The following is a 66,036-nucleotide window of genomic DNA, read 5'->3' on the forward strand; positions in this document are numbered from 1 at the left end:
CCAACCAAAATTCAAGGACCATCTACCTCAGTGAAATTCTTAGGAGTCCAGTGGTGTGGGGCGTGCAGAGATATTCCTTCTAAGGTGAAAGATAAGTTATTGCACCTGGCCCCTCCTACAACCAAGAAAGAAGCACAACGTTTAGTGGGCCTATTTGGATTCTGGAGACAACACATCCCTCACTTGGGTGTGTTACTTAGGCCTATTTACCAAGTGACTCGGAAAGCTGCTAGCTTTGTGTGGGGCCTGGAACAGGAGAAGGCCCTTCAACAGGTCCAGGCTGCTGTGCAGGCTGCTCTACCACTTGGACCATATGACCCAGCAGACCCGATGGTACTTGAGGTATCTGTGGCTGATAGAGATGCTGTTTGGAGCCTCTGGCAGGCCCCTGTAGGTGAATCACAGAAAAGACCTTTGGGATTTTGGAGCAAAGCTCTACCATCATCTGCAGACAACTATTCTCCCTTTGAAAAACAGCTCTTGGCCTGCTATTGGGCCTTAGTGGAAACTGAACGTTTGACAATAGGACACCAAGTTACTATGCGACCTGAACTACCCATCATGAGCTGGGTACTATCAGACCCTGCAAGTCATAAAGTGGGACGCGCACAGCAGCAGTCTATTATCAAATGGAAGTGGTATATACGTGATCGGGCCAGAGCAGGTCCTGAAGGCACAAGCAAGTTACATGAAGAAGTTGCTCAAATGCCTATGGTTTCTACTCCTGTTACAATGCCATCTGCTGCCAAGCATGCACCTATAGCCTCATGGGGTGTTCCCTATGATCAACTGACCGAAGAGGAGAAGACTAGAGCCTGGTTTACTGATGGCTCTGCACGTTATGCAGGTACCACCCAGAAGTGGACAGCTGCAGCATTACAACCCCTTTCTGGGACAACCTTGAAAGACACAGGTGAAGGGAAATCTTCACAGTGGGCAGAACTTCGGGCAGTACACATGGTATTACAGTTTGTTTGTAAGAAGAAGTGGCCAGATGTACGATTATTCACTGACTCATGGGCTGTAGCCAATGGATTGGCTGGATGGTCAGGGACTTGGAAAGATCACAATTGGAAAATTGGTGAGAAAGACATCTGGGGAAGAAGTATGTGGATAGATCTCTCCAAATGGGCAAAGGATGTGAAGATATTTGTGTCCCATGTAAATGCTCACCAAAAGGTGACTTCAGCCGAGGAGGAGTTCAATAATCAAGTGGATAAGATGACCCGTTCTGTGGACAGTCAGCCTCTCTCCCCAGCCATCCCTGTCATTGCTCAATGGGCACATGAACAAAGTGGTCATGGTGGTCGAGATGGAGGTTATGCTTGGGCTCAGCAACACGGGCTTCCACTCACCAAAGCTGACCTGGCTACTGCTGCTGCTGATTGCCAGATCTGCCAACAGCAGAAACCAACACTGAGCCCCAGATATGGCACCATTCCTCGAGGTGACCAGCCAGCAACCTGGTGGCAGGTTGACTACATTGGACCACTTCCTTCGTGGAAAGGACAGCGTTTTGTTCTTACTGGAGTAGATACTTATTCTGGTTATGGATTTGCCTTTCCTGCACGTAATGCCTCTGCTAAAACCACCATTCACGGATTGACAGAATGCCTCATCTATCGTCATGGTATTCCACACAGTATTGCTTCTGACCAAGGAACTCATTTCACAGCCAGAGAAGTTCGACAGTGGGCCCACGATCATGGAATACACTGGTCTTACCACATTCCCCATCATCCTGAAGCAGCTGGGCTGATAGAAAGATGGAATGGCCTTTTGAAGACGCAGTTACAGCGCCAATTAGGTGGTAACAGCTTGGAAGGCTGGGGCAGAGTTCTTCAGAAGGCAGTATATGCTTTGAATCAGCGCTCGATATATGGTACAGTTTCACCCATAGCCAGGATTCATGGGTCCAGGAATCAAGGGGTGGAAAAAGGAATAGTTCCACTTACTATCACTCCTAGTGACCCTCTAGGAAAATTTTTGCTTCCTGTCCCCATAACTCTAGGTTCTGCTGGCCTAGAAGTTTTGGCTCCAGAGAGGGGAGTCCTCCTACCAGGAGCTACAACAAACATTCCATTGAACTGGAAGCTCAGACTTCCCCCTGGTCATTTTGGGCTTCTAATGCCCTTAAACCAACAGGCTAAAAAAGGAATAACAGTGTTAGGAGGGGTGATAGATCCAGATTACCATGGAGAAATTGGATTACCTCTTCACAATGGTGGTAAGCAAGATTATGTCTGGAGTGTAGGAGATCCCTTAGGGCGCCTCTTAGTACTACCATGTCCTGTGATTAAAGTCAATGGGAAACTACAACAGCCTAATCCAAGCAGGATGACAAAGAACGCAGATCCATCAGGAATGAAGGTATGGGTCAATCCTCCAGGAAAAGAGCCAAGACCTGCTGAGGTGCTGGCTGAAGGAGAAGGAAATACAGAATGGGTAGTAGAGGAAGGTAGTTATAAATACCAATTAAGGCCACGTAACCAGTTGCAGAAACGAGGATTATAAAGTAATATGAATGCCCATTGTAAATTTACTAATGCGTTTGCGATTGTACGAGGGATAGTTATATCATGTTAGGCGTATTTACAACCTTGTTATTGTTTCATGTGAACATGAGATATTATTTGTGTCAAGTTGACAAGGGGTGGATTGTAGTGGCTATTCCTGGTTGTCAACTTGACAATATTTGGAATGAACTACAATCCGGAATTGGAAGGCTCACCAGTGACCCTTATCTGGAGGCTTGGAGATCCTTATCTGGATCTTGGTTTGAAGATCTTGAGCCATAGTGGCTATGGATTCCAGAAGATTGAATCTCCGAGTTAAGGAACACACCTTTAATCTGGGCTATGCCTTTCATCTGGGATTAAAGGTGTGGTGGAACACACCTTTAATCTGGGCTACACCTTTTGCTGGAGACAATATAAGGACATTGGAAGAAGGGAGTCTAGCTCTTGCTCCTGCTCCTTCGCCTGCTTGCTGCGTGAGACTGAGTAACTGCTAGATCCTTGGACTTCCATTCACAGCTGTGACTGAACGATTGTTGGGAATTGAGCTGCCGACTGTAAGTCATCAATAAATTCCTTTATTATCTAGAGACTATCCATAAGTTCTGTGACTCTAGAGAACACTGACTAATACAGTGACCCATTTCCCAGTTGGAAGTCAGTTCCTTTGGAGCAGTCTGTCTTCCAGTCGTCTATTTCTCTAGTTAGAACTTAGTCATGTGGCCACATTTAGATCAGAGAAAGACGCAGGGCACATGGCCATGACCAATCCAAAAGAAATGTGCTGTGGGGAGGGGGTTGTTGGAGCAACCAGGCTTGTCTCCACCACACCATGGTAATACACAGTTCCCAAGGTGCTGCCACTTCTGCCTCTTTCTTCGCCCCTCACGTCAATACACAAGCCTGAGAGGACATTATACTATGGTCAACCTTGACTCTAGGTTACTCAGATTTTTTTTAAGTAAGCCTTATTGGAAATTTTGGAAATTCATGTGTTATTATCTGGGCATCACATCAAAAATCCATGGTAATATACCAAAATTCTGTGATGTCGTGGTTGACAAAGTGGGTGGCTGTGTTGATGGACAGAAAGCTTAGGCTGAAGAAACTGAAGAAAAGAGGACAAAGTGAAATTTATGGCCAGAACACTTACTTTAGACATGAAAAGAATATAAATAAAACCACTTAGCAGTTTCTTCTGAGAGTGTCAGCAGTACGTCTGAAATGGCTTTTACTACATACTCAGACTAGAACTAGCCTCACACTAAGGCAGTCCATTACCATGTCTCAAGGGGTACAAACTTTAGTGTTTTCTCTCTCTCTCTCTCTCTCTCTCTCTCTCTCTATATATATATATATATATATATATATCCACACAACGCACACCTGAGCAAGCCCGTAACAGAGGCTCATGAGAACACTAAGTAGTTGTTTTTTAAAAACACTACCATGTTTTCTAGTGGTTAAATAACTAAACTCAGTGATAAATAACTAAACTGCCTTAATTTATTTACAGGGTATGATAAATCCTCACTTGGTGTCACCACCACCACCTTATTGCTGTTACTGTTACAATAGCCAGACAGCTCTAACTGGCCTCTGTACTGCTAATAAAGGGCTCAGTACTCCACAGTCTCTTAAGGACTGCCTGACTCTGTCTCCCTGAAATGTTCTTTCTAGATCACTTGTTCTGATTCTGTCGGACTAATGCAAGCATTTTTGACAGGTATATACCTGTTCCAGTCTGTCTGTTTGTGTGTTTGTGTATGTGTGAGTGTGTTTGTTTGTGTCTGTGTCCATGTTTGAGTGGTGTGTGTGTGTGTGTGTGTGTGTGTGTGTGTATGTGTGTGTAAAGGGGCAGAGGGAGTTCCTACAACATGAGTCCAGTCCTGTTCTGGAACAACAACCAGAAGAAAAAATAAAGAGCTCCTGGCATCTTTTACTAGAATCTGGAACCCATTTTCCAATAAAACCCATATTATAGGTTATTTTAGATCCTGTAGTCCTATTAGAATATAGTGCAATTGCATTTTAGTTAAACATTGGGGAGCATCGCTACCCTCTATTAGGTTGTCCTAATGAGCTACAAGATCCAAGTAACTGAGCAACAGTGAACTCTGGGAATATCCCCGTAAGAAGTCAGAGACTCTCCCCCAGTTATGAGCACAGATAGATGGTAGACCCTGGAGACACTGAAGAAAATCACGATGGAGTTCTCTTCCCCCGAAGTTGCTTCTCCTCTGAGAGACGAAAGCAAGTGAGAGACAACCAACAGGGAGACAGTCTGCTCCGAGATCTTCAATCGCATGAAGCCAACAAGTGCTTCAGAGTTGCAAAATCCAACCAGAAGCTCCGTTTCCACTGTGCATTTGCATTGACCTCTTCCCTGGGGCTGTCTTGTGGTTCACAGCTCACAACTGCACAAGTGTAGTTTTGCTGTGCCACTGGAGCAGGTGGGCAGGGATAGAAGATGCTAGCTTTCACCTAGCTGTAGGGACATGGCAAGGCCAGGAGCCTAGGGAAAGCCTAAGGGTAACACAGACCTCATGCCACCCCTCCCCTGAGTGCTTGTCAGCACGTTGTCTCGAATCGCCTGTATCACTTACTAAAAATGTTGACTCTTGGTTCCCCCATCCCAGGCCTGAGAAAACAGAATCTTAGGGTGGGGTTAGCATTTGCATTGCTAATACCTTAGCGCCTTGTTTTGTTTTGTTTTGTTTTGTTTTGTTTTGTTTCTTGGCTGATTGACGGTTGAACATTGTTTCAAAGAAAGTCATCTCTGCAGGACTAGGCTCATCCTCTCCAACTTAGGCCAGACAAGGATAGGCGACAGATTCAGGGACAGCCCCCACTCTAGACTTGATGTGCCAGGGTGGTACCCAGAGGAGCTTCCCCCTTCTCAGAAGAGAAGGGGAGGGAGGATGGTAGGAGCTGGGGCGGGGGCAGGTCTGGGAGGAGGGAGGGCAGATATTGTAATGTAAAGTGAATAAATAAATGAAAAAAGAAAAGAATTATAAACAGATACACCCCCCAACACACACACACACACACACACACACACACACATCATCATCATCTCAGAGATGGAGATGGCAGAGTCCTGCTAAGGCACCCAGGAGTATTTTCCACGGAAAGGATCCAGATTGTTAGACTGGTCCCCAGCATGCTTCACTTCCATAACCCTAGCTACTGCCAGCCAGATCTGTAGGAGAAAACAAATGAGCCGAGAGCCAGGCAGAGGAGGGAGAAGGCTCTAACACCCTCTCCCATCCCTTTCTGGCTCCCCTTCCATCCCAGGCCAGCGCCGTGCACACACTGAAAACATGTCTAAGACATCTGGACCGAACCCCAGCATCTGTTGTAAGAAAGATGAGATTTCCAAACGGGGCCTCTCTGGAGTGGGATGGTGCCAAGAGGGATGGGGCCTCCCAGGTAGACATCGTCACGTGGAAACTTTAAGCCCCAGAACTTAAAACAAAAATATGCTCCTCTCCTTTCTTGGGGGCACTTGTTTCCAATGCCTGCCAGCAATGCCTTCCTACTGCCCCAGGGGGCATCTGGGCTCCTTGCCATCAACCCAAATCAAGGTACAAATGTCACTGGACATTGTGCTGGCTTGACAGTTCGAGATGAAATAGAGACTTTCTAGAGTGAGACATGTGCGCTCCTGTAACATGGAGGTAGTAACGGCTGCTTCTGGAGACCCTTTCCCCTCACCTTGGAGTCCCTGGGTGTTTGTTTGTCTCCATTACTACTGGATGTACAAGCATGAATAGCAAACTGATCAAACCATTGGTTTCTCTATTTGGGAACCCAGGCTATAAAGTAAAAACCATAAAAAGATTTGAATGGTGACATAAGACTAATTTTTCATTTGTTCATTCCTCCTGTTCCCACTTCAGTGCACCCCCTGCCCCCCACACACACACCACCACCACAGGATAAGGGTTGTCAGAGGGAAGGAAGGAGCCAGTGCATCACCCCAGGGACTTGTCCCCACCACTGGCCAGAGAATAATTGTATTTGGGAGCCTCGATGTGTGGGACCTAGGCATCTATTCCTGGAAATGCCCAGGCAGAAGGAAAGGAGTGAAGGGCTCTGGGGAGCTCTAGTCTCTCCTTAGGGCTCAGAACACTTCAAGAGACCAAGAAATATTCCTGGAACTGAAAATAACTAAGAAGTAGAGCATCTGAGTGGAACACAGGTGCTCAGATAGGGAGCCACACATCTCAGAGAATGTCAGTCAGGGGAGGCTCATTCCCTGGGACGTAGACACCATCCTAGGAAAGGGATTAAGGAGTTAAGAGAAACTTCCCTTCTAGAAGGCTTCCAAGTACCCTAAATATCATGTTAAGAGAAACATGCTGTGGTTGCAAAATTCTTCAGATTCAGTCCTCAGCTTAGCTTCTAAAAGAGGTCCATAAAGGGACTAGGATGGTGTATTAGTCAGGGTTCTCTAGAGTCACAGAACTTACGGATAGTCTCTAGTTAGTAAAGGAATTTATTGATGACTTACAGTCGGCAGCCCAATTCCCAACAATTGTTCAGTCGCAGCTGTGAATGGAAGTCCAAGGATCTAGCAGTTACTCAGTCTCACGCAGCAAGCAGGCGAAGGAGCAGGAGCAAGAGCAAGAGCAAGAGCTAGACTCCCTTCTTCCAATGTCCTTATATTGTCTCCAGCAGAAGGTGGAGCCCAGATTAAAGGTGTGTTCCACCACACCTTTAATCCCAGATGAAAGGCGTAGCCCAGATTAAGGGTGTGTTCCTTAAACTCGGAGATTCAATCTTCTGGAATCCATAGCCACTATGGCTCAAGATCTTCAAACCAAGATCCAGATAAGGATCTCCAAGCCTCCAGATAAGGGTCACTGGTGAGCCTTCCAATTCCGGATTGTAGTTCATTCCAAATATTGTCAAGTTGACAACCAGGAATAGCCACTACAATCCACCCCTTGTCAACTTGACACAAATAATATCTCATGTTCACATGAAACAATAACAAGGTTGTAAATATGCCTAACATGATATAACTATCCCTCGTACAATCGCTAACGCATTAGTAAATTTACAATGGGCATTCATATTACTTTATAATCCTCGTTTCTGCAACTGGTTACGTGGCCTTAATTGGTATTTATAACTACCTTCCTCTACTACCCATTCTGTATTTCCTTCTCCTTCAGCCAGCACCTCAGCAGGTCTTGGCTCTTTTCCTGGAGGATTGACCCATACCTTCATTCCTGATGGGTCTGCGTCCTTTGTCATCCTGCTTGGATTAGGCTGTTGTAGTTTCCCATTGACTTTAATCACAGGACATGGTAGTACTAAGAGACGCCCTAAGGGATCTCCTACACTCCAGACATAATCTTGCTTACCACCATTGTGAAGAGGTAATCCAATTTCCCCATGGTAATCTGGATCTATCACCCCTCCTAACACTGTTATTCCTTTTTTAGCCTGTTGGTTTAAGGGCATTAGAAGCCCAAAATGACCAGGGGGAAGTCTGAGCTTCCAGTTCAATGGAATGTTTGTTGTAGCTCCTGGTAGGAGCACTCCCTTCTCTGGAGCCAAAACTTCTAGGCCAGCAGAACCTAGAGTTATGGGGACAGGAAGCAAAAATTTTCCTAGAGGGTCACTAGGAGTGATAGTAAGTGGAACTATTCCGTTTTCCACCCCTTGATTCCTGGACCCATGAATCCTGGCTATGGGTGAAACTGTACCATATATCGAGCGCTGATTCAAAGCATATACTGCCTTCTGAAGAACTCTACCCCAGCCTTCCAAGCTGTTACCACCTAATTGGCGCTGTAACTGCGTCTTCAAAAGGCCATTCCATCTTTCTATCAGCCCAGCTGCTTCAGGATGATGGGGAATGTGGTAAGACCAGTGTATTCCATGATCGTGGGCCCACTGTCGTACTTCTCTGGCTGTGAAATGAGTTCCTTGGTCAGAAGCAATACTGTGTGGAATACCATGACGATAGATGAGGCATTCTGTCAGTCCGTGAATGGTGGTTTTAGCAGAGGCATTACGTGCAGGAAAGGCAAATCCATAACCAGAATAAGTATCTACTCCAGTAAGAACAAAACGCTGTCCTTTCCACGAAGGAAGTGGTCCAATGTAGTCAACCTGCCACCAGGTTGCTGGCTGGTCACCTCGAGGAATGGTGCCATATCTGGGGCTCAGTGTTGGTTTCTGCTGTTGGCAGATCTGGCAATCAGCAGCAGCAGTAGCCAGGTCAGCTTTGGTGAGTGGAAGCCCGTGTTGCTGAGCCCAAGCATAACCTCCATCTCGACCACCATGACCACTTTGTTCATGTGCCCATTGAGCAATGACAGGGATGGCTGGGGAGAGAGGCTGACTGTCCACAGAACGGGTCATCTTATCCACTTGATTATTGAACTCCTCCTCGGCTGAAGTCACCTTTTGGTGAGCATTTACATGGGACACAAATATCTTCACATCCTTTGCCCATTTGGAGAGATCTATCCACATACTTCTTCCCCAGATGTCTTTCTCACCAATTTTCCAATTGTGATCTTTCCAAGTCCCTGACCATCCAGCCAATCCATTGGCTACAGCCCATGAGTCAGTGAATAATCGTACATCTGGCCACTTCTTCTTACAAACAAACTGTAATACCATGTGTACTGCCCGAAGTTCTGCCCACTGTGAAGATTTCCCTTCACCTGTGTCTTTCAAGGTTGTCCCAGAAAGGGGTTGTAATGCTGCAGCTGTCCACTTCTGGGTGGTGCCTGCATAACGTGCAGAGCCATCAGTAAACCAGGCTCTAGTCTTCTCCTCTTCGGTCAGTTGATCATAGGGAACACCCCATGAGGCTATAGGTGCATGCTTGGCAGCAGATGGCATTGTAACAGGAGTAGAAACCATAGGCATTTGAGCAACTTCTTCATGTAACTTGCTTGTGCCTTCAGGACCTGCTCTGGCCCGATCACGTATATACCACTTCCATTTGATAATAGACTGCTGCTGTGCGCGTCCCACTTTATGACTTGCAGGGTCTGATAGTACCCAGCTCATGATGGGTAATTCAGGTCGCATAGTGACTTGGTGTCCTATTGTCAGACGTTCAGTTTCCACTAAGGCCCAATAGCAGGCCAAGAGCTGTTTTTCAAAGGGAGAATAGTTGTCTGCAGATGATGGTAGAGCTTTGCTCCAAAATCCCAAAGGCCTTTTCTGTGATTCACCTACAGGGGCCTGCCAGAGGCTCCAAACAGCATCTCTATCAGCCACAGACACCTCAAGTACCATCGGGTCTGCTGGGTCATATGGTCCAAGTGGTAGAGCAGCCTGCACAGCAGCCTGGACCTGTTGAAGGGCCTTCTCCTGTTCCAGGCCCCACACAAAGCTAGCAGCTTTCCGAGTCACTTGGTAAATAGGCCTAAGTAACACACCCAAGTGAGGGATGTGTTGTCTCCAGAATCCAAATAGACCCACTAAACGTTGTGCTTCTTTCTTGGTTGTAGGAGGGGCCAGGTGCAATAACTTATCTTTCACCTTAGAAGGAATATCTCTGCATGCCCCACACCACTGGACTCCTAAGAATTTCACTGAGGTAGATGGTCCTTGAATTTTGGTTGGATTTATTTCCCATCCTCTGGTACGCATATGTGTTACCAATGAGTCCAAAGTGGTTGCTACTTCCTGCTCACTTGGTCCAATCAGCATAATGTCATCAATATAGTGCACCAATGTGATATTTTGTGGAAGATCCAAACGATCAAGATCCCTTCTAACTAAATTATGACACAGGGCAGGAGAGTTAATATATCCTTGAGGCAAAACTGTGAAGGTATACTGTTGGCCTTGCCAACTGAAAGCAAATTGCTTCTGGTGGTCCTTATGGACAGGTACTGAGAAGAAGGCATTTGCCAGATCAATAGCCGCATACCAGGTGCCAGGAGATGTGTTAATTTGCTCAAGTAACGAAACTACATCTGGTACAGCAGCTGCAATTGGAGTTACTACCTGATTTAGTTTTCGATAATCAACTGTCATTCTCCATGATCCATCTGTTTTCTGCACTGGCCAGATAGGAGAGTTAAACGGAGATGTGGTGGGAACCACCACCCCTGCGTCTTTCAAGTCCTTGATAGTGGCAGTAATTTCTGCAATGCCTCCAGGAATACGATACTGTTTTTGATTCACTATTTTCTTTGGCAAAGGCAACTCTAAAGGCTTCCATTTGGCCTTTCCAACCATAATAGCCCTCACTCTACAGTTCAGGGAACCAATATGAGAATTCTGCCAATTTCTGAGTATATCTATCCCAATTATACATTCTGGAACTGGGGAAATCACCACAGGATGTGTCCGGGGACCTACTGGACCTACTGTGAGTCGGACATCAGTCAAAACTCCATTAATCACCTGCCCTCCATAAGCCCCTACTTTAACTGGAGGGCCACAATGTTTCTTGGGATCCCCTGGGATCAGTGTCAACTCAGAACCAGTATCCAGCAGACCCCGAAAAGTCTGATTATTTCCTTTTCCCCAGTGTACAGTTACCCTTGTAAAAGGCCGTAGGTCCCTCTGGGGAAGAACTGGAGAAAGGGTAACAGCAAAACCTTTGAGTGTCTTATCAAGATCCTTCCTCAGAGGAACCTGGCCACCCCTTCATTCAAGGGGTTCTGGATCTGCAAACTGTCTCAAGTCTGGAAATTGATTCACTGGCCGAGATTGCTGTTTACCACGATCTAATGTAGCCTTTCTTTCATTTGGCTGTTTACCACGATCTAATGTAGCCTTTCTTTCATTTGTTTGAGAATTTTTCTGCTTATACAGATCAAACAAATATGCAGTAGGCTTCCTATGTATTTCATTCCTGGAAACACCATGATTGGTTAGCCAGTACCAAAGGTCCAACCGAGTCATGCCATTATAAATTTCACCTCTCCTGTGCTGACCATTACTGGGTATGTTATTATAAACATTCTTTTGTCTACGCTGTCCATTATAATAACTAGAATCACCTTGTCTCCGGCGATTCAATGCTGCCACCTGGCCCTTGTTACCTCGGAATCCAACTAAACCCAGTGAATTTAATTCATCTAATTGAGCAGAAGCATCTCCAATGCTAAGATCTGGCACAAGGAAAAGGGAAAGAACAAAACCCTTCAAATGTGCTGGTGCCCCTCTCACCAATTTGCGTCTTATAGAGCTAGTGAAAGGCATATCTTCTGGACCTTCCCATTGTGGACAATTATGCTTTACACAATATATCCACTCTAGCATTGCAATTTCCCTAAGTCTTAAAATCCCTTCATCAACACTAAGCCACGGAATATCAGGCATCTCCAAGTCATTTCCAGTAGGCCATCTTTTGATAAACACCTCAGCCAACCATTCAAACAAACTTTTGACACCTTTTTTAACTATGCGAGCTTCCGTATTAAACCTAGAATCTCTACTCAGAGGACCCATGTCAATAAACTCAGCCTGCTCTAGTCTTATGTTCCTTCCACCCTTATCCCACACCCTTAAAATCCATTCCCACACATATTCACCAGGTTTCTGCTTGAATGAATTAGCAAACTCATTAAGCTCCTTAGTAGTGTAGCGAATTTCCTCATGGACTACACTTTCTACCTCCCCTCTAGGAGCCTGTTTTGCTTTGAGTCTGGTTACAGGTCTAGAAGAAACTATTGGTGGGCCGTGAGCAGACTCTGCAAAATTAATTTCCTCATGTGGGGAAGGCATTATTTCAAGGGGTGGGGCTGAGGGTACTACTTCCTCAGGTGGGGCAAACCCTTGAGAATCTGAAGATTCAAAATTCTCAGCTTCAACATGGTCTTCCCACACATCCCCGTCCCATGTTGTAGGATCCCATTCTTTGCCAATTAGAGCCCTTACTTTAACTGTCGACACACTCTGAGGCTGAGACTTGAATTTTCGCTGTAGTTCAGCCAACCTTACAATGAGAGTTTCTGTTTGATTTTCTGCAACTTGAGCTCTATTGCTACAAGAAAGAAGATTCTCCTCAAGGACACACTTAGCAACTTTTAGATCGTTTACTTGTGTCTGGAGCCTTTCGATTTTATCACACAACTCCTTCCTTTCATTCATCATTTTTTCCACAGATACTAAGAGCAGCCAGCCAGTAAAATCATTTTTCGATTTTTTCCCCATCTTGTAGAAAGCTTTGTGCACTGAATCACCTAATTCATTAAGAAAATCAAGGGCATTAGCTTCTTTAAGTTCGGAATATAGTTTCAACCATGGGTCTTCAAAATTCTCTGAGCTCCCAGGAGGGAGAGAATCTGGAGAGGTTTCAATAGTTGAAAGTGCTGGTGGATCAACAAGCCAATTCCAGAATTTTAAAAGATTCATCCTTGTACTTCTGTTACTCTAGAACCACTCCTGGTACCAACTTCTGTATTAGTCAGGGTTCTCTAGAGTCACAGAACTTACGGATAGTCTCTAGTTAGTAAAGGAATTTATTGATGACTTACAGTCGGCAGCCCAATTCCCAACAATTGTTCAGTCGCAGCTGTGAATGGAAGTCCAAGGATCTAGCAGTTACTCAGTCTCACGCAGCAAGCAGGCGAAGGAGCAGGAGCAAGAGCAAGAGCAAGAGCTAGACTCCCTTCTTCCAATGTCCTTATATTGTCTCCAGCAGAAGGTGGAGCCCAGATTAAAGGTGTGTTCCACCACACCTTTAATCCCAGATGAAAGGCGTAGCCCAGATTAAGGGTGTGTTCCTTAAACTCGGAGATTCAATCTTCTGGAATCCATAGCCACTATGGCTCAAGATCTTCAAACCAAGATCCAGATAAGGATCTCCAAGCCTCCAGATAAGGGTCACTGGTGAGCCTTCCAATTCCGGATTGTAGTTCATTCCAAATATTGTCAAGTTGACAACCAGGAATAGCCACTACAGATGGTCTCTCGGGTTCCTCAGAGGCTAAACCTGGCAACGAGTGAACATTCTAGTCTGTCTCCTGCCTGAAAGGACTAGCAGTGTCTTGCTTGTGTGAAGGGCCTCCTCCTATACATGGGACATCACTCAAACAATATCATGTAAAGCCTTTAAGATCAGAAAACATAAAAATTCTGTCAAGTTATTGACTGGACCCTGGTGTAAGCTGAGGCGTCTACTTCTATTTGCTTATTCAAAGCCTGTTGAAATTGAGTATTTTGATCATGCTATTCAGTGGCTGCTAAGACTCCACCATGTCCACTATTGAGCCTCATTCTGGTTCACAGGATGCTCTGAGAACTAACTATCGTGTGCTTGTCAAAAATATGGCTGATCCTTCAAAGAGATAATTGCTACCTGTGTATTAACGTTTTCCTTCTTTTTCTCCATCCTTTGTTCTCTAGTTTATATGTCTCTCTTCTAGTTTTCCACATAATTCTCTTTACCTCTTCTTTTCTTAATCCAGATTGTAGTTCTTATTTTTTTGTTTTCTCTTCTTTTCCACATTTTTTTTCTCACAGTAAATACAAGATTCGTCTTGACACAAAGTCTTACTATGTAGTCCTTGCTGTCTTGGAGTTCACAGTGTTTCTGTCTCTAAGGGTCTGGGATGACAACCAAGCACGCTGTTCATCCATGTCATCTTCTTGCTTTTTACTGTGGGTGAGCACCTGGGTGGATGCTCATGGCTTGTAACTGGCACTCCATCTTGCTGTAGGAAATATTAAAATGAACAACATATTATTGCACTACGCACCAGCAGGCCACATAGCACATAGCGGAGTGTGCTCATCTGGCAGACTCTCTGGCCCAGAGCTCCCAAAATGTCTCCATCTGACTCACTAAGTCTCCTTGGTGGGTCACTGCCATGCCAACCCCATGCAATGACCGACCACCTCTCAGCTGTCACAACACACAGTATCCCGGTAAAACCTACACTCTTGAAGCTTATAATTAATCAGTCAGATTTATTAATCAATAAATTCTCAATTCACAAGATGCCTACCCAATCATTTCTAAGCCAATTGATAATGATACAAGCTGAGCACCTAGACAAGTTATCCCAATCTTTCTATCCCTATATGAAATTATAGCTACCTGTGGCCATTTAAAGCCACGCAGAATCTGAATCGTCTTGTTCGTCCTCCATCTTTCTCCTTCTCCCCTACCTGTCTCCTCCATCTCCAGCTCTGCAACTCTTTGCTCCGACTCCCCTTTCCCTGTCCAATCACAGGCTTCTTGTTGTATGAATATTTAAAGTGATTGGACAGGGAAAATTCTGCTACACCATCTCACCTTCTCCCACTTGCTCCTTTGCTCCTTTCAGCCTCTCTTCTTATTTTCTTCATCTGGACCAGATCAAACACGGAGCTATGGAAATGCACTGTCTAGTTTTGATCTAAAAGGAAAGAGGAGTGGTTGGGGGGGAGAACGGGAGGAAGGAAGGGAGGGAGGGAGGGAAGAAGAGAGAGAGAGAGAGAGAGAGAGAGAGAGAGAGAGAGAGAGAGAGAGAGAGAGAGAAAACAGCCCTCTCTTAACTCTTTCCCACTTTAGCCACTGTCCATCCCCCTTGCCCCTGAGGCCAAGCTCCTCTGAACACTTGCTTTTGAGTTTTGCTTCTCTCTCTGTCCCTTCTCTCTTAAAGTCAGCTCACCACGCTTGTGGCCATTGCACAACCACCAAAGCTTTACTTACAGATGACAGAATGCCCTCCACCTTGGAGACAATTCATGTAGTTCTTGGGGGCATGGCACATCATGGATGCCTCTTCTACTTGCAGTGCTTTGTCGGCTTGATTTCCAATACCCCATGCCCTCTGATCTTCTTCCTCTCTGGGCTTTCCCTTGGCTTTCTTCTTTGCTCTCTAATTTCTATATCAGTGGTTCTCAAATTTTAGTAGGCAAAGGAAACACCTGGAAGGCTTACTGTACACATGTGCAGGGCCCTACCCAAGGAATATCTGATTCCAAGGGTAGAGATAAGCCTACGGATTTACATAGCTAATGTGTTCCTAGGTGATATGATACTGTCTATCAGTAAGCTGTATTTTGAGTAACTTGAATACTTTGAGTAAGTTTTTCCATCATTATGAACTTCAGTGATGGGGCTACGCATTTTCTTAACTATTTTTACATGTTAGAAACTAGGAAATTTTCATGTCTAGGCCCAACCTTTCTCTTGACTCCCTAAGAATCTTGTATCGCTGTTTAGATGGCTGTGGGGCACCTCATTCATTAATGTCATCAACCCCTAGCTCTTCTTTAAGATACTCTCTCCGGAACTGTCTCTTGCTTGGTTTTCCTCTTTCCAACCAAAGGCAGTTTCAGTGTTCTAATAGCTCAGGTGAAGCACAGGAAAGTCATTTGGAATTTCTATTGTATACCCCACTCCCATTCTTCAAATAATTCTTACAGGATCAAAACGGCAACTTCCCACCGTCTCCATATCTGCTCCAAGCTGCATCCTCTTCCAACCAGGTGACTGAGATTGTTTATGAACAGGCCTCTCAGCTTCCATACTTGCCATAATCTTGATTTAATAAAGCAATTGGAGCCACGTGAGTGGCTCCTGGCTCCTAGGGCAGCGTTGTCCCATTAGATTAGTTCTGTGTTGCCTCTTCCATCCTCTGCTCCTTGCTGAAGGTCCTGACTCTGTTGCCATGAATTCTTCACTTTTGAAGAAAAAAAAAAGATGGATAATGTATTAGATCTATATAAGTAATAGGCTTTATTACAGAAAGAGCAGCTGATCATAGCTCCTATGCAATAGTAGTTGGGTTAGATGATTCCTTAATGTCAAGTCTCTGAAACCTCTGCACAGCATGGAGCTGGATTTCAGGAGAGTGGCTGAGAGTGTGTGCTCGGAGGACACACTAGAGTTGGAATGTTTGCCCTTCCCCTATTTGAGGCAATTTACCATAAAGTCTCCTCCTCTGTCTCAGATACTCTCACCCCCGGAGCGGAGGTTACAAATATGCAGGTACAACACAAGTGTCTAGTTGTTATGCTCGTGCTTTGTATCTGTACTCAAGTCTTAATGCTTGCTCAGCAAGCACAACCTACCGAGCCAGCCTCCAGTCCTTGGCTACTGTTGAGAGTAGTACAGAGAGGCTCAGGCAGCCTCTTATACCCACTGTTTTGCAGATTAAAACTCTTCTGCACTGCCTTATCTGTAAGAGAAATGTGTACTTGAACTTAACCAAGAAACTCCCAGAGATAGAGTGAGAAAACAATGGTCCCCACCTCCACAAGATATCCTTTCCCAAGTGCAGACGACCTTCTCCATCTGTAGATTCTGCATGCACGGTTTCAGTTTCCTATGTATTGGAAGTACCAGGGAGCCTCCAATTATCCTGAGCATGTACGGATGCTTTCCTTATCAATTTCCCCTAAGCAATAAAGTTCAACAGTTGTTTTTGTATACTTTATACTGTATGAGATTGTAAGAATCTCCCTATTGTAAGTAGCCTAGCAGTACAGAAGGGTATATGTAAATCAGACACAACTATTATTCCATTGCAAACAAAGGACTTGATTGGTGGGGCCTGGAGAGATGGTCTAGTACAGGGCTGGCTCCTCATCTGGGCTCACGTTGCTTCCAGCAACAAACTGATTGACATTTCCTTCCAAGATTCTTCTCCTCCTATGGAGGTTTATCTCAGTGATTAGTAGTCCAGAGTCACTTTGCCTAGCCATGCTAAGCAAGGCTGCAGATGTAAGCTAGAGGATGTAGAAAAGGCTTTTTCCTTTCTCCATGGTTACTTGTCATTTATACTGTAACTGTTCTTAAAGGGTGATCTGAGCTTGAGCTAACTCTGGAAAACTCATTTTCTTTGGCTAGAATAAGGGTAGATCTGTGGTTGTTTTTAACCAAACTATACTCAAGCAAATACAGAGCCAAAGCTGACCTTGTTGCTGGGCCACCATGAAGCTCTAGGCTGGGGCTGCAATTGGTCAACAACTTTCTGGAAAGCTGGGACTTTACTAGATGCTCTTTCCGTCACTGCTTTCCTGGACATCATCATGATCACATTCACAAACCTTGCTGCAAAATGTTGATGTTGCATCCCATTTCAAATACACGGTCTAGTCAATAATAACATTAATAACATTTCCATGATTCTTTATATGAGACGGGGTCTCATGTAGCCCAGGCTGGCCTTCAACATGCTGTGCAAATAAGGCTGGCTCTGAACTTCTGATCTTCCTGTCTCTACCTCCCTTACCTGAGGTTACAGTTAAAGGTGTCATCTCACCAGTCACACAGACATGTGGTGACGCTAGGGATACTGCCCAATACACCTACTTTTTACTTCCGGCTTTGTCTCAAGCCTTGTGTACAAAACCCTACATGCATGATTCCCTTACAGGACTGACATCATGGAAGACTGGATGATGGTTTTCTATAGGTTCCCTGGTCAGAAGAGTCCTGTCCTTGGGTATGCATTCCTTTGTCTTCATTTTTAATTGATATCCTTGATATTGTGTTCTTAGATGAAGCCCAATGGGACAAAGGAGCATGCATCTGGGTCTTTGTGACTCCACTGAATCATTGTTTAACCTCCACTGTCTTCTTGCCACTCCCTCCCTGGGTCTTAGATCCTTCCCAAGTCCCTGTGTCTTAACACAGCAGCCATTGAAACTCTGCAAGAAACCTGGCACCGAAGACCAAGATCAGATCCACGTGCTCCATGGTGTCTTTGTGGGAAATACCTATCCCTCTCCTTGGCTGACAACCCTGTGAGTACACATTTGGTGATCTGCTGAGGAGAACTTTCTTTCAATAGTCTCCCGGATATGAAGTCCTTTCAAAGAGATTATAATCCCTTGAAGATCACCCTCTGGCCACGAGTTCAATTCCAGCCTGTTTTCTATTCTGTAACAGAACACCGGAGGTTGAATCTTTTGTACAGCAAAAGAAGTTTAACTATGTAGCTCATAGTTTTGGAGAGAGAAAGCCCAAAATGCAGTATACTTGTTCTTAATAAGGACTTTTCCCACCATGGCAGATAGCTTCATAGCAGTAATATATTTAAGAAGGAGCTATCACATAGCAAAACAAGACAGAGCAAGTAGGGGTCAGATTCATCTCTTTATAAGAATCTATTCCCATGAGAACTAACTGAGATCACACCAGAAGCAAAAACAAAACAAAACAAATCTCTTTGGAGGACAAAATCTCAATGATCTTATTATCTCTACCAAGCCCCACCTTTTGAAGATGCCAGTACTTCTCAATATTCCCCCTCCCCCGGTCCTCCAGCTCCCAACATGAGAATCACTGGGGGATACACACAATATCCACAGCTCAGTGACTGGACAACGAGCTTTCAAGAAAGAAGACTTCTTGGCCCAATCTCCCTGCGTCCTTCTAGTCCCTGTCAGGAAGAACACACCTCTAACGAATACACCACACACATTTCCAGACACAAGGGAGGGTCCTCGGGTATCTACGAGAGTCATCTTACCTCACATGCTCAGAACCACATGTGACAGAGCAGCCCTTGCATTTTAGTGCCTTTCTGGGTATCCCACCCCACCCCTTGCTTTTTCAGCAAAGAACATGAATTTCCATTTTGTGTTGATCCCTGCAAACTGTTAGCCATTCCTAGTTCTGTTCATCTCATAGTAGTCCTGTTATAGCACAGGAAGAGGCCACAAATCCATGCGGATGGAGGAGATGTTCAAGCCCAAAAACACCCACAAAAACCCACCCGAGCAACCCAGCCGCATGCTCTCAAGTCAAGGCTCGCTGAATTATGCATTAGTCCCTGCAGAGGTCTAACCCTGTCTTTTTGCCCCATCTGAAGTGTCTTCTCATTTTTACACATCATAAAATCTATTCATGGCTTGCTTTTATACTGGAGACTGATAGAAGCGTGAGCATTTGGCAAGGTGGGAAAGGAAATACAATTGCGTGTAAGCTATCTGAGTAGATGGGCACATAATCAAAAAGGCACCTTTATGTGCAGGACACAAGAGGAAGGGCTGTTTGGAACCTGTGGGTCTCCTGAATTGTGCCCAAGTGTATTGCCAGCAGCGAGAAGCAGATGGGAAGGCACACATTGGAGATGATGGGAGACATAATGACAGTACTGTGCCAGTTGCCTTCTCCCTGCAAGGTGTCTCAGTCATCAGTTAGATAGAGGATCACGTATATTAACCATTTTAGAGATTTTCTCAACTGTGTGAAGCATTCTGATAATATATCTTCTAACAGATGGGAAGGAGACAGTGGAAGTGTGTGTTGATGGTTGTGTGTGAAGACAAAAGGAAGTAATTGAGAGCAGGCACCATGGCATGTTTACCCTTAGCATTCAGGGGTAAATAAAGGAGTCCTGTAAGACTGAGAGCAGCTTGGTCTACACACACACACACACACACACACACACACCACACACCATCTCACATACCATATATACCACATACACCACACCAAATACAGTACACACACTCACACACACACATACACAAATACACAGCACACACACCATATACACCACACACACACACACACACACACACACACACACTTGTACACACCCATACACCATACACAGACATACAACACACACACCATATACACCACACACACACACACTCACACACACACACACACACACACACACACACACTACATGAACAAACACAACACACACACCCCACAGAGACAGAGAAGAGGGAGAGGGAGGAGGAAAATTGACAGACAAGAGGAAAGGACACTTTCTACTTTACTTTGGAAAGCAAGCAAAATCCAATGTCAAAACCTAATAAACACATTCCTAAAAAAGAGAAAATAGCAAGCCAGTATTACCTATGCCCATAAACACAAAAAGCCTTCATGACGTACCAGTGAATTAAATCTAACGGTATATGAAAAACAAAACAATCATTATAGACAAGGAGGAGCAAGCTCATGTATGTGAGGATAGTTCAACACCAGAAAACCAAAGAGGGTAATGACTTAGATTAGTAATAAAAGCAGGAAACAGCATGGCCACTGCAGGAAAGTCACAGACAACAAACAGTGTGGGCATATTTAAAATTCAGCTCAAAGTAAGAACAGGAAGAAACTCCTTCGGGGTCAAAAAGAAATCTACCAAACCCCAGAGTCAACATAAGATTTAGGACTCACATACTGACTTCTCGCCTCCTAGATTGACATAAAGGCAAGAACGATTATTGTCTTGTCTCTCTGTTCACCTCCGTAGCCGAGATCATGACCAGTATGAAAACAATACCAGGTATGACAATCAGAAAGGAAGTAATGATGCTCTCTATCTACAGACGGCACAGTTATTCATATAGAAAGCCCCAAGGTATCTCAAGAACCCCTGCTACAACCAAGAAGCCAGTGTAACAGGTTGGCAAGAATAGAGTAAAATGCAAGACTCTACTGTATTTTTTTTTATGTGATAGAAACAAGTGCATAGAAACTGAGACTTAAAATCACTGGGTCACACACTAAAACTCTGAACAGCTCATTGTCTGTAAATCATATCATTGCCAAAATTACAACAGTAAGACAAATGACTTGCTTGCCTTTAAGTGCTTCATGGCATGGGGAACAGAATACTAGCAACCAACCCTGAAGAGGGTGCTCCCTAAGGACAACCACTCTCCTGGCAGCTCTTGAAGGAAGTAGAGACCTGTCTTACAGAATGCGGCTTACCTGTAGGCTGGCCACGTTGGCAACCTCCCTCGTGTACAGCCTCCATTCACACCAAGATGACAGTTTGTAGGTGCAGTGAGAGAGTTAACAGCATCTGCAAGCTACCAATGTGGGCCCTGGGAAAAGCACTCTGATCTAACAGGGCAATGTGCTCTCTTAGCCGCTGAGCCATCACTCCATCTCTCCAGCCTGACAAGGAAAGTTCTTGATCTCCATAGCCTGCTCTCACTCTGAGATCCATCCTTACCAGTGATGGACCAATCGCAGTCTTTATGTTTACCACAGGTATGTGGCATCTTTACACTAAGACCACAGCCAGAACCAGGGTGTTCCCTTACAGTGTGTTTGGACAGTCATCTGGGCCCTTGACTATATAGCAGTCAAGAGTCTATTTTCCACGCTTTCTTTCTTGCTGTGCAAGAAAGGAACTGAGCTCTGGATATCTGCCCATTGCTCTGCACCTGTTAGGAGTGGGCCTGAGATCCATGTTGGCAGAGCTCTCTGTTATTGCCCCAATGGGATGGTTATCTCACTCTGTCTCAGAAACCTCTGAGGCACATAGAACTTTGGCAATCAGTATTGGCCTCAGCCAATGCTCAGCTAAAACTCAAGGTTCTCTAAGTAGAGAGTCTATTTTCTCTGTTCTCTGAAGGCAGTCTCCAGGTGGGAGGCAAATGACTTGATTACAGAGGCGTCACACCTAAGAGTGCACCCTGAGCGTCTATGAGCAGAAAAATGGATGCTCTGCTATTGATCCCATCTGTGGAGTTAGACATACATCTACAAGGGGAAAAAAGATTTCAAAGAAGATTTTAGCCTCTATCTTGTGTTTAGGGGCAAAATATTATTCTCTGAAAGAAAAGAAAGTGATTTAAACACAACCATTTAAATTCTGTGAACTTTTTGTTGGCATTCCGTCTTTCTGAGAAATATGTATCATTTGAAATCATTAAGAGCTTCAACCTCGGCCGGGCGTGGTGGCACACGCTTTTAATCCCAGCACTTGGGAGGCAGAGGCAGGCGGATTTCTGAGTTCGAGGCCAGCCTGGTCTACAAAGTCCAGGTCAGCCAGGGCTATACAGAGAAACCCTGTCTCAAAAAAAAAAAAAAAAAAAAAGAGCTTCAACCTCTGACAGGAAATACATATAAATAAAAACCAATGCAGAGTAAAAATCAAATGCAACTGTAACTGTAAGACTTAAAATAGTTGTCCATACTAACTCACTAGATAAATGCAAACACAGTTAACTTTCCTCTTAATAAACAGGCATTAGATCAAGGGTTTTTTCTGGACCATATAGTAATTTTTACCATGTCAATTTTGATATTCTATGTATAAGCCTGACTTAGCAAGACAGCACTTTGACCTATATCAGAAAAAAAAATGTGTTTATCTTCAAATGCACAGTAATAACATACCTTGTCCTCTTACGAAGGGGAATGTAGTATAGATTTGCAAAAGCAAATTAAGACCACTGACAAGAAAAACATTGCATGCTTTTGTGAATAAGTGGCAACCTGAAAAAGTACACACAAGTTCCCAATGCTTTCGTCCCATCTTCTCTCTTGTGTGTGCATGTGCACATGTGCATGTGTTTGTGGATATATGAATGTGCTGGTGTATATGTGTGTGCACATGTGTGTATGTGTGTGCGCATGTGTGTATGTGTGTATTTGTGTGTACATGTATGTGTATGTGTGTGCACACATGCATGTACACATGTGCGTATGTATGTATATGTGCGTGTGTGTATATATGTGTGTATGCATGTATGTATGTATACATATGTGTGTGTGTGTGTGTGCACATGTCTGTGTTTATGTGGGGTTTTGTTGTTTTAAGATAGTTTCTCTGTATAGCCCATATTGGTGTTAAATTGCCAATCCTCCTGCCTCTACCTCTGGGTACAGGGAACACAGAGTTGTAGTATTGCTGCTCCTTGTTCTTATTTTTAAAGGAGACTTCGAAGATTGAGACTTGTAGATTAATAGCTAAAGGAGGATCAGTCAGGGTTTGAACTCAAGTACCTCAGATACCAGTGTCCACGTTGCCTCTGTCATATCCGTGCCTCTTCTGCCTTTGTTCCTTCATTCAAAGTACATTCGAAGGGCACCAGACTCCATCAATGGGCACTAGACTCCAGTGACTAGAGGCATGTGTTAGTCACTTTACTTCTCAAGTCAGAGTTTATTTTGGTGTACAGATAGGGCAGGAGAGTAAGGCCACTGTTCATGTTGTATCCAGTCAGGAAGCAAAGAGATGACGTCTAGTGCCAAGCTTGAGTTTCCTTTTTATGTGATCCAGAACCTCAAGGTACCACTCACATTCAGGGTAGGTCTATCCTCTTCAATAAAATCTTTCTGGAGACCCAGGGGTGTGTTTCCATGGTTATGGGAAATCTAGACAAATGACAATGATGTTTAACCATGAGGCATTATGTCATTGGATAAATGACAGTGTCGTAGGTTGACTTCACAGTGACAGAAAGACCTCAGGGAACATGGACCAGCAGTGTGGCTACATTCTACTGTATAGCACCAACTGGAATTTGTGGACTCCTGATGTCAATCATAGTCTTTGTCCCTCCACCTCTTTTTGATTGTCTCTGGAGATACTTCATCTGCATATCACATGCTCCCAGGTTTCTCCCAGAAGCCATGTGATTAGTGTTGGTTTCTGGTCTGCCACTGTCACCCTCCCAGTCGACCATGGCTGGGTCCAGCTGCTCCCTGCTCCAGCTCCAGGCAGATGGGGTTTCCAAAGCCACCTCTGTTCTGCCCATGGCTGTTTCAGTGGACAGTTGCAAAAGGCTGGGGGAGTGGAACTGCTCACCATTCAAGCGTGTTATCACTCCCTGCAGCAGCTCCTCCCCTCAATGAAAATTCATTATCGGCCTTCAGCAGAATCAGCCTCTTAGCTGGACTTGAAGGTTGCTGAGGTGGAGAATGGGGAGACACCAGAACCCCAAACCTTCATCATAAACCTTCAAGAGTAGTGAGAATTCTAAAGTTCAAATATAAAAGCAAAGTTTTCTTGTCCCTGCTTCAGGACTGCTGTAGGAAGACAGAGGCTCCTCTGACCCCACCTTGGTTCTGAAGAAAGTCTACTGCACAGTCACTGGGACACTCACTCAGACTGTTAGTCTGGGGAGGAAGGGGGCCTTTTTATTCCTGTGATGTGGAGGTAGCTCAGATTGTCTTCCTTAAGAACTGGCATGTGCCTTTGGCAAGTTAGTAATATTTTTATAGTGAAATTGGGTCCTCTCTTTACCTAAGTGCTCATGGAAAAGTATCTCTCTCATACTACCAAGAAGTCTCACGGATTCAAAGGCTGCCAGGACATCTTTGCATTCCTTGTGACCCAAGGCTCAGGAGCCTGCCTGCAGTTCAGGTGCTGGAAGAAGAGGGTCTTGCAAGCCTTTCTTTCCCAGAATTAAAATCACGAATCTCACACTGCAGGATTAAACTAGCTTTCTGGCTCAGGGGAAGACTGGTCACTTTGGTATGTGCATACAATAACTTCGGTTGAATGCCAGTGGCTCCTGACAGTAACCTTGAGAGGTCTGCCAACTTCTTGTCATTTCCCTTGGTTTGGAGGGGAGCTCTGAGCACTGGTGGCTCCATGATTCACATTCTACCTTCTGTCTGAAGTCTCTAAGCTCCCTAAAATAAAGAAAAGAAAAGAAAAGAAAAGAAAAGAAAAGAAAAGAAAAGAAAAGAGTCAAGTTTCTTCTGTGGGTGAAGAGTTGGCAGACAGTCTGAAAACCAAAGGGTGATTCTCTCAAAAAGAAAGAAAGGGGGGGAGAGGAAGGGGGAGGGAGGGATGAAGGAAGGAAGAAAAAAGGCAAGCAAAGCAAAGCAAAGCAAGACAAGACAAGACACTACATCTTCCCCCTTGGAATCCTTCTATGAAAATTCTGACCCTGCTTTTTCTAGACACATTGAAGGAAAGCTTACAAACAGTCCGGAAGGCAGAAAAAGGATCCAGGTTTCTCTGTGCACAGAGAGCGATCATTCAGATTAGCTGAACATTTTTTATTTTTGCTCAAATTTGAATACTTACAAAACCAAATGAGAAAAAAAAATAGTGGCTTCCCTAGCAAAGAAAAGCAGCCCGAGAATAAGTGTCAGGTTGGCAGGCTGCCCTGTGTCAGGTGGAGAATATGAATCGATTGACCAGGTGGCATCTTCCAGATTGTCCTCTTAATGGGACAATAGAAAGAACACACGCTTGGGCTTGCCGTCTGACAATCTTGCTTGTGTATAGCAGAGGCACAGTTTATGCAGCACACAGCGCTTTGCTCTTCCATGGCTACACAGCGTGAGTCTGGTTCAGAAGCCACAGTTACTCCCAAACATACTGAGCTGCACCAGCAGAGCCAGGACCAATGCACCCTGCTCCTTACCACACGTCCTATAGAGCTTTCAAAAATAGTCAGCAAAATCCATAAGTCCCATGTGTGCCGGATGTCAGTGTTCTCCATCATTACCTGAATAAAACAAAATGACACAGAGTCATCTAGGATCTGTGGTCCCCAAACTTGAACCGTTTTGTGCACTAAAGAGACCCAAGAGGAAACTGAGAAGGATTTTCAGTATCTAAAAAATTATATTACAGAGACTTGGGATGTAGGTCTTTTTTAGTTTGCCCAGTGTATATGAAATTGTGGGTACAAACCCAGCATCACACAAAACCAGCCCACAGCCAGTGAGTGCTTGAATTCCTTGTTAAAACGATTTCATCACATTCCTATTTCAGTTGGTGTTCTGGAGATTTAAAAAGTTCTTTTCTAGCTATATATGTAGATGAGGGTGGCCTAGTCGACCATCAATGGGAGGAGAGGCCCTAGGTCCTGTGAAGGTTCTATGCCCCAGTATAGGGGGAATGTCAGGACTGGGAATGGGAGTGGGTGGGTTGGGGAGCAGTGGGGAGAGGATAGGAGATTTTCAGAGGGGAAACTAGGAAAGGGCATAACATTTGAAATGTAAATAAAGAAAATATCTATTAAAAAAGAGCCAAAAAAAAAGCTCTTTTATGTGCCCATGCTAGAAATAGAGTGGTCCCCAGGATCATCTATTCGCAACTCTGTTTGATGCATCATTGTTGGTAGCCACTATCTCCAGGATTAGAGGGGAAATAACACATTTTAAGTCTGGGCACAACTTATTGCTTTACTGATTGTTTCTATTTGATCTGAGGAAAACTGCTAACAATGAAATTAAACCTAAAAGGTGACAGGTCTGTAGTCATTATGCTGTGAATGGCTGAGGGATGACAGTCTTCCAAAGTTATGAAGCCATACAACTAAGGGATAGATCATGTTATAGACCAGAGTCAAGTTCCGACACACCCTTACTTTCATCGTATGCAAACAGACAGTTAACATTCAGGCACGAACTATTTGTCAATGGTAATTAACAGTAGGTTGGGTGCAGACACAAGAAGACTTCAGCACACACTAAAAAGCTAAAAGCACTTATGCAAATGAGTTGTCTCTAGGAAAGTTAGAGAGAACACTGTATGTTGACAATGTTATTAAATCGTGTGTAAGGAAACCTTCACAGGAGTAAAGTATAAGATAATTGTGAACACATATGCAAACATATACACTCATCTCCAAGAGCCTGCCTTTAGTCATTGACTAGCACACTATACTGGGGATGCTACACCCTTCTCTATCTGGTGCTTCCTGTGTGCCAGCAAAACCCAAGGGGCTGTTTGGAAAGGAAACTCCTGGGCCAGAGAGGTGGCTCTGGGGTTAGGAGAACACATTGCTCTTGTAGAGGACTCAAGTTTCTTTCACAGCATCTGCATTAGATAGCTCACAACTGTCTATACTTCCTCCATGGGATTCGACAGGTCTGGCCTCCACAAGTACCTGATCCCACAAGCCCACACACATAACTAAAACCTAATAATATCACAATCTAAAAAGAAAAAAGAAGCTCCACTTCTCCCCCCCGGCACCAAGTGAGTCTGTTTGTGGAGTAAGAACAGTTAGACTGGTGTGCCTTTCTGAAGGCCGTGATAGGCAGGGGCGGCGAAGCTTTGCCCTGTGTTGCCCTACCATTCATGTGTGTCCCTAGACCTTGGATTTTCAATTCAACTCGCATGTGTAAGTTGAGAACCTATAAATCACCAAGGGTCTTCCAAACAATGTTAGTATGTAAATATAAAATATAGCATTAGCTCCCCATCGTTAATATTGAAGAGTGAGTCAATATTTGATAAAAAAATTGTCTCAAGGGAATGCGCCTTTCTGCCTGGTTCTATGCCTCGCAGACTTATTCAATTATTATTTAATTACCCGGTTAAATGTCATGGCTTACAAAGCAGGGATTAGATTAATAAAAGCGTGAGGTTTATTTTCGACCAGTCCCACATTCGATAGAGCTGATTTTGTTTTCCCCCCTCCCTGGGCTCAGGATTTACATCAGCCTGCTGCACCTGCTTCCATAGGGAGCCGACTCTGTTTGATCCCCCACCGCTGCCTCCTACACTTTTGAAAAAGTTGTTCTGGGTTTGTTATAGTTTGCTAGCCTTTCAGCTAGTTCTCCACCCCACCTCTTCTCCCCCCTCTGGGAGCCTTAATTCTATAGCAAACCAAATACCTTAACAAACAGTCGTGTCTGAACCACAGAAATAGAAAGCAGACGCTGGGCCGTGCAGAACCATCTAGTTTCAAAAGAAGGTAGGACACCATGCAGAGCAGTTCCAAGCCAGCACCTTATGACTGAATGGCTTGCTGGTTAATTCATCGCTACACGGTTGCTATAGCAACCTCTCTATCGGGAAGATTTCTTGGCACCTAAATGGACTTTATTTCCCTGACATTCAAAGAGAAGGGCAGTGACAGTGTCTAATGAGAAGACTGGGTGACATCAAATGGCTCGCTTTTCAGATTTACCATATTGGACCAACATTTGGGTATTTTGAGCATGGTCTTTTGTCAGTCCTGGAGGGCAGAGGTGCGCGATCGTGGTGGGGGTGGAGAGGAAGGGAGGGAGCAGACAGACCCGGGAGGGCTGGGGGGAAGGCTGGAAGAGCAGCTGAAACGTGGTGGGCCACTCAGGCCTTTTGTTCCCCACCATCTGTGTGCTGCGGTTTTGGGATCGAAGCCAAAGGCACGTTACCTGTAGTGCGCTCCCAGAGCCAGGGCAAGGCAGCCCAGTCCTGCCTCAGAAGCCTCCTATTATGCAGGGACATAATAGCCTGGCAAATAAAGTATCCGAACATTTGGCTTTATGAATATTGAGCAAAAGTCTTCAAATACATTATGAAAATGGCTCTAATTGAACAGACGTCTGAATCCCACGAGCTCAAGGCCACTCATTTGTATGTTAAGTGTGATAGTTGTATACATGAGGACTGTTTTTCAAAAGAGCCTGGTACACTCAAAGGGGTCCCATTTAACAATTGCTCTAAAGTATAGTAAGGTCATATAGCTGAAACTGGATGGAATATAAGTAAAGTATATGTATATACACGATTTTCAGATAATGAAAATGAAAATCAGATATACACATTTGAAAAACACCACATATCCTTGTAGGGAGCCAGGTGGGCAAGCAATATTAATATCCTTAAATTAAAAGCAAGCAAGCAAACAAACTAACCGTGACTCACGGGTTCACCTCTACTAATCTGTCCACAGGTAACCATGGCGACAAGCATAAAGCATTGATGAGATGCCAGTTGACTAAAACGTATATTATCACTTAACTGTCTGAAATTCTCTAACTGCAAAACACAGCGAAGTGATTAAAACCACTTATGGTATGTCCATGTAACTTTGCAGCCATTAAACATACTAAGGTATGTTTGGCAAAGTGACGAACATATTAGCAACATTAATATGTTTAGATCCGGCATATTTATAAATAGTTGGTCCCCACTGCTACTGGGGGATGGTGGGACCTGGAGGAGGTAGGGCCAAGTTGAAGCAAGTGATGGACGGTAGGTCGGTGAGATGGAGACCTTGGGCAGTTCTTCTCTCCTTTGCTCCCAGTTGTTCCAGGTGAGTAGCTGGGTTCTGTCACATGCTCCCTGCTATTGTGTCACAGCTCTGAACCATGAGCTGAGACAAGCCTTTGCTCCTTTTAAAATGGATATCTCAGGTATTTCTTCACAGCCACTGGGAGTTCACTAAAACAGCTAACAAGCTAAGCGGACGAGGCAGCGTGTATGTGCTATGTGGCCATAGCAGACGTGTCTAAACAGCAAAAGCTTTCAGACGAATTAACATTTCAATGGCCAATGTCTCCATAGACCAGAATTATAGGTGATTTTGCTTTTTGTTTTTAAAATTTACTGTGCTCGTTTGCACTTTTTGAGTTTTCAACGACGAGTGTATTTTGCTGCTTTATCCTGTGTTATAAATGCATCGTACAAAGGAAACACTTTTCATCTTTATGTCCAGCAATCTCTTTTGCAATGCATGTCCAAGTTGTTTTAGGAGAAGGGAAATCTTGGCCAGATGTTTTTTGATTTTTGTTTTGTTTTGTTTTGTTTTGTTCTTTCCCCGAGTCAGGGTTTCTCTGTGTAGCCCTGGCTGTCCTGGAACTCACTCTGTAGACCAGGCTGGCCTCGAACTCAGAAATTTGCCTGCCTCTGCCTCCCAAGTGCTGGGATTAAAGGCGTGCGCCACCATGTCTGGCTGGCCAGATGTTTTTAGACTCACTATGTCCTGATAAATTCAAGTCCACTCTGGGAATTAATGGACAGAGATGCCCAGGTTTCCTGGCCTGCAGAAAGATGTAGGCTAAGGTCCTTTCACTGATAATCTTGACTCTGAGATCTCCATCTCAGGGACTCTACTGTGTTCTAGAAAAAAAACAAAAACAAACAAATGTCTAGAGGCAGTGTTCCAGGAAAACACAGGCAGGAGAGTCAAGGCAGTTTAATAAGTATGGCAGAAAGAATTATAATTGGAGTGTGATTATCAAATAAGGAGACTGATTCTACAGTAGACCTAGAAAAACAGAACAAACAAGCTGAAAACCCCAACAAAACAGATCAGCCTCTCCACCCAATACAATATGGAAATAGCCTGCTGGGGTTGGCATGGTGTTCTATAGATGTAGTCCCAGCAATTAGAAAGCACAGACAGGAGAACGACTGTAAGTTCAAAGAACTGGCATGCTGGTCTACACAGTGAGCTCCAATCCAACCAGGGCTATATAGTAAACCCCTGTCTCCAAAAGGGGAATGGCTGGGATGATAGCTTAGACGGGAAAGTGCTTGGCACAAGAATGTGGGCCAGAGTTCAGTTCTCCAGAACCCATATACAACACACAAAAGCCAGGCAGGTGACAAAAATTGAAACCTCAAAACTGGTAAATTGAGGACATGGACCCATGGGGGCTCACTGGACAGCTATCTTATCCTGCTTGTTGAGTTCTAGGCCAGTGAGTAAACCTGCCTCAAGAAAATAAGGTGGGTAGTTCCTGAGTCACAATAGGCAAGGCTCATACACGCATGTGCACATCCATGCAAGCACACACGGAAGGACTCATGCACATGTACACACATGCAAGCACACACACAAGGCTCACGTGCGTGTACACACACACACACACACACACACATGCACAAGAGGAAAAAATAGCCTTCCAAACTTCTTCAGGGTTCAACCCGGAGGAAGAACACTTCCCTCCACTCTTGCTGAGTTTCCTTAGGGGTTTCCTTACAGAGAGTGCCCGTTGCCTTCTTACCTACTTCTCACAATGGCACAGACAATAGCAATCAACCCATCGATCAGTCGATCAGAGCTTGCACTTGAGCTTGGATATCCGCCACTCTTAGTCAGACAGAAATTTCCCAAGCAACACTATAAAGGACTATGACTTAATCTGTCAGGCTGGCTCTGCACTGTGGCACCAAATAAACCACCTTTGCAATGAGATAGTTTAGAACTCAAAGGGCTGGGAACACAAAGTCACATCATACGTTTATTCTAATTTCTTTCGAAGAAAATGATATATATCATCGTATTATTTTACATTACTAAATTATATAAAGTACTCTTAATGGCTGCTATAGTTTGTTGTATGTGCCTATGTTTCTCTTGGCAGCACTTGCTCGAACCTATTCCATTAACAGAGCTACACGAATTTGATTTTAGAAAAAAAAAATAATCCATCCTTGGAAGGAAAGTGTCATCACTTTCATGGAAACAATATCCCTCAGCAAACAATGCCCTTTATTTTGGCAACCTGTCCTTCCTGCCATCTGCCTTGCAAAGCACTTGCCAGGGTTGCAATAATAATTGAGTTAGAGAGGGAATTAGATGTAATGAAGGGGAAGAAAATTGATTGCTTAATTTTTATTAACAGAATGCAAGAGAATCGTGAAGCCCTGCTGTGAACCAAAATGAGACAAAGAGGGGGAAACACAGAGAGGACTCCAGGTGGCAGAAGTGTGTCTGCACACACATGTGCAGTCCTCCACAGAGGCTGAGGAGAGGCCAGCGGATAGGTGAGTCGGGGACTCTGGAAGGAAGGGCTAAAAGGCAAAGACAGCCAGAACTGAGCATATGAGCCTATAGAGAAAGGGCACAGCCGGCCAGAGCTTGTGTGTCTCTGCTGGGAAGGGAGGCTGAGCATTTCCTACATTCTGCCTGGCAGGGATCCCATCCTTGCTAGGTTGAGCCAGGATGCATGTGGGCATACAAACATGAGTTTCTTCTGGGCCTCCACCCTCCAGCCACGGCTAGTAACCTTTATGGGCCTTGTAGATCCATAAAGAAGAATGCAGAGGTGAAGGATACTCAACAGAATGCTGTCCTGATGTGCATGAAGCCCTGGGTTCCGTTCTCAGCACCAAATATACTGGGCCTGCTGGTATAAGCTGGTGATCTCAGCACACAGGAAGTGAAGGCAGGAGAGTCAGAAGGTCAGAGTTAAGCTTTGGAGGTTGCTCAGTGGGTAAGAGAGTTTGCTGAAGAGGTATGTAGACCCAAGTTCAAATCCCCAGCTTCCACATAAAAAGCTGGGCATGGCCATGAGTAACCCAGGGTGTTATTGACAGAGGCAGGAAGATCACCTGAGGGTAATAAAGCAGAGAGGAAAATAACAGGATGCCTGAGGTCCTTTTCTGGTGAGTGTGCATGCCCCCTACGTTCAGATGTACGTATTCTGAACACAAACAACACAAAAAAGTTATTTAAAACTGATTTAAGGAAAAAAATCAAACAAACGGGCTAAAGGGATGGCTCAGTGGTTAAGAGCACTGACTGCTCTTCAAGAGGTCCTGAGTTCAATTCCCAGCCACCACATGATGGTTCACAACCATATATATATAAAATAGATAGAAATCTTAAAACAACAATAACAAAGACGAAGCTCAAAGTCCATCTTGGCTGCATAGTGAGTTCCAGACAGATTGAGCTACATCTGATCATATCTCAAAAACAAAACAAAAATTTTCTGGGGTCAATCAGACTATGTCTTCTGCTTATCATTAAGGAATGCCCATGCTAACTCTACTATCATACAATGTTTCCTTCTTAGAGTAACCAGTAACTCCCATAATCTTCTTGCCAGTCCCGAGAATCAGCACAAATCCATCCCTGTCACATGACGGCTGTGGGAACTCTGGGATCAATTGGAAGCCGATCTTTGTAACGTGAAGTGCAAGGAACAAACGGCTCAGAAAGAGAAAGCCCCCCGGAAGTCCAATCGTCATCAGAGAGGGTTCCACTAACAGCTGATGGGGACAGATGCAGAGACCCACAACCAAACATAAGGCTGATAGAGGCCCCAAATTGAAGATCTTCACCATGCCCCTTCTCTTGGAGCTTAGGGAACCCTGCAGAAGAGGGGAGAAAAGGATTGCAGAAGCCAGAGAGTTGAGGGCACCAGGACAACATGGCCCACAGAATCAACTAAGCAGGGTTCCTAGGTGCTCACAGCGACTACTGTGGTAATCACGGAGCCTGCGCGGGTCTGTGCTGGGTCCTCAGCATATATATTAGTGGTTTTTAGCTAGGTGTTTTTGTGGGATTCCTAGCAGTGGAAGTAGGGTTGTCTCCAAGTCTTTCACTTGCTCCTGTGACCCTTTTTCTTCCTAGGCCTTGCCCCCCGCCCCCCCCCCGCCCACCCCCCCACCCTCCCACCCCCGCCCTGATAGGAGGCTTTGTGCCTAGTGTACTGTATCTTGTTACATGGTATTCAGTGGGTATCCCTGGAAGGCCTGCTCTTTTGTGAAGGGAAATGGAGGAGGAGTGGATGGGGGGCAGGGCATGGGGAGCAGAGTTGAGGGGAGGCTGGGAGGAATGGAAGGAGAGAAAACTGTGGTTGGGATACATTGGAAACAAAAAAGTAAATTGGAAAGAGAGACATTCTCATGACAGTGCCATAGCTTCATTGTAGGACAGTTCCCTGTCTTCTTACTTCTTGATTCTGGGGATCAAGTTCGTGGTTACTCAACTATACATAATGTGAAATGCGTATTGTTACAATTATGACAGGCTCCTTAAAAAACAAACAAACAAACAAACAAACAAACCCCAGCCTCTCACTTTTCCCTCTCAGAGAAAGGCTGGAAGACACAAAGCCACATTCTATACTAGCCAGTGAGGATAACCTGCATATGTTTGCATTACAATTTTGCCTATACAACAAACAAACAAACAAACAAACAACCCTCCAGCAATGCAGGAGGCAAGACCTAATATCTATAGTCATCTCTAAAAGGGAGTAGGGATGAAATAGGCTTGACGTATGAAACTTTCCAGGATATGTGAAAATATTCCCATTATAAATGTCACAGATGTCTGTGTCCCATAACTCTTGCAGGTTGGAGAAGGGGGGACACTCCTGCAGTTGAGGCCAGTCTGGGCTATACAGTGAGAGCCTGTCTTACAACAAAGCAAAGCAAAACAAAACAAAACCAAACCAACACCAAAACCAAAACCAAAACCAAAACCAAAACCAAAACAAAAACAAAAACAAAAACAAAAACAAAACCAGACAGCTATCACACAGTATGCAATATCCTCCACCAAGAGAGAAGAAAGTGAAAAAAAAAAAAAAGAAATTTAGGCAAAAATGAAAGAACAGGGGGGCTTGGCTACTGAATGCCTACGTAAGCAGGGAATGATGGGGCCAGATGTATGATTTTTCTCTTTCGCATTTCTGCCTAATTTTGCTGAAATCGTCATAACTACTTACAAGGCAGAAAGCAAAATTTTAATGTTCTTAGATTCGGAGAGTTATATATATATTAACATTTTCCAAAACTAGTTGGGGACAGCAGTTAGGAAAAGTCATCTTATTAAATTGCAACACAGATGACTTACAGCAGATGAGGTTTGATCCCCATAAACCCAAGGAGAGTAGAAAATACCGGTGGGGTTGTGTCCTAATAAACCCTACATGCCGAATCTAACAAAGCTCAGGAGGGCAGCTAATTGCTGGGCATGGTGGCCCACACCTGTGATCACAGCACTCTGGTCACTGTGACAATAAAGTCACCACCTGAAGACCAGCTTTGGTACCTAAGACTCCACCTCTAAAGAACACACAAACAAACAAACATGCCATTTAAAGAGCGACGACAGCTCTTTAAAGAGAACACAGTGTACCTCGGAGGCTCTTTTTGTCCCCCTGCCCCATGACTGAGCTGGCTTGGAACTGTAGCTCACCAGTGCTGCCTGTAACAGAGGAGAGGATCCCAGGGTGTATTGCTGGCCTCGGGGTGGGGGTGGGTGGGTGTGGCTGAGTGGTGGGGGTGGGTGGAATATATCAGAATTCAAAATAGGAATTACCCAGTGTCTCTTGCTGTCACACCAGGAGGAGGATGGAATATGGAAAATGGACCCACCATGGATCAGGGGCTGCCTGTAGTTTGAAGGATATGTCTCTGCGCTGGGTGGTGAGGACCGAGATTCCGTTAGTAGCCTCCCTGAGGCCTCAGTTAATCATACTTCCCCTCACATTGTTGGATATTCCCAGACTCGCTTGACACCATTCCCCTTTTTGGAGCTTGGTTGAGTCTGTAATTGGATATTTTCCGAGGACTAATAACCTTTACACTGCCCCTTGCCCATGTGGTTCTCACAAGTTATGCTGGAACCTAAAATATGCAAAGGGGTGCTCACTCGGGCTGCCCACACACACCCGAGCCAGCCCCAAATTGTTCTTCGCAGAGAAAAACCCTCAAATTGAGGTGACGGTTTTACCTCAAAATATAATCCCTAGCCTCAAGATTGCTCTCTTCCAAGTGTGTCAGAAATTTGAGAGATGTAAGCCAGTGGTTCTAGTTGTCTCAAATCATAGCATAGTCTTCCCGGACTCAGAGCAGGCCGTACATGAATTCCCAGAACATTTTGATAGTATCTCAAGGCATGAGCTGATCCACATATCTACCCATCAGACGTGTTAATTCAGACAACAGCTATCCATGGGCTTTCCAGAACTCAGGGACTTGCTCTGTTGACTCCAAGAGTCTGGGAATGCCATCCCTCTAGGTTCAGCTGAAACCAGGCCGAGGAGACCATTGCTGAGTCCCTGTTATACAACAACTATGTGTGTGGCTTTGCCAGAGGTTTTTTGGTTTTTTTTTTTAAAGATAGTGTTGTACTACGTAGTACAGGCTGGCTCTGTACCCACAAACTGCTTGCTTCTGCTTCCTGAGTGCAGGGATTGAAGGCAGACATGCTCTTTCATTCTCCCTCCCACCAGTGTGTGTGTGTGTGTGTGCGTGTGCGTGTGCCTGTGTCTGTGTGTCTATCGGTCTGTGTTTATGTGTGTAGGCTTATATTCTTACATCTAATAGACTCCAAAGGGAAGCTCCACTGCACATCATCTGAGGGATGGACAAGTACGTGGCTATTTCTACTCAGTGGAATACTTATCTTTTCTCATCAGGACACCAGGGTTGAACCTAGAGCCTTACAAAGTTCCAACCTAATAACCTAAACAAACACTCTACCACTGAGCTATATTCACAGCCCCTTTCTTTGACCTTTGAGACAGTCTCACTAAGGTGTCCAGACTGACCTTGAACTTGCAATTGTTTTCCTCCTGTTCCCTAGTAGCTAAGCCACAGGTCTGAGCCAATGAGCCCAGCTATGAACACTTGACAGTAAAGAGAAGTCAAGATCAGTCCTACGATGGGGAGCTCTCCCAGCTCTGATGCTGAGTAGACTAACGGATGTTAAGCATGTATATATCATCTACTTAAATTGTGATTATAAAGGACAAAACCAACCAATAGATCTATAGTGCTAGAGCCCAGAGCAGTAGTCATCTTGGTGGCTGGGGAACAAAGATGGGTTTTCGGTGTTACTGATGGCTTCTCTGAAGTATGAGCTTTCAAAGTTGTATGCTTAGGGCACGTGCCCTTGGGTGGACATGTCTACGTCTGCTCATATGCCTCAATAAAAATTATATATAATAAAAACATATGGACTTGGGATATGTGTGCTTGATAAATGACTATGTAATACTTATATCCATAACATGTAATACTTCGATAAAAAGTTATTTAAAACAAAATGTGAAGATTTATAGAAGTGTCTGAAAGTAAAACAGTGGAAGCTGATAGAGCAGGTGCCGTGCACATGGTTAACCCTTCTCGAGGGCCCTGACTCCAGCCTGCAGGGTTCTCCTGCAGTTGGCTTTGCGCCACCCTGGATGATGGAGGAGCACTTTGTACAGAAGCTTAGTGGTTTCATTTGCTGGCTTCTGTGTTCTGCTGCACTAGGCAGGGCTCCTGAACCCTCAGTGTCTCTCACACGGGAGCTTGGTCAGCATTGTAGAGGCCCCAGGTGAGGGAAAGAACACAGTGGTAACTGGTAGCACGTCCTGAGTGAAAATAATGGAGGCCTACAGATGAGATTCTGTGGTCTCCTAAGCCTTCGGGGGCGTCTCCCTAGGAAACATCAGACCCTGCTGTCTCTATCTACCTTCTTGGCTTTCTAATTTGAACCTTAATTAAAATTTCAGTTTGGCTTTGTGGGACTTTGTGACCACGGGGAATTTTTCATCTCCAAAATGGTGTTGATAATAGTAAGGTTGTCCTGGAAAATGCTCACCCTGTAAGATTATGAATGCTTCTGACACTTGTGATCATTCTTGCTCTCTTCTGCCATTAATGTGTGATATTCTTGCCTTGTCTAACATTCGAAGCGATTGGCCTTTGAGGTGTGCCAGCTATCGGAAGACACAGTCCTCTTACAGAACACTGTGAGAAAAATCACCCAGCTTCCAAAATGCATACAAAATTACCCAGCACGTCTCCTTTAGAAAACAGAATATAGAGAAAACAACTTTTGGGGACAACGGACACAGACTTCTGAATTATTGGCTCTTTGAGCAATTTCCCTTATGGGATATATTCATGAGAAACAAGGCCACAGACCACATGCAGCCAAGAGACAACCAAAGCCTTGTTGTGTGCCTATCTCCGCTGAGGAAGGGAAGGCAGGGCCCCTACAATTTTAGAGCACAGTTAAGTGATTATCCTACAGTTCAATGCTCCTGAAGGCAGCTGTACATTAGCCTGGAGGAGAATGGAGCAATGTCTTTACAGAAAAAGAGATCTCAGAGTGGAATGCAGGGCCCGGCAGCGTGCCATGAGCTCACTGTTTTTGGCAACAAATGGAAACAGGGATCCAAGAACAGCAGCTGCCCGGAAGCTTCCCAGCAGGAAGTGGCAGCACCCACAGCATCAGAAAAAGCCAGGTCAGGTGGGCCCTGGGTGGGATCTTTAAGGGTCTTGAGGCTATCAAGACACAGGCTGACTTGGCCTTATACTGCCTCTGGGTCTGAAACACATACAGCCATCACTTGCCTAATACGATTTAATGGCAAGAGAGTTAAGTTGAAATCTCTAGAATCTGTGGAGTCTTCAGAGTCATTCACAGGAGTCATCTCCCTTCTCCAAGCCCACGAGACTGTGGAACATGTGCATGGGAAGGGGTGGAAGATGAGCGTTGTCAAGGTTACACAATGAGTCCTGCCAGTCCTGTAGAGAAGAGGGAAGGGACTAAATCCCAAGTGTCCATTGCTGCAGTTTCTCCTCTCCAATTCTGCTGCTCTCACTATGCTAATGTGGAACTCCCACAATTTAAAGATTAAATTGAGTCGGGGCCAGTGATGGTGCATGCCTTTAATCACAGCACTCAGGAGGCAAAGGTGGATCTCTGAGTTCAAAGCCAGCCTGGTCTATGGAGCCAGTTCCAGGACAGCAAGGGCTGCACAGAGAAACCCTGTGTCTCAAACAAACAAACAAACACATACACAACAACAAAAAACCCAAAACGGCAACAAAACCACATCAAATGGATACAAAGTCTTCAGTACAAATGGGACCTGAGACTCTGGTGGCTCATAGGAGAAGCAGAACTGAGCTGCCTGCTGCCCCACATAGGCCCTGGCTGTTTTGGGGGTTTTTGTTTTTCACCTCTAGGTGACTCTCCCAGAAAACAAATACTCCCTTCCAGGAGTAGCTGGAGAGTTAATAAATGAACACAGAAGATGAGCTGTTGGGTGCTGTGCAGCTTTGCAAGTGAGCAAAGTCAACAACAGCAACATTCGCAAGGGCAGAAAGTGAATCCAACAAGACGATCTCTTTCTCCGCAGACGAGGTCCTCCAACTCCGGCAAAAGCTACCATTCTTTCTTGCTCGCATACCTAGAAAACTTGTACTTCCCTTGTGCTTACTGGCTAGAACATTTCTTCCCCACCCTGATGCATCCTGATTCTTAAATAACACGTTGTTGTGTTTATTAAGCAGGGTATGAGTCCTAATAGGTTTCAATGCATCTTCTACTTGATCTTCCCCTCAGCCCTGGTAAGGGAGCAGCGTCTTTACAGGCCATTGTACCAATAACAAAATGGCCACAGAGCCATCTGACTCCTCAACCCTGCCATTCTGGAACCTTCACTTCAGGAACGATCACGCAGTAATGGAATCAAGGCTCTATTGCCACCAAGAATCGCTGAAGCCCGAGTCTAGCAGCCCAGGGTTTGTGAACACCTTCTAGCTTTTAAGTTTTAGAAAACTGTAAATAAGGGGGACGGTGTTGATCAGCTTAGTAAGAAAACAAGGACAGAGAACGCAAGTATGGGGATTTTGGAAAAGCATATCCTGTCTGAAGCCAATAGACTTCAAGCATGCTTTGTGGCATTAGTTTTAGAACATAAAATCCAATCACTCTTGTGGACAATTGGATGGAATGAAGACAAGCACAGCATTGTCTCTGAACAAACATTCCCCACATAGGGCGGTTCCTGTGGAAACAACAAAAATAAGCCAGCTTAGTTATGCAGCGTTCACCTTCCCCAGGCTGTACACAGGGCTGCTTCAGAGAGGGCAGTAGGCAGAGCCAGCCACATAAATCCCCAGGACAGAGTACTTCAGGGCACAGAGAAGAGCCACACCTCTCTCATCTGTGATATCCAAGTCAATTTCTTAGTATAGTTAACTTCCTCAATCTATTCAGACCACTTGCTACAAACCAGTTTCCAGTGTTGAGGACGTGAAATGGGTACTCAAAACAATCCTGTTGATTGATCTGACCTGGTTTTGCCTATTTGTTTATTTGTTCATTCTAAAAGAATTCTGTTCTCTTGGGGTTAAAAAAAATGGCTGAAAACAAGGTGTCAAAGATGTCTATATCCAGCCAGGCAGTGGTGGCGCACGCCTTTAGTCCCAGTACTTGGGAGGCAGAGGCAGATGGATTTTTGAGTTGGAGGCCAGTCTGGTCTACAGAGTGAGTTCTAGGACAGCCGGGGCTACACAGAGAAACCCTGTCTGGGGGGTGGGGGGCGCAGAAGATGTCTATATCCTTGTGAGAATTGTCCACATCAGTGAACAGCTCTCTATAGGTACTAATAGGAGTTGGTTGGATAATTTCTCCTGTTCACCGGTCAAGACTCTCTCCTCGACCCACAAGATACTGGGGAGGGAGAACCCTGATTTCGTGGGTGTGTAACAGAGCCCTGCGCCCCTCCACCATTAATTCAAAGGAGCAACAAGGAGATTATTTTAAAAGCTGAGGGACAGTTACCAAAAAGGAGGTAGGGATTGACATCAGACATTCCAGATTGGACATCTACATAGCCAGTGGGCCAGATACCATGCCTTCGTAATATCCTTCCAGAAAAAAAAGGATGACCTACATTGTCAGAGTGGGTTGAGGTGTGTGAGCTGAGTGGAGGGGGAGGGGGGGCTTTGCGGGAAGCCTCTGCCTCTCACTTCTATGTATGGTTTCTGCCGTCCCCAGGGACATGAGCTTCTTCCTTCTTCTCAAATGTCTTGCTGCAGAAATGCTCCCAGTTTCTCTCCAATAGATCTTCAGAGGCCAGTGCTCTAGGGTCCTCATGACCTTCCTAAAGGGGTGAGGGCTTTGCAGGAGTTATGTCATTCTCGAATCTGATTGGTTTATTTCTTTTTTTTTTCCATAGGTATATAAACTATTTATTAAGAGCAAAGGCCCAGAGACTCATTTCTTCTTGGATACACCCACAGTTTGGCCCCTGCGGCCAGTGGTCTTGGTGTGCTGACCGCGGACACGAAGGCCCCAAAAGTGGTGCAGCCCTCTATGGGCTCGAATTTTCTTCAGCCGCTCCAGGTCCTCACGCAGCTTGTTGTCTAGACCGTTGGCCAGAACCTGGCTGTACTTCCCATCCTTCACATCCTTCTGTCTGTTCAGGAACCAGTCTGGGATCTTGTACTGTCGTGGGTTCTGCATGATGGTGATCACTCGCTCCACCTCGTCCTCCGTGAGTTCTCCAGCCCTCTTGGTGAGGTCGATGTCTGCTTTCCTCAACACCACATGAGCATATCTCCGCCCCACGCCCTTAATGGCAGTGATGGCGAAGGCTATTTTCCGCCGCCCATCGATGTTGGTGTTGAGTACTCGCAAAATGTGCTGGAACTTCTCAGGGATCACTAGAGACATGGCGGCGGCACAGACGGCGGCGTGTAGGCCTCCTGTGGAAGAGCGGTTTATTTCTTTATCACTCATTAGCTCCAGTTCTGTATAGGTCTGGTTTTTGTTTTTTGTTTTGTTTTGTTTTGTTTTTAATTGTCCTCGGTTTGATGATCCACATCAGGTTCTTTCCTATCAAGGGCAGAGGCTAAGATTCAGTTTTCGCTTTGTTTTCTTTTATATTTAACAAGAGCTGTTGGCTTGTGATGACTTTGCTGTGTTCGGTACACTTGCCCATCTCACAGGATAAATGGAAGTTCAAACACTATCAGGATAGACCTACAGGCTATCGGCTGTCCTTTTGCTGTCCTTTTGTGTATTGGTTATTAAACACGTAGAGTTATGTCATTTCTGTGTGTTCAGATTCTGATATGCAAATTGTGTATTATCTGTTGGAAGACAGCCATTCATCTTTCATCTGTTTTTACGCATCACAGAAGCTGAGACACTGGCAACCTTTGGTTTGGTACCATTTCTAGGATGCAGATACAGCTCTCCAACCCTGGAGATGATGCCTTTTTCAGGGTCACTAATTAGCATGAAAGTAATGTGAAAATCTTGGCTCCTTTATTATTCTCTGTGTGTTTTGCAAGGAGGTGTATACACGAGTATTTGTCTGGATATTCAGGCCATGTATGCACATGTAGAGACCAGATGAGAGAGCCTGGTATACTGCTCTAGTGCCCTAACATTACTCCCCTCAGATCAAGTCCCTCACTGAGCTTGAAGCCAAACTGGCAGCCAAGAAGCCTAAAAGACTTTCCTGTCTCTGGTCCTCACAGCACCTGGTCTATAGGTGGCCACACCTAGTCTTTTACATGAGTGCCAGGGATTTGAACTAGGGTCCTGAAGCATGCTAAGTACTTTTGCTCACTAAGACATCTCCCTATCCCTCCTCTACTCTCTTTGTCATCTCTGTGTATTAAAAAGTTGAGGTCACATGTATTGTCCATACCTTAACCCTTTTTACTTTGAACTATTTTTATGTTAATTGTCTTAGTTCACCACATGTGGTGGTTTGAATAGTTTTGGCCCCCCCTAGACTCATGTGTTTGAATGCTTGGTCCACAGGGAGTGGCACTATTAGGAGGTGTGGCCTTGCTGGAGGAAGTGTGTCACTGTGGGGGCGGGCTTTGAGGTTTGCTATGCTCAGGCTCCACCCAGTGTGGAATAAGAGCATCCTCCAGGCTGCCTTCTAATCCAGCTGTAGAAGTCTCAGCTACTCTAGCACTGTCTGCCTGGATGCTGCCATGCTTCCCACCATGATGATAATGGACTGAACCTCTGAACCTGCAAGCTAGCCCCAGTCAAATGTTTGCTTTAATAGAGTTGCCTTGGTCATGATGTCTCTTCACAGCAACAAAACCCTACCTCCTTGTTGCCCATCCCAAACAGCAGTCCATCCCACTGGACTTCTCCTGCGGCACTGGTCAGGAGTGGCAGCCCCAGCCATGTAAATTCAGCTGATTACCCTCCATCATTTCTCAGTCTCCTCTGCCGCTGTGACATTCTTTGAGATTCTCCATTATTAACACGCCCCACGTTGCCATTTTAGTCACTGTGGCTAACTGGTTGCCATCCAGAGCTTTAATTTGTAGAACGTAAGCTGTCTTTAACCTGACCTCTCGCTCTGCACACTTCCCTCTCTACAACTTTCTGTGGAAGGGCTTGCTGGCTTCGTAGCCCAGCTACACAGGATGTCAGTAGATTGGCATCTGTGCGGTTTGTACGGCTTTCCTCTTACCCCTCCCCTCCAGTTGACAACATACCCTGACTTCAGATCACCTTTAGCCTTTACTCACCTGTTCTGATTTCTGTATGAGAAACAGAGAGCTAGTCTAAAATGCCATGATAACCATTGTCTAACATCTAGGATCCAGCCCGGTGTCTGTGCAGCCCAAGCTTGTGCTCCAGCACTGTGGGACTATCCTCGGCTGCAGCCACCACTGTGCAGTTCTGGTGTTGAAAAATAGTGGATGCTTTTTTCACACCACACCCCAAATCCTTGACCCAGTGGTTCTCAACCTGTGGGTCATGACCCCTTAAGGGATATATATATATGTGTGTCTATATATATATGTGTGTGTGTGTGTGTGTATATATATATATATATATGTATATATATATGTGTGTATATATATATATATGTATATATATATATATATGTATATATATATATATATATATGTCTAATTTACATCAAGATGGCTGACAGTAGCAACATTACAGTTACTAAGTAGCAATTTAATATTTTCTGGTTGTGGTGACCACGGTATAAGGAACGGTATTGAAGAGTGACATCGTTAGGAAGGTTGAGAAGCACTGTGCTTGGCGCCTGCTTTGTGGCTAACCTTGCTCTCCATGCTTCACCTACCGAGACCCCTCAGACTAGGCTGACAGCCTCCCAGTGGCACCAAGGTTATTCTCCATGTCCATGTTTTTTTTTGTTCCAGCTATAATTTTATTCTGACATTTCCCATGAAATAATAATGTTAACAATTCCAGGATGGTAACTTAGTTTATTCTCGATCAAGTCAATAATTAATCTAATTATACTTAACATGGACTAACCTAATGCTTCTGAAATAGTTTTAGGTTGAAATTTTTTTTCCTTTACTTAGTCATAAAAATAATTTTTACTCAACAGCCTTTTCCAATAAAGAACAACATATTTTCTGTGTCTTAGGCTTGCCTTTTGCCCTGTGAGAAAAAAAAATGAATAATACGTTTATAAAATTACCAACTCTATCTGAGAGTTTGGAGTTGATATAACCCTTTACTTGCCTGCCATCTCAGTAGTATTTCACCGATCTCTGTCACACAGCCTATGTGCATATGAGAGTCCCGCTGCAGGAAGTTAGGATAATTAGCCTGTGAACTTAAGAGATCTGGCTGCAGTATATGGTGGGATTCAGGCGGGCTGAGTCCGCACTGAGTTTCCAGTGTCCCTTGCCCATGTGCTGGACTAATTTATACTCAAGGGTAAAAATTAAGGTTACCTCTTGGCAGCCCGCCAGACTGCTGCACAGGTTCAAGCTGGGGCTGTAGGTTGCAAAGATGCAATCCTGTGTTCTCCCTGTTCATGCTGTGTGGTAGGAAACTTGCTTCTAGGCTTTGTACTTTTGTCTCAACTGCCCGTACCACGTGACTTTTATTGGAAGGTTCATTCATGGACTTAAGTGTAAATAACTCTTGAATTGAAGGCTCAAATTCATAGATTTTTTTTCTTCTCCCGAGTTACAGGCTTGTTTCAAGATTCCTGAGAACCTCACGTCTCTGCAAAGCTTATCTTCAACAAGTCCCTAGAGATTTCCATTCACTATGACCTTGGGGTCCGCCAGTGTCATAACAACACACTGAATCGCAAATAGTCACCCCCAGAGAAGGGAGGGAGAACTGTCCTCTCTTAGGCTTCGTTTGGCTTTTCTTATGTCTAAAATCTCCTGTGACTTTCTTTCTTCCCATTGGTCTCTTAGCTATAAAAAGACCCTGAAAGACTCCTTTGTTAGAAAGGCCTATGGATGCACAAAGAGCCTCATTTTAGAAAGGCTACAGAGACCTGAGTTCCTGAGGAGGCTGAGTCACATACATCAGAACTCTTGCACTCTGCCCACCATGATGTCATGCCAGGAGCAGCGTTTCAGCTGCCCCGTGCTATCTTATTTGAGTCGTTGGCTGGCAGCCCCACCGGCCAAACCCTTTGGCCTTCCTTGTAGAAACCCGTCTGTAACTCTGGACAGCTGTTGTCTCCTGAGCTCCCGGGGTGATCTGGCAATGAAAATATCTTCCTCGAGATAGGCCATCTCAGCACACCACAAACTACTCATGACAAAGTAGTAAATTTTCCATTTGGGATGGAACAAATTATTTAAAATGATAAAGCAGCAAGCTTGTCTCCATTAAGAAATAAGGTATCCATCTGAAACTTTCACTTTAAGAGTTATGAATGTAGCTCAATTGCTAGAATGCTTGCTTAGTGTGCACAGAGCCTTGGATTTGACACGCCCCCTCCAGTACCTTATGAAAAGGGTACCATGGCTCATGGATGTAATCTCAGCACTCAGGAGGAAGACACAAGAGGATCAAATGTTCAAAATCATTCTCAGTTACATAGCTAGTTACATGCCAAGGCGAGCTACATGAGACTCTGCCCTAAAAAGGGAAGAAAAGGAAAATTCCTATTAAATGTGTTCAACTCGGTTGAAAAGAAAAGAATATCCAAGTTTCCTTGTGACTACCATCCACGAAATGTTCTTGTGAAGTGCATTCTATCTTCAGAAATAGAAAAAAATGTGTAGCTTTAAGTCAGTATGGGTGATGTCAATAAGCAGGAACATACATGAGCAGTGTAATGAAAAGGAGAGATGTGACAAACGACTGTGACTGGCTCGTTCTCCACTGCAGAAGACACTGAGACATAGCTGACTGAGTTAAATGTCAGACCTCAGAAGCTGTATCTCATCTAGAGGGCCTAGCCAATAATACTTGTTGAGCAAATATGGAACCAAGAAGCAGATGAGAGCCATCAACTCTAAGAGCAAATCATAACGTCTAAGCTCCTCAGAGGCATGCTTCCTTCTGCACATCCTGGGTCCAGGCCCCTAGAACTGTCACTGAGAAGGGACACTGAGGACGTCCCCATGGCTGAACTTTGCAGTGGGTAGCAAGAGGCATTTCCAAGACCTTCTCTGAGAGGCAATCGTGGTAATGCTTGAGAGCACGAAGGGTCAGGGAGGCACATGGAGCCGATGGTTCCTTCACACATGCTGACTGTAATGATGAGCCGGGTCTGTGTCAGTTGTAGTTAGAGAAGACGGGGTTCGTGGCCAAACATTGGATCTCAATCATGTTTAAAAGGTGAAAAATGTGTTCCAAGAGGAAGGTGGGGATAACAGATGGAAATGGAAGGTGAATATAATCATAATATAGTGTATATTTGAATAGAACTGTCAAAAATTTAGTGAATTTTGACAGAATCCAGGTACCACCATTTTTTAAAGCACCATGTTAGTTCTCACAAAATACAATCACATGTCATATAGAAATACACGCCATAAGTCCTAACCCTAGTTTGTGTGAAATGACTAGAGAGGATGTAACTAGAGGCTTTCTTGTTGCACGTTAATTCAGTGAATCTCAACCTTCCTAATGCTTCAACCCCTTAATACAGTTCCACATATTATGGTGACCTCAACCATTAAATTAATTCGTTGCTTCTTAATAGCTGTAATTTTGCTACTTTTAGGAACCGCAATGCAAATATCTGTGTTTTCCGATGGTCTTAAGTGACGCCTGTGAAGGGGTCATGCAGTCTCCAAAGGCTGAGAACCCCAGCATTCATTAATTGGTTGCATGTTACACATTATTGTACAGACTTAGCTATGTTATTTATATCATGGTTATAAATTGGTAAGCTCTGTTATGAAATGGCATATTTCTGCTTGCAGTTTTGCTGCAACTGTTTTCTCAGATAACGATGGATTTTCATGATTATTTGGGTACATGTTTCAACCTCCTTTCTGCTTATGACAGATAAACAGTTTACTTAAGTAAGGGGTTTTGTTTTGTTTTGGAATGTCTCTATCATATAAGAATTTGGTCCATGCCATTATTTGATCTCATGATCTGGTTCTACCTAGGGCAGTATCTTAAACAACACAAAACTTGAGGCAATCGAACCAACTGCTATTTTGTATTTACAAAAGACTCCCAGAAATAATATTTTAAAACCCAGTGAATTATACAGCTCCCAACACAAAGAGACTTAGTTGTCATAATTAATTGTTATAATTAATTCTGCAGTACAATTTTGTTTGCAAGGGTCATCTCTTTTAGCAGTTGTATGAACAGCTAACGTACTTACAGGAGATGGGGGCATCTTGTGATCCTCCTGAGAGGGCCCATGACAAACAAGCTAGAAGAATCAAGGGACTGACAACGGAATGAAGAATTTGTACTTGGGAACTTCACAGGTCATGAGGTCTATACTTTTTATGTATAGAACACAAAGCAGACAGGAAGAAGGCCAAGGTTTTCTGGGAGTGTTGTCTTCTACAATTTTCTTCAATATGAACCACACCCTCAAAGCCTAGAGGGCCAGGGAGATGACATGAATGATGGCCATCCCTGAGGAGGTGACTGTGCAAACTAGAGAGAACAGGTTCCCTGAAGAGGTAGCCTGCACTCAGCTCCTGCTAGGGCCAACATGCAAGAGTTGGGTCTTGGAATCAGCTAGATTTTCCACTTGTTCAGAAAAGGTAGGAATCATAAATCGTCAAAGTGCTACACCTGAGTTTTAAACCCTAGAAGATAATCAAAAACCACTGTGCTCTTTAAGCCAAGAAACCCCACGGGTGGAGTCGATTCAGCCCACAGGCCTCCAACTGGCAGCTTCCACCTTCACAGGCCCTTGCAATTCTCTTGACACCCACACTTACCACTCTTTATGTTCCATTGTTACAATAAATCCATATATAGTGAAAAAATGATTTGTCTTGTTACCATGGTAGCTTCCTTCTTCTTAATAATGAGCAAAATGCTCTGTATTTAGACAATGCTAGGAGCTGAGAATAGCTCCGTGGTTAAGAATGACTACTGCTCTTGTCAAGGGCCCTGATTAGGTCCTCACATCCATGTTGTGTAGCTCGTGATGGCATGTAACTGCAACTCCAGGGGATCCAAAAACCTTTCTCTGGACTCTGTAGGCACATCTCTCTCTCTCTCTTTCTCTCTGTATCTCTTTCTGTCTCTCTCTGTCTCTCTCTGTTTCTGTCTGTCTCTCTGTTTCTCTGTGTCTCTCTCTTTGTCTCTCTGTATCTCTTTCTGTCTGTCTCTGTCTGTCTCTGTCTCTGTCTCTGTCTCTGTCTCTCTCTCTCTCTCTCTCTCTCTCTCACACACACACACACACACACACTATAAGAATAAAACAGTAGCTAGGGTAGGGCTTTGTGAGTTAAACGATATAACCAGTAATTGCATTTTTTTAAGGAAGTAAGCTATTCTGCTTTAATTCTATCCAGCATAGATCAGTTTTAGAAACATTTCTGGATCAATATAATCAGACAATTTAGCTGGATGGTAGTGGTGGCACATGCTTTTATTCCCAGCACTGGGAGTCAGAGGCAGGAGTATCTCCGAGTTTGAAAATGGCCTGGTCTACAGAGTGGGTTCCAGGACATCCGGGGCTACTCAGATACACAGAGAAACCCTGTCTGGAAATATGAGAGAGAGAGAGAGAGAGAGAGAGAGAGAGAGAGAGAGAGAGAGACAGAGAGAGACAGAGAGAGACAGAGAGAGACAGAGAGAGACAGAGAGAGACAGAGAGAGACAGAGAGAGAGGAGAGAGAGAGAGAATGAGACAACTTATCTTTAAACATCTTCCCTTTAATTTAAATCCAGTGCACATCTAAAGAAAATACAGTATGTCGTTTCTGGTTCATTTACATTAAATCATTAAGATTTTGTTTTATGGACTCCTTTTGATGTCTGAAATGCATTTGGAATGTATTCAAAAGCATTTTAATCTTCTTCCTCTGTAGTCATATTTTGACCAACATAAACAAGTTCAAACACCAGAGGACTCTATTTCTAGGCTACAGCCCAAAACTTGCAGCCCATGAATTCTACACAGGACATAAATGAATTAATTCTTCTCTCCCTAATTACTACTATCTCCCATTGATTCTATCCCAGAGAGATGATGAAATCAACTCATCAGGCCCAGAATTCCCGTCTTTATAATCATAAGTCACAGAATCTGTCCATTTTAAGTAAGAATGCTGAACTGAGGCTGGATCCTTGGATTGTTAAAATAGCACGGATTCGGTCTTAGAGCTCCTGCAAGCTCCTGCAAGCTGTTGCTGAGAGCGCACACTTAATGAAGGCGGAGAAGATGATGTGCCAGATGGGAAAGGAATATATATTTATGAGATGCTTCTTCATGAAGGGAAGATACATGCCACTTTCTGTTCACATTCAAACAGACAAAATAGGTCTTCGGTGAGAGATAGGGCTCTCCCCACATTACCGAGCTGTCACTTAAAATACAGTTTTGATTAATATCACTTGTACGTTGAATACTGACTTGGTTTCTTCCCTTCCAGCAGGAAATGCAGATCCACTGGGGATACAGGCAAAGAACACATGTAAACCCTTGGGAATGGGCCCTGATGAAATGACCCAACTCATGATTATTCCTCACTACTTCCTGACATCTATTCCTCAAATCCCCAAACTAACAGTTCTCTGAATTTATGGTTCATGAAAATGTTCAAGGGGTTTTCAGATCCCCTCTCCTGGCTCCCCAGAAAGTGCGGAAGGGAGGGATTTCAAAGATGTGCACCAGCGGGTCAGCCAAGGTTCACTCCTTGAGATCTTGCAGATATTTATTAGGAGTTCATGGGGGTGGGGGGCGCTCATTTCTCTAGACATGGATGGATTTTCCAAAACAAAAAAACTGCAGGTACTTTTAAGTCTGTGGCTAGACTGAGCTAAGCTCCTCTCTGGTGATAGGATTATTCAAATGTAGAGTGTCTAGTTTACACAGCAGACAGGGAGTACAATAGGATAGGAAGTGGGGAGTGGGCCAGCAAGGTTTATAAGGAAAGGACTCTCCCAGGCTGGGGAGGCAACAGTTATATGACTCCATCATCTCCATGAGGCAGGCTCTGATGACTTACATGAAGCTATGGGAGAGTGGCTCTCTGAAGCTCATCTGGACACGCAGTGGGGGGAGGAGGCAGGTCATCCTCTTGTAAAAGGATGTGCACATTGATACCTTAGACTCTTTTTGGGGGGTGGGGTGGGGAGTTGACTTTAATGGGGTTGACTATGTTTATAAAGACTCAGCCAGAGCCTTGGCGAATGCCTTCTGCAATGATGTAGACAAATCACTCTGATAGGGACTTGGCTTTCCAGGGCATCCTCGTGGTTTGTTCTTCTATTTGTCTTCTCATACACTGCACAAACTCACCTTATACTATAGTGGTGGAGGTAGGGAAATGCATAGTTTTTTGTTTGTTTGTTTGTTTGTTTTTGATTTGCAGACTCACTTGGATGTGGCAATCAAAGATATGTGCTTCTTGGAGAATTTAAATTTTTTACAAGAAACTAAATGTGATGTGTATCCCCTAGATTTCCTCACTATGATCCTTATAGAAGCAAGCTTTAGGTTAACAGTGGACCATATAAGTGACAGTGGTCTCGGTGATGGTGTTGGAAACCGATTACCACACAGTGATGCTGCAGTCATCTGGGATCATTGAACAGTGAGTTGCTCACATGTTTGTAGAAATGCTGATGTAGATGAGTTTATTGAGCTGCCAGTCATGGAAAATATAACATCAGCGATTTTGTTCAGTGCCTAACACTGGATAATAGGAAGTGGCTGCCACTGGCGTAAGTATTTACTACTGTGTACTTGTGTTGCCATTTTGAAGTATACACTTCTGTTTATGAGTAAGTCAACCATAAAATAGTATGCTCAGGCTGGTGAGATAGCTCAGAGGGTAAAGGGCTTGCTCTGTAAGCCAAGCAGCCTGAATTTGGACCCTGGAACCCACATAAAAATGGCAGGAGAAACTTGACTCCACAGGTTTCTATCACAGGCTACCATGGCACATGTGCCTAAACATTGTGCATATATACACAATAATAAAAATGTTGAAATTGTGCCTCATAATGACCACAACAGCTTCACTAGTCTCTTATGTTCTCTTGCTTTTCCCTTGTACCACGGAGACATTCTAAGTGATGGGCTCATAGCATCTAAGCTTCATGGAATCACTTCATGATATTCCCATAAACACAAACTAACCTAAGGATATATTGACCAACTTCCTGTTACCTATTCATTCATAACTATACCCTGTTTTTTATTCCTATCTGATAGCACACCTACTGTTGAGCACGAATCTCACATGTTAGTTTTGGGGACTTCTAGAAGCATCCAGGCCCATGTAACTACCTCCCAGAACATGACATGAAACTCCCCTTGGTGAATTCCCAATCAATAACCAGCCTCTGCAAACGATAATGTTGATTCTAACTTCTGTGACCGTAGAGTATTGATTCCCTTATCTGCATATAATCTTACAGGACAAACTTCATTTTTATTGGTTTCCTAAATCAGCATTCTGTCTTTGGGAATTAAGGATGTTGTCTGATGGGGAAGAAGTTAACGTTTTAAAACTGCTGTCTAGTATTTGTCGTATAAATATGCTAGACCATATTTATTCTTTGTAGCACTGATGAATATTTGTTTTTCCCAGTTTCTGAGTATAATAAACCAAACTCCTGTGGACATTAGTAAAGTCTGTTGGATATAAGTCCTCACTTCTCTTGAGCATATATCTAGGCAAACAATATGTACATTTAGCTATGTCGCTAAGTAGGTTTCCAAGGTGATTACACCATTGCACACTGACACCAGCACTGTGGAATTGTGTCACTTTCTTCAATCTCGTCAACGCTTGGTACTGTCCATTCATCCCTTATAAACTTACACATTCTGGGGAATTGGAAGTGTTACATCGCTGTAACTTTCATCCATATTGACTAATGACTAATAATGCGGAATACTTCTCATGGAGTGACTGCCTTCTGTATCGCCACATTCACTGTTGTGCTTCTTCAGCTCTCTCTCTCTCTCTCTCTCTCTCTCTCGCTCTCTCTCTCTCTCTCTCTCTCTGTCTCTTTCAACTCAATTAATATCCTTGTCTTATACTTATTGCTATTTTCTTTCATGGTCCCTTTTACCTTTTGATTTTTAAAAATTATTGCTTGTCCCAAGACCATGAAGAGAGTCTCTTTCATGTTTTTGTTCAGAATACATAATTTATTTCTCATTTGAAGTTATTATCCATTCTGGTTTAATATTTAGGTACAGTGTAAGGTAGAAGTCTAAGTTATTTTCTTCCACATAAGTATCTAAGTATACTGACATGATATAAAAATAAGCCATCCTTTTCTTATTAGACTATACCTTTGTCATAAATCAGCTATTCTTGTGAAAGTATCCTTGAATGCTTCTGTTTCTAGAAACATCTCTAGAAAAAAATATTTGATGTCTAGTTTTTGTCTTTCAACATCAGCTCTTATAACCCAAACTGGTAACAGGTTTTTTGCTAGCCAATATCTTTCACATTTGTTAGAGACAGACTTTGTCAAAAGCAGAAGAAAAAGCCTTTGAGACTTGAAAGTAATTTGGGTCCTGTGCTAACCCAGAACCTTAGTTAGGCTTTCTGTTGCTATGGTAAGGACCAAGTCCAAAAGATTTACTTCACCTACAGCTCACAGAACACCACGAAGGAAAACCAGACAGGAACTCAAGACAGGAACTTAGAGGCAGGAACAGAAGCAGAAGCAATGGAAGACATCTTCTTCCTGGCTTGCTCCTCCTAGCTTTCTTAGCCTTCCATCTTATACACCCTAAAACCACATGTCTAGAGATGACATTATCCACAGTTGGAGGGGCCCTCCCACATCAATTATGAAAAACATGCCTCACAGGCTTGCCCACAGGCCAGCCTGACAGGAGGTGTTTCCGAGATTGAGATTCTCTTTACCCAGATGTGTCTAGGTTCCATCAAGTTGACAAAAACAAACCGGCACACTTGGAATTGGGGAGAAGATAAGGGGAGACAGTGGCTAATCTACTGCCTCTGGTGGGTGGAAGGAAGGATGGAAAAGTTACCTGGGCTGTGTCTATCTGAAGACTGAGATACTGGACAGAATCATCGTGTGTGTGTGTGTGTGTGTGTGTGTGTGTGTGTGTGTGTGTGTGTGTATGAGAGAGAGAGAGAGAGAGAGAGAGAGAGAGAGAGAGAGAGAGAGAGATTGCAACATGACCCACAAGAGAGTGAGAGGTTTGCTCCTAGATTGTTATTCTAGGAAATATGACCTCCATCAATGCTGAAGACCAATATAAGGAAGGAAAAAAATACTAAACCGTTTTCTGAACAACCTGACGGATTTAAGGGGGTCAAATCCATTATTTAATGTTAAAGCAGCCAATGTGTAATATCTGTAAGTCAAAAAATTAAGGGGTCATAAGGATGGAGCTCTCAAAGGAGAGAAGATAGAAGACAAAAATAGAAAGGAATTAATGGGACAAGTGGAATTAAATTGGGATGGGGTTTGGGAAGGCAGAATAGAGAAAGGAATACCAGAGGAATAAATAACACTAAAGACCTTTAAAAAAAAAGTCATCTAGAAACCTACTGTAGAAATACACACACACACACACACACACACACACACACACACACACACACACACACAGAGAGAGAGAGAGAGAGAGAGAGAGAGAGAGAGAGAAGACTTAGAATGGAATTACTCTGCAATGAGATGACACTGCCCTTATTGGAAACCACGGGCTAAAAATAAAAGCCCAGTGCCAGAAATAGGTAACCGCTTTTGGAGTTGTTGGTCAGTGGAGTTCCATAGATCTCCACACATTACAGGCTATTGCCAATTTTACTGATTACCCCCCAGAATGTGATGGTAAGACCCTAATGTTGAGGCCATCACATATCTCAGTCACAGACTACGGAGAGATTAAGCTGGTACAGTCTTGGAAATCTTCTCCCTACTGGCTTTCAGGGTGCAGGATGGTGCTGTACACATGGACAGAAGAGAAAAGTTACTGTCATTCTCACTCAGATGCGGACCCTGTGAGGTACAACAGTGACTGGCCTGGTAAGACGTACCAGCTGATACAGTAGTGGCATGACCACCACGAGAGCAATCAACCATTTTCTGATTGGATTTAAGTCTTGATCTATAAGATAAAACCCATGCCTGATACCATTATCAGTTCAAGGACCTGTGGCTACACAGGTCATATGCCCTGAGCAAGAACCTACTACTATCATTATGCTAAATGACTCCTTGTTATATTCATATATTAATTCATTTTTTAACCCTCTGAAGAGCTTCTATTTGAAATAAAAAGAAGTTAACGTAGAGACCCGCACCTGATCAAGGTGCAGAGAATAAGGGACTGTGAAACATTTAGACCTAAATGAGAAAACTTGATCATGCCTCCTGTTCCCCAGGGCTTAGAGATCATTATGGAAGAGGAGACATGAAGACTGTAAAAGCCAAAGGCAGTAGACAGACATAAGGAAACAATGTTGTCCGGATAGAGCAGGGCAGCTATACATACAAACTCACAGTGGCTATAATATCTTGCCCTCATCTGTGCAAGCTCAAGCCTGTCCAATACCGCCATGGAGAGAGGAGTCGAAGATCAAATTCTTCCCCTAGCTGAGGATCTATTGGCCATGGAGAGCTGCTGGGAGAAAGAAAGAGTCAGTTTTCTTTATAGATGTAGCTCCTGATAAGTCACCCACACTCCAGTGGAAGGCCATACATCCAAGAATATACAGACAGCACAGATTGGACTTGGTTGGTATTTAAGAAAGAAAAAACAAATGATACAAAGTTGGGCAGTAGAGAATAGGAATGGGTCCGAGAGGACCCGGGAGATAAGTGGCTAGGATCAGAGAACATTTTATGAATTCCCAAATAACTGATTTACAAACTTTTGTCATGTCATGTATCCATTGTACAGGGTACCATGATTTATAAAGATGCCTTCAGGTTTCACATACAGATGCATTGCACTCAGAGCACATAAAGTAGCAACATGTGTGCCTTGTATGAAGAACCCAGCTCTTGGGGGAATGGCCTTAAATCAGCTTCCCTCTACAGCTTCGCTATTGACAGCTAGTTCTTCACACCTGATTTCATCCCTCTCCTTCTAGTGCCAAGGCAACTTTCAACAAATATCGATTGAACAACCTATTCAAAGTCCAAATCACCGTGGAACAATAGAAAAAAGAACAGAGCAGAATCTGACAAAGTTTTGATTCTACTTCTAAAAACTCTGAGATCTTGGGCTGATTATTAAAGCTTAGTTGTTAAATATAGCAAAAAAAAAACAAAAATCTCAGCTTCGTCTATGGCACATGCTCTAATGAAAGTGAAATTAATGGTTGATGTTACAATTACATAACAAATGGCTACTAGGTTAAAGATACATCTTAGAAATGATAGACTTTTAGTTTTACTATAAATGTTATGAAATGAATCATCAGTAAGAAAAGCTACAATAACTACAATTGCATAGGTCAAGCACACTACTAAAATAGTCGTGTAAGATTAGTATTTACTTTTAATAAATGAAGTAATTGAGACTTAGGGAAATTAAGTCTTTTGCTCAATATCATATAGCTCATCAGATGGTGGGAGTAGGATTCAAAGCCAGATTGCCTGGGTGTGGAGTCTGCTCTCCCCCGGGACAGCTCAGTCTCTGCTAATGTGTATCATTGAACTGGAAGACAAAGAGTCAGGGAGAATCAGCTGTCAGTCCACATTCTCTCTCTTGACACTGGTGTGGAAAGACACCATGAAGAAAGAATTACGAGCAACAGCAGCGGCTGCAACCTCCTTTTTCGGGATAAATAGATCAGAGAAGTAAATTGTATCCTGGACAAGCCTAGAAAGCACAGAATGTGCCTAAAGACTTCCACTGACTGCTCAGGCCCAGCCAGAACAATGCCAAGTCTAAGCCAGGCTGGGAACAAACTCCAAAGCAGATATTGCAGCAGCTGTGCTCGGTGACGTCATCAGCATGCTTGGTGCCCAGCTGCATGGAGCCGTGCTGGCTGGAGATGCTGCATCACCAGTAGTGAACGCCCAACTCCTGCTCCCCTGGGATGCTGGGAATGCCGGAGCAATGGCCACTGACTTCATTCCAAAATGGCATCTGGCTCTGGAATCCCTGCCTAACCCCATCTCAACACAAAGACAAAGTCATTCCTTCATCTCTCTCTCTCTCTCTCTCTCTCTCTCTCTCTCTCTCTCTCTCTCTCTCTCCTTTTCCTGAAGCTACTATAATTTTCTGCAATGGTTCTGCTTTGTTAGATTCTCTCTGTTTAAAAACAGTAAGAGGGGAGCTGGTGGGATCATTCAATGGGTGATGGAACTTGCCACCAATCCTGATGACTAGAGTTTGTTCCCCAGGGCTCACATGGTGGAAGGAGAGAACTGACTGCCACAAGTTGCCCATTTGCCTCCATGACAGTGCCATAGCACAGTGCACCCACACACAAACATGTACAAATCATACATACATGCATTCACACGTACATGCATTCATAATATGTGCATTCATACATACATGCATTCATATGTATATGCATCTTTTGAAGCAATGAGAAAAAGGGAGATGCTCTCATCTCAGTTCCAGGAAGTAAACAAGTTTCTAAATCCTCTCTCTTCTTTGAAAATTATTTAGCATGTTTCCTACAGACTAGCAAAATGTCGCCATTTCCCAAGTAGGCAACACCTGACCTGGAGCTGGTTGGGGGAGAAGAGGGAAGAGTGAATCTGTCTTCAGACACAGAGCTGTGGATAAAGACGGATGCCTGCTAGGTGTGATCTGGACTGCCACACACCGAGCGTTCAGCAGAGACCAAGGCTGGCGATGCAGATTGGAAGACACATGAAACCACAGGGTAAAGTCAAACTGTAAAGATTAAATCATAACTGCTGCAGCAAAGAACAAGGAGCAGTCTTGGTGACCCGTCACCATCGTCCTGAACGTCCTCATACTCCAAGAAGATCTTGGTTCCACCCCTGGATGGGGAAAGAACCCCCTCAAAGACTCAAAGACTTCCATTCCAAGAATTCTACTAGACTCTCAGCTGATTTTCTGTAGCGCTCTTGAAACCCTGTCAAAATAAAGGTTTGTGAAATTGTTGTAAACTTGGAATTATGAGCTTCCTAGAGAAATGTATAGAGACACAGCAGTGTTTGGTGTATTATGTCTCTTGGAACTGTAAGTAATAAGCACAACTGAGTCACTTTTCAACATTTTCAACTTTCAAAATGTATTCCACCTTTCTAACGGAAAACGTAAACTTTAAATCGTCACAATATTGCTCTGCGCACTTGAGTTTCCTCTCTCCGTGCTCCTAAACAGAAGTCTAAGCAACACGAGTCCTCCCAGCTGCTGATGTCCTGGTGGTACCGGTCCACCCCTTGAAGAGTAGAAGCTGAATAGGGAAGCTAACAGGTGTTGCAATAAAGCTTCCAATAACCTGAGGCCCAAGGAGCCAGCTATGGTACCCTCATCTGAAGATGGCTCAGAGGGAGGGAGTGTTTTTCTTTCTAATTACAAGACACTGTGAAGCTGTCAGGGTGCCAATGGTGACAGAGAGCACTGGTGGCCATTGTTGAATAGCTGAAACCTTGGCCAGGCAGAAAGCCATTGGAAAGGGTCCAGGTCAAAACAAGAATGTGGCTGAGGGAGACGCCAACTCTGTGGGAGACTGCAGCTGCAAGTGGCAAAGGCCAAGGTGGGGTGGCTGGGGTCAGGGCTGTGGGAAACAGACACCCCAGGAGTCTGCGTGTGGGTAGCAGAGGCAGTCACAGATGCGAGGGTGCCACTCTTCTGAAAATCCCCTATGTATTTGAGGAGCATGAAGTACCTGAGGTGAGGTTTCAGACTATGGGCAGTAATTGTGGTATCATTTCATTTGAGTCCAAAAACTGGTGTGCTGAGGGTATCTGAGATATAAATAAAACCCATGGATTACAGAGTGGTTAAAAAGCAGCTGTTTGCTTACTTTATATGCGCTTATATACATGTGTGTATGTGGAAATATAAACAGCATGGCCCAACAGAGTACATTTGCAATTAATTTTAAATTACTAAGTACTAATGAATGATTTTAAGATGCTTGCACACAATTTGTTCTCAAGCATTTTCATATTTGAACTCCCCCCCCCAATCTTATTTACATTGCTCCTTTGCTTAGCAAATATTGTCTAGCTAATGTCATGTTTGTAAGTGCTCCCGGCTTGGGCAACTGCAGAGGCTGGAACCCTGCTCCCACGTAAACACAGACACCTGGAGTCCAGAAGAACAGGGTCAGGCAGCTTCATGGAGGTCAGTTTCTTAGAAGGGACAGGATGTCCACTGTCTTAATTGGAGTTCTCAAAAGAAACAGAATCAGCTGGGAACTCTAAACACGCATAAACACACACATGTACATGCACACATTCATATATGTATAGTCTACTCACTATGTCAGAGAGAGACAGAGACAGAAAGAAAGAAATTTCCCAAGATCAATGTCATCCAAGGCCTTACATCTCCTCAGTAGAGAATTACTAGTTTAGATAATCGCTACTCAGGCGACAGAAGTAGCTTCTGGATGCCTGGCACCACCTCTAGGCCAGCCTAGACATTCTGAATAGTAATCTGTGTTCTACCAGGGTCCCCATGTGACTTGTTGACATACCAGGCTCTGAGGACATTTGACTCTGATGGCCTGCTTAACCACAATACTGTTAAACTTCTATCATGAACAAAACACTATATAGTCCACTCTGGGGGACAACTGAGAAATAAAATAGACAGAATTCTGGGTCTCACTGGTACTCTCAAGTCTATGCTTATTCAGCTAAGCTAAATGATGTATTATTGTGTGACTGTTCCCACACACATACATGCTACTAAATAATATGTGGTCAAAAGTATCCTTATTTACATGTTTGCATGTTCATAACATAATCTTTGCAAGTGAAAAAGCACATTCCAAAATGGTGTATACTAGATAAGGTAATCTGTTTGGCAGACACAAAATAATTGAAACGGTGTGCGTGTAAGTAGTATCTGCATATATAAGCCAGAAAAATTTTAGAATCTCTCAGGAAAGGGGATTATGGGTAATCTTTATCTTTTCTCTTAAAAGATTTTCATCCAATCTTTTACAATAAGCACATGCTATTTTAATAATTAGAAAAGGCAAGAATCTTTTTTTTTCTTTTGCAAAAGATGACCTTACCGGCTGTATCTGTTCCTCTTCATCGTCTGTTCTTGCAATAAGGAGATCCAAGGTTCGTAAACCATGTCTACACAATTCCTCATCTGGCTAAAATTCATGTGTTCCCTTGTCTGGAGGCAGGATCAGGACTAAAGGCAGATGTGATTCAAGTACCTGTGTTAGAGGCCTTTATAGCCTCTGAGGCTGGGGGCTGAGGGGAAGACAGAACACCAAGTCTATGGTCAGATTCAGCTCCAGCTGAGGAAGCAGACAGCAGACCATGACTCAACTATCCCATATCCGCTTCCTCCCAGCCAGATGGCTGGGCTGCAGTTCCCAGACATCTCCATGGCGCAGTTCGATCCTAGGACTGATGAAATGTTAGCAGAGGTGATGGGGGAGGCTCCTCCCTACTTGCCTCCCACTGTTCCCACTCTCCTCCCTATGGTGTCCATAGGGCCCTGGAGACAGATAACAGAGCCACAGGAAGGAAGCCCCTGAGCTCTGCCTCACATGAGTTAGAGCAGGCTGCCTTTTGGGAACATATTTTGGGTGAGATATAAGCAAGAAACACTAGATCGTGATCACACTTGAGCCATGAAAACTTGGGTGTGGGAAGCTGTTGGTTACAGAACATTTGCACCGGGTTTTGAGCAAAGTACTGCTGGTGTGCCAAGATAAGAGAAGCAGAAGAGAATTCATTGCAGTGTATCAGAGGCTGGGTAGGGTTGCTCTTAAGGAAGATGAGTTTGACCAATGGAACTGAACTACGGTTAGCTTTATTCTCATATCCAAGCATTTGGGAACACTTACCAAAGGGGATCTGCATGGTGGCAGTCAAACATTTGATACAAATAGGTGGTTTCCTTTCATAGCCTTATGTATCAGTTAATTTCTTACTTGCTGTGGTAAAACAAATGCCTGACAAAGCAATTTAGGGATGGAATGGTTTATTTGGGTTCACAATTTGAAGATCCAGGTCACTGGGTCAGGAAAGTTGTGGAGACTTTGAAGAGCATGAGGCAGTTTGTCACTGTGTGTCTGCAGTCTAGAAGCAGGGAGAGACGAATGGCAATACCCACCTTGCTATCTCCTTTGTACTTGGCCTGGGGTCTCAGACCACAGAATGGTGTCCCACATAGCCTTGGTGAGTCCTTCCACCTACAAACACAAAGTATGTCCACAGCACAGCCTGGTTTCCTAGGTAATTCTAGATCTTATCAAATTGACGGTATTAACCAGCAGACTAGGAGGCAAGATGCATGAGACATGATTATCTTAACCAGTGAAGAATGAACTCAGAACAATTCTTCTCCAGCAAGCTGGACTGCAGCAGGACTCCAAGATCCCAGTCACTCAAAACAGCAACCCTGTCGGATTAGTGGCAGTTGTGTGTAAAGGCCATCATGTCGTCCCATTAGAGTGCCTGGAGTTTCTTGCTTGCTTGAACATAACTGCTCTTCTGCTCAAAATTACATTAAGATGAAACTTGGCACTGGATTTGTCAGCCAGATGTGAAATTTTATTGTCAAACAAATAAGCCAAAAGAAAGAGTGAAAAATGTTTCATGGATCCCCAGTTGTTGTGATGGGGTGTTTGTTCACTGAAAAATTGAGCTAGGAGATTAAAGCTTCAACTTAAATTATAAAATTTTGCAAACAGTTACTATTTTTAAAATATGACCGTATGTATATATTCAAGAGGCTTTGAAATAATAGCTACTAACAAAAGAAAAGGACCACGCACGTTAATAAACTATTTGGGTGGGCCTGAGAATATTCTCTTTCCTTCTCACTACACTGAAGCCTTGATGCTGAATAACAAACCCCGACCTACAAATAATGTCTCTCTTTGTCATGAATTTATTTCAGACTCTTTTCCTAGGCAAGCAAGAGGCACAATCTGGAAGATATCTTAACAACCAACACTTCCTGTTGGATGTCAGAAATGACTGTTACTGTAAAAAAAAAAAAAAAAAAAGTGGTCGCTTCTCTGCTAACACTTTGAATAAAGGCATGTTTGACCAACCCGAGGCACGGTGTTCCCAGGGATGAACCAGGGAATCGAGGAATTTGGAGACAAAGACTACCTGGTCAGGGTCAGAGAAACTGCAGGCTGTCCAACACCTTCAGTAAGTTAGTATCATAGAAGGGAGGAGCAGGGTAGGCATGGACAATGTCATAGACACAAGAAGGATGACAATGAGAAAAGTCTGGCAAGCTATCAAAAGGCACAGAGCATGAGTGAAGTACCGATCCCTTCTGGAACACGAGCAAGCATGGTGCTATTGAGGCAGCCTGACTCCTCCAGGGGGCCAATCCATGCCCAATGCAGACAGACCACCAGGGGAGCAGGGACCACCCCTGGAGGACCCCTAAGCTGGTGGGTAACTCTGGAGCCCAGAGGTAGCACTCTCTGTGGCCATAGCTCCTTTTATTGCCTGAGGGACACAATGATATTTATACCTCATTCAAGGAGTCTGTGGGGCTTAATAAGTTCAAGTGCATAGGCACCAAGAAGCTTGGAGAAAAGACTAGAATTATATTATTCCTGGCTGCGAGTGTTCCCTTTAAAATGTCTCCTAATTACAGTACCACCCTTGTAGATGCAGGCCACAGCGAGGTCCCAGGCTGTATTGTAAACGTATTCCCACCTAATAAACTTCTTTTCTTGGCATTTTTCTCCCTGAAGCTTGCTCTTTTATCCCGCAGCTTTCTCAACCCAGGCCTGCCCACTTCAGGAGATGTCTCCAAGGGTTGAAACTGAATGAAGACCAGTGAAACTGTAGGTCTAATCCCTCTGTGTCACAATTAGAGGTGGAGCCTCAGGAGACTGATGTCCCACATGTTCAGCTGCTAAGGGAACTCACTGGGCTACCTGCTTGGCTCTGAGGCTCAGCCACTTTGTAGTTTATCTGACTCGTTCAAGATGTCAAGATACCACTCTTTGTTCTTCTTTCTCTTTCTTGTCTGTCTCTCTGTCTCTATCTCTCTCTCTCTCCCTCTCACACACACATGCACACAGACATTCACACTCAAATATACACTCAGACTCAGTCACACACACAGACACATCCACACTATACACATACTCACACAAATACACTCACTGACACACATATATACACACACACACATTTACACTCATACACACAGACACATTCACACACACACATACTCTCACATATGCGCACCCACATGCTCGCACGTGCACTCACACACAAACACTCACACACATACACACACTCACACACACACTCATACACACATGCATGCATACACCACACACTCACACTGTGAGTTAAGCTTCCTCAGTTGTAAGCAGCCTGAGTGTGTTTACCGCTCCTATCCTTAGTCTCACTATTGGCTAGAGCTCATCCACTTGAAAACTCAAGACCTCTTCTTGTCATCAAAATGTTAGTGCTTAGTTATTTTAAGATGAAATGCCTCGGTGACTCATAGTGGAAAGGAATTTCATGTTCCAGGTGCTCTGCTACCTGAGCATACGTGAGAGTGTCTGCACCCATTCAGGCTTCATCTCGAAAATTTTTGGAGTGGGGGTGGGTGGGTGAGTGGGAGGGAGAGACAGACAAAGAGAGAGAGACAGAGAGTAAGAACATTCACCTATCGTGAAGGAGCTCTACCATAAGACTTAGATAGTTTTAGGAGCAGGCTGAGCCATTGACTCTGGGACCACTCCCCTGAGCTTATCACAGAAACCCAGCCCCCCTGATGATCTCCTCCGGACTGGATGCTTGGGGATAACTGACAGCTACCCTCCCTGTCTTCCCGGAAGACATTCCTGAGAGCTGCCGCAGAGCGCTCTCCTGAAGAAGTTTGTGTGTTCTTGTGCTGGAGGTGGAGAAGGGGAGTGGTGGCTTTGTTTTAGGCAAGATACTCAGAAGAGCGTGTATATGGAAGCAAAACCAAAGGTCTGGGGGTTTTCACATTAACCGTATCTCATTTGTGGTTGCTGGTTAATCTGGGAAAGCATGGAGCATGCAAATTTTCAATACGTATAGAAAAATGCCAGGGGGAGGGGGTGCCTGCCTGCGATCCTGCAGAAAAGGGTCCCTGGAGTAGGCTGTGCTGGTAGTTTTGCTGAACTGGTGAGTACTGGATTCAGCAAAAGACCCCTACTTCAAAAAATAAGGGGGAAAGGGATAGGAAAAAGATGCCCAACATTGACCTTTGAACTCCACCTGCATACCAACACATGTGTGTAGTCACATGACCACTTAGGCTAGAAAGGAGAGAGAGAAAGAGAGCAATGAATAAAAAGAGAAAGTCCCACGCAAGCAGGTGGCAGACAACTGTAATTCCAGCATTCAAAAGGCTGAGACAGGAGGATTACAAGTCTAAGACCAGTCTAAATTACCCAGAGCATTGAAGACCAGCTTGGGCTACTGTCTTTTTAAGACCCTGTCTCAAAGAACTAAGAGAAAGAGCCCATCACTTAAGAAGTTATTTTCCTGTAGAACATGTGACACAACATATAAATCCCCATTGGCATAATACCTTGGAAGCATGAAAAATAGAAAGCAACTTTACTTCTATTTTCCATGGTTACTGTTTCATGGCTACTTTCATGCCTATGACAGCATCATCATAGTGACAAATATTTTTGTCCATCTTTTGTGATACTACACAGCACGTAGTAGGTATGAATCAAAGTCCAAATAGTCTTTATAGCTTTTAACAAATTTCCTGGGATCCTGTACCAATCAATGTTTTAGGGGGCTACATAGGTATATATTCCCCCATGTTACATAGCTGACTTGATACATGCCTCTGAATTAATGTTTTAGTGTTTCTTTGTTCATGTATTTAATTAATATTCATGCTTAACAACCCTATTTAGTGATTGATGTCTGTTGGTGTATTCCTTATGCTCTGAGTAAGCTTCTCCAAGGAAAGAGAGCCTCCAGCCCGAACTTCGGCACACCATCTGCAGGGGTTGTGCTCTGGGTGTCCTGTGACACCTGTCACTCACACCACTGAGATTCCTCTCCTGGTCATTCAGCTTTTGTCCTGGAGCAAGTGTTGCAATCCAAGATACAAGCAAAAGATGCTTACGTGCAAGAGCCACTGCTGCCGAGTGGACGCAAGTTTATTATGCTGAAATGAAAGCATAAATAAAATAAAGCTTGACTGAAGAAAAAAAGATGTCTGGGGGTGTGTGGCATCAATCCAGCTGGCTGCGGGGGTGTGGCATCAATCCTTAGATAATTTGCAAAGGAAATATCATAAGAGCAGGGACCAGGACGACAGTTATACACTTGATCACTGATGACCAGAAAAGACATCTCCATAGGATGGAGTTCCTTCTAAGTGGGCAGTGGAGTGCAGATTCCTCTGAGCTCCCATCTCCTGCAGTATACCCTGCCTATGCAGGGAGCTGAGAATGAACCACTATCTTAAATCCGGAAAGGCATACTTCACAATGCTTTCAGGAGGCTCAGAAGCAAAGGCACACTCCGTTTTCGAATTAACTAGAATCTAAGAGTCTCTTCCCCTGCTCTTGGCTCCTTCACAGTCTTGTATAACTCCTCTGCTTCTTAGAGTAACCACCAACAGTGTAGCCATCCACAGTGCCTACCCAAGGCTAGCTCTCCCCCTCATTCCATAGTCCTATAAAGAGCTATTCCTACTGGCCCAACATAAGCCAGTTATCACTTCCAGGCCCATGGACATGAGTTGATTCACAGTCTACTCCACCCACCCCCGCCAAAGGTCTTCAGAAGCTATGGGCAGGAGTTGAGGGGAGTAGAACAGGTGTCCCCGTCCCCCGCCCCCGGTGGTGAGGGTGTGAGTTGTTGGTTTCCTAATTTAGGATCTCTTAGTAAGACACACAGACTAGTAGTTTGAGAACAGGCCTTAAGTTTCTAGTTAGAATCGAGCTCAAGTAGACTACAGGAGACTTGAGGGTCAGAGATTCTGGTTCTGCTTTGTAGCCCAGAGCCAAGTCTTGCCTCTCTGAACATCTGTTTTCTCTTCTGAGGAAGGGACGTCGTATCAGACCAATTGTACATAAATCATTGCATCAAAAAAAATATTTTAACAGTTTGTCTGTTTATAACCCACTGACAGCCAGACGGTTCTACTTATGGTGGAAGATAGAAACACTGGGTGGGAAGTTCGGATGGGATAGTAGTAACTCTTCTAAATATTAAAGGACCGGGGACCAAATGCATCGCTCATTCGTAAATACACAGAGCTGACAAACCTCTGTGTAAAATAAAACCTATATGAAGGTGAATCATATAACATAGTAACCACTGTTGCTACTGTTTCCCTGGAGTATCATGTCATTCATCATCTGGCAGATGACCAGGGCTCCATTTAATCTTTTATTTTGTTATTGCATGAATACTCCAGGGTTCCTGCTATTTTGAATCCTTGTTTCACAGAGAAAGGAACTAAGCCCCAGCTCAGAAAGCTCAGCCAATGAGTGTGGCAGAGTCCTATTACGAGCCATTTTGTGTTGTAACGGTTCGGAAAGGTCTGCATCAGCTGCCCCTTAGACAAAATGGAATGTGTGGAAATTGGTAATGTTTAAAATTATACAATATGATGAGGTGCGTAGAGCATACACCCTCCCTTCTGTCTCTTATATTCCGTGTATTTAATAAACCTCTCAGTAAAGGTATGGACGCATTTGAAGGTGTAGCTGTTCCACTGAAACCCAGTCCCTCATCTGGAAGCTAGGACAGTGTTTCCCTCACAGAGGCAGGCACACAGAGAGACTGAAAGCACAGTCTAACCACTCTCCGAGGGCACACAGTAAAGTTTTTATTGGCCCGTGGATGGCCATTCAGGCCTTGATGTTTTAGCACTTGGGCCATGTGTTTGGGAGGTGCTATCAGAGGGTGTTTGGATTTGGAATTGCTCACGTGTGCACGCGTGTGTGTGTGTGTGTGTGTGTGTGTGTGTGTGTGTGTGTGTGTAGAGCTGGGTGTTTTCCAGAGTGGAACAAGAAGGATTAGCTTTCAGGGTTTGGCCCAGCCTAACCTGTAGCAGATGGGCACTGGCTTTAAGTTCTCATAAAGTCAGCCCCAGGAGACTTGTTAAATAATTTATCCTCAACTTTGGAAGAGCAAAGGAATAAGGTGATCAAGAAAAATGGAAGGC

At 44.1% G+C, this 66,036-nt stretch overlaps 2 long non-coding RNA genes and 1 pseudogene across 3 annotated transcripts; 1 reads left to right on the forward strand and 2 right to left on the reverse strand.

The window, feature by feature from the left end:
* Positions 1 to 13,948: 13,948 nt before the first annotated feature.
* Positions 13,949 to 27,862, reverse strand: 5330416C01Rik (RIKEN cDNA 5330416C01 gene). 2 transcript variants are annotated; one of them, NR_152140.1, is made up of 7 exons: positions 27,739 to 27,862; positions 25,533 to 25,616; positions 23,155 to 24,789; positions 16,698 to 16,843; positions 15,151 to 16,126; positions 14,752 to 14,854; positions 13,949 to 14,167 (listed from the first exon to the last, which is right to left on the reverse strand). It is a non-coding gene; the product is annotated as an RIKEN cDNA 5330416C01 gene (long non-coding RNA). The 2 variants fall into 2 exon arrangements; NR_152141.1 differs by lacking the exons at positions 13,949 to 14,167; positions 14,752 to 14,854; positions 15,151 to 16,126; positions 16,698 to 16,843; positions 23,155 to 24,789 and having other exon boundaries at positions 25,145 to 25,616.
* A 3,700-nt stretch (positions 27,863 to 31,562) lies between these two features.
* Rps18-ps4 (ribosomal protein S18, pseudogene 4) lies at positions 31,563 to 41,414 on the forward strand. The gene is made up of 3 exons (NR_152263.1): positions 31,563 to 31,603; positions 31,863 to 32,020; positions 40,543 to 41,414. It is a non-coding gene; the product is annotated as a ribosomal protein S18, pseudogene 4 (long non-coding RNA).
* Rps18-ps6 (ribosomal protein S18, pseudogene 6) lies at positions 40,538 to 41,060 on the reverse strand (annotated as a pseudogene).
* Positions 41,415 to 66,036: the final 24,622 nt, after the last annotated feature.

Source organism: Mus musculus, chromosome 13, assembly GCF_000001635.26.
Source record: "Mus musculus strain C57BL/6J chromosome 13, GRCm38.p6 C57BL/6J".
NCBI classification, from domain to species: domain Eukaryota; kingdom Metazoa; phylum Chordata; class Mammalia; order Rodentia; family Muridae; genus Mus; species Mus musculus.